The 63,775-nt window shown below is 48.2% G+C and overlaps 1 protein-coding gene across 3 annotated transcripts; it reads right to left on the minus strand.

Moving 5' to 3' along the window:
* Positions 1 to 22,222: 22,222 nt before the first annotated feature.
* KLHDC8A (kelch domain containing 8A) lies at positions 22,223 to 58,880 on the minus strand. Of its 3 annotated transcripts, none has more exons than XM_045017214.1 (8): positions 58,851 to 58,880; positions 58,397 to 58,431; positions 38,027 to 38,093; positions 37,377 to 37,808; positions 32,086 to 32,250; positions 26,653 to 26,868; positions 25,610 to 25,711; positions 22,223 to 24,097 (listed from the first exon to the last, which is right to left on the minus strand). In XM_045017214.1, exons 4-8 carry the CDS (start codon positions 37,750 to 37,752, stop codon positions 23,904 to 23,906), a joined length of 1,053 nt encoding a protein of 350 aa, XP_044873149.1. In that variant the 5' UTR covers positions 37,753 to 37,808; positions 38,027 to 38,093; positions 58,397 to 58,431; positions 58,851 to 58,880; the 3' UTR covers positions 22,223 to 23,903. The 3 variants fall into 3 exon arrangements, with proteins under 3 accessions (XP_044873149.1, XP_044873148.1, XP_044873147.1); XM_045017213.1 differs by lacking the exon at positions 58,851 to 58,880 and adding an exon at positions 58,692 to 58,782; XM_045017212.1 differs by lacking the exons at positions 58,397 to 58,431; positions 58,851 to 58,880 and adding an exon at positions 52,789 to 53,194.
* Positions 58,881 to 63,775: the final 4,895 nt, after the last annotated feature.

The following is a 63,775-nucleotide window of genomic DNA, read 5'->3' on the forward strand; positions in this document are numbered from 1 at the left end:
AGTACAGACACACAGACAGACACAGAGAGAGAGTTACACACAAATATCCCAAAAGACACAGGCACAATGGGACACACAGCAATATGAAGAGATGTGCATGCAACCATAGACAGAGATGTACCCAGAGAGGCACAGAGAAACAGTCGCATGCACAGTGGATCTGGGTTTCTCTCTTTAAAAAGGAGCCAGAATAAATAGTTACTGAAGAAAAATACCTCCTACGTGAGCACTCTATGTGCATTGATGTAATAATTGTATTTATGGTGTGAAACATTGCTTTGCTTTAGCAGAATCATAGGCTCTGTGGATTGAATAAATGCTGCTTATGGATGCTTACTGTGGAGGTGGGTGGGGAAAAGACGTGCTGCACATTTACATCAAACTCTCATTTTCAAAATTGTTACACGCCGTTCTATTTCATTCTGCTCTGCACTGCCCTTCACCGCAGTCTGTTTGCCCCATGGTAATTCTTTGCTTTCAAATATCAAAAGAATGTCCGTATTTCAAAAGCAGACAAAACAAAAGCTTTTGCCTGGCTTTGGCATGTGTGAGGACATCATCGTATTGATTGGGGGGAAAAAAGAGAGATAACTACAGCATTAGTCATCCATACAATCAGACCTGGATTTCCCCAGAACTTCAAAAGGCTAAGGGCAGCCTGACAAGATGAAACATAACAGGGTCTCATGTGAATGCGCACAAGGAAAGATGAAACCTGAAGCTAAAGCTTGATTCAAAGACTGTTCACTTCAATGGATCGGGCCCGTATAGAATCACAAGACTGTGCAGTAACTCAGGCCCAGATCCTCAAAGTATTGAGGTGCCTGGGAGTGACGCACCTAAATATCTTTGCAGATCTGGACCTCAGGTATGTTTCTTAGTTTTGTTCTTGTTGCAGAGAGCTTGGATATTCTTGGAAGAAGGGCTCTGTATTAGTGCATCATACAATCAAGATTATTTTTGATTGGACTCCCGCTGACTTCCATGAGCTTTGACGCAGGTGCCTAGAGGCTAGCACTTAGATACTTCAGTGATAGGCTTTCTAGAAATAGATGAGTGATAGAGGGCCTGGGTCTGCTAAATGGCAAACACCCTCTTTTTCTATTGCTATTAGGGTGAGTGGAACCCTCAATTCTTCAACAGACATTAAGGGGCTCTTGGAAGATCATGCCCACAAAAACAATGAAAAGTCTGACCCTGCATTCCTTGTACACTCAAAAACCTCCCCCTGAAGTCAATGGGAATTTGAGATTTATAAGGAATGCAGGGGTGGACCTGTAACGTGAAATTGAAATTACCCCACTGGCAAAATCATCTATCTATCTATCTATCATTCAGATTTTATGTTACAATCAGGGCTACACCCAGGAGTTCAGCTACTCCTTTTGAGAGGTTTCTTTTGTGCCAATAAGTTACTTTACTGCACCAGCATTGCTATAACAAATTATTTACTGTACAGTAACAGCAGCTGCATTTCAGTCTGAAACCAGCCTGCAGGTCCCATAGGCAAGATAAATAAGGTGTAGATGAGATTAAATAAACAGCTGTAATTTCAGTGTCAAAATAAACATATAAGATCCTGCTAAAGGCAACTCTGAGATACTGCTGAATAGTTGAAAGGGGAGAAAACAGACCCCCTCCTTGCAATAAAAATAAGCAAAGCAATTTCATTTTCTTGAGCTCAAATCCACTATGTTTTAGACCATTCTGGGCCTGATTCTTCTTTTACCATAGGTGCTGGAAATAGGGGTGCTGGAGCTGCTGCAGCACCCCCTGACTTGAAGTGGTTTCCATTATATACAGGGCTTAGAGTTTGGTTCAATGGGTCTCAACATTGCGCCCCCCCCAATTGTTTCAGCACCCATCTTTCATGGGTGTAAATCCATTGCCACCAGTGGGATGACCCCTGATTTAGACCCCAATCTGGGAAAGCACATAAGCACACGTTTAATTTTAAGTACGTGCTTAAGTCTCCCATTGATTTATAGAGATGCTTTCCTGCAGAGCCGTAACTAGGGATTTTTGCGCCTGAGGCAAGGGACGGGGCGGCAAGTTTGGCTCTTCGGCGGCAGGTTCCTCTCAGAGGGAAGGATCTGCTGCCAAATTGCTGCCATTCTTCGGCGGCAATTTGGTGGCAGGTCCTTCCCTCTGAGAGGGACTGGGGGACCCGCCGCCGAATTTCTGCTGAAGAGCCGGACGTGCTGCCCCTCTCCCTTGCCAATGACTAGTGGCAATTCGGCGGCGAGTTCCTCAGTCCCTCTCGGAGGGAAGGACTTGCCGCTGAATTGCCGCCGAAGGAGAGACTTTCTGCGCCCCTCACCTTCCGCGCCCGAGGCAAGTGCCTCACTCACCTTGCCCTCGTTATGGCACTGCTTTCCTGCATTAGGGGCCTTTGACTGGAGTGAGAGCTGAATTATTTTCTGTAGTTTTGTGTTGTAACTGGTGTAAAATCTGGCTCAAGATACCTGATTTCTTTATGGAAATATCAAACTAAACAGAACCAAACCCAGTGTAAGGATCCTTCATTGTAATCATTAGGATCACTGTAGCTTTAAAATTTCCCTGCTGTTGCAACATCCTAGTGTACATAGGCCTCCCATGGCTGCAGCTGTTTTGAACACTGTGGGCTGAATTCTCTGCAGGCATAACGCCATTAAAGTCAACAGGGAAGCTGGCATGGAATTTGGCTCTGTGTCAATTAAACCTGCTCAGAGCTAGTCTAATCAGGGATGCAACCCCATGCTCTGACTGCCAGAGCTGGGACTGGACGACGGGGGGGATGGATCACTCAATAATTGCCCTGTTCTGTTCATTCCCTCTGAATCATCTGACAGCGGCTGCTGTCAGAAGACAGGATACTAGGCTAGATGGACCATTGGTCTGACCCAGTGTGGCCGTTCTTACCTTGTTATGCTCTAATCAGCATGATTATTTTGGGATGACTGGATCAGGGTTCCTGATGTTGCTAACACTGGTGTGACATTTTTAGACAATGGCCCCGGTTTGGTAAAAGGCCACGGGTGTGACCTTTTCTGCCACCAAGGTCAATGGCAACAAGTTGGGCCCTATTTCTAGATTCATACAAGAATGAACTTCCCATATCAGACATGTTCATAGAAGCATGATCTCCATCTTGCAAAAAGGCAGAGTTCTGCTAGGTATTTAAATACCAAGGAGGGTCATTTAGCTTATAATTGCCTCTAATTAGCACTCCTGCCAACTGGCAACATTCTTTACCTGCAGCTGAGTGGTATTCAGACAGGTGTGAAATTCATTCTTGCCTTTGAAAACACCAAAGCAACTAATACTGCTCTGATCCTTTCAACTGGCCCCGTTGATCAACATAAGAGAGGGGCAAACACATTAGCACCAATAGGAAAAGGCTTTGGAAAGTAATTTATGACCTATCAAGCCTAATGATCAGTACAATGGCCACTGAATTCCACTGTAGCAGTCCATGAGATACTCTGATTAATCCGCTTGGCCCCATTCTGTTCATCCATTCACCTGGAGCTAGACATTTTTTTGGACAAGTATTTTTAATTTTTTTTCAATGCCATCCTGATAAGGGCTGGACAAATAGATTTTGTGCCCTGGCTAGTCACTTTTCATAATGCTTTTGTGAGATTGGCTTGGCTTAATATAGAACATCAATTTGACATTGATGTATGTACCAACTGAGCTTCTGCCAAGTTTATTCATAAGACATCACTTATTGGTCTGGTTTCTGTGAACACAAATGATGCAGGATTGGCAGAAGCGTACATATTGTCTTGTTGCATTGTTGGACAATGTGGCTGGAAAAATATACTCACCTCTAGGAGCAGTTCTGCATGTGGACAGTTTGATAAATGGAAGAGCACAGAGAAGTAAAAGGAGCAAAGCAAAACTGCGGTTAATGCTTATTCTGTATACTGTGTACAGGGTAGCAGTGTTCTCTAGCGATTAGAACAAAGGAGAGAGGAGGCCGGATTCCTGGGTTTTGTTGCTTGCTCTGCCACTGACTGGCTGTGTGAATTTGAGCAAGTCTCTTAACTTCTTTGGGCCTGGATAAATGAAAAGTAATTATTCACTTATAAAGGGAGATTGATACAGAAGGACAGGAAAAAAGCGACCTTAAAGTATATGGTACCTTATATATAAAGGTGATGGTCATCTTAGAATTACCAAGAGAGACAAGGTGGGAGAAGAGGCTACACTGTGTAGCTGGAAAGCTTGTCTCTTTCACCATCAGAAGTTGGTCCAATAAAAGATATTACCTCATCTATCTTGTTTCGCTAATATCCTGGGACTAATATGGCTATAGCAACACTGCAAACATAAGATAGATAAGCCCTTGAGTATTAGATGGACAGATACAATTTTATATGTCTGCTTTAAACTCACAAGACTTAGGACATTATAGAGTTAAGGCAGAAGTGGTGTCCCCATTCGATGCATTCTGTCTGAGTATTTCAGCCAATACAGTGTGCAAGACCTCCCACTGTCCTACAACTTCCAAATTGCAGCTGATAAGAAGCACAGACAAGGGCTTGAGATAAGGACGGAGTGGTAGCTATTACCCTACATTTCCATGCTTTTGTGAATTTGAAGTAGATCCTTGGGGTTTTGTTTTCCTCTCAGATACATGCAAATGGCTTTATTTAATGCAGAGTTAATGGGAGTTATGCGTGCGTGTCAACAAAAATGAATTACCCACCCAGGCTGCCAGAGGAGACTATAAACCTCAAGTGTAGCTTTCTGTCTCAAGTCTGTCTATTACATCTACTTGTTGGGTCCGTCTCATCAGATGTCCCCCTGCAACAGATCAAATGGAAGACGCAACATATTGACTGTGACATGCAATGTGTAATAGCAAATGATGGATGTTGAATCATTTTGTCTGCTAGCTGTTGAGAAAGACAGTAGCTCATTGCCATGACTCAGGGACTGAATTCTGGATGGTCTTAAGGTCTAGTCTACACACAGATTTTGTACCAGTATAACAATGTCATTTAGGGGTGTGATTTTTCACTGAAATAGTTATACCAGTATAACCATGAATGTGGATGCAATTATACTGGTATACAAATGCCTTATACTGGTATAGCTTATTCCTCTTCCAATACAGAAATAAACTACACTAGTTCACGTACTTTTATACTGCTGTAACTGTATCCACAGTGGCAGGGCTATACAGGTTTAACTGCCCTGGTTGGTATAGTTAATACAGTGCAATTTTTGCCTGTAGAACGTATGCTGGGTCTCCTCTAGAAACTGGCTTCTTCCTAAAAGTAGAGGGATGCCTTTAAAGAAGTGTGTTGTGTTTTTATATAAATAAGCTGTGTCTAGTGACAATAAGGAGGGACTTTTACCAGTGAAAAGGACACCCCACCAAGCAGCAATCTGACTGCTTGGTGCAGATTTGATTCAGAACAACACGCAGGGTCTGATTTTTTAAATCTGGTATCCGGTAAATGTGGTCTCTACTATTTGCAGGTTCAAACAAGGACTTGTAGGTAGGGTGACCAGACGTCCCGATTTTATCGGGACTGTCCCGATATTTGCTTGTTTGTCCCGCGTCCTGACCAATGTTAGGTCGGGACACTGGACAAACAAGCAAAGGCTCCGGAGCCCGAAGGGCTCGCGCCCTCCCCTGCCCCGACTGCGCCCCCTCCTTCCCCCATTGGATCCTTCCCCAAATCCTCGCCCCCATCCCCGCCCCCTCACTGCCCCATTGTCTCCCTCCCCAAATCCCCGCCTCTTTCCAAGCATGCCATGCCCAGGAGACTCAGGGGAGTGCAGGGCCGGGGTGAGTGTGAGTCTGGCCTGGCCCCGAGCAGGCAGGACTCGGGCGCGGTACCTGGAGGGAGAGTAGGGGGGTGGCCTGTGGGGCTAGGTGGCGGCTGTTCTCCCCACCTGGGCAGGGGACTCGGGAGCAGCCGCTGCTGCAGCTCCCACTGCTGCGGGGGGAGGAAGTGGCCAAGCACGTGGCGCTCGGCGGCTGCGGCTTTGGTGCCCGGGCCCGAACCCCCCGAGCCCGGGCCTGCTGCGGGGCAGCGCGCACACTGCGCTCAGCCCCTGGCCAGTCGCGTCTGGGCTGGCTGCCCAGCTGGTGCAATCCCGTGGCGGAGGCATCGGCAGCCCAGTCCCATTCGTTCCCCTGCAGGACCCGAGCGGGATGCGGGGGGCTGGGGCCTGCTGCCCCCACTCCGAGGCCGCCCGCAGGATTGCACCAGCTGGGCAGCCAGCCCAGACGCGAGTGGCCAGGGGCTGGGTATGCGCAGCGTGCGCGCTGGGTCCCCGCAGCAGGCCCGGGCTCGGGGGGTTCGTGGGCGCCAGAGCCGCAGCTGCCGAGCTTGGCCAGCGGCCGCTTCCTCCCCCCGCGGCAGTGGGAGCTGCAGCAGCGGCTGCTCCCGAGTCCTGCTGCCCAGGTGGGGAGAACAGCCGCTGCCTGGCCCCGCAGGCCACCCCGTACTCTCCCTCCAGATACCGCGCCTGAGTCCTGCCTGCTCGGGGCCAGGCTGGACTCACACTCACCCCGGCCCCGTGCTCCCCTGAGTCTCCCGGGCCTCCCTCCAGCGCTTGCGGAGGGAGGAGGAATCGGGAGTGGGGGATTTTTTTTTTTTTGCTCTGCCGCCATTTTTTCCCCCTCTGCCCCCGCCCCGCCACCCCCCCCCCCCGCGTCCCGATATTTGACCTGGGTGATCTGGTCACCCTACTTGTAGGCAGCAAGCTTCCTGATTTGTTAATCACAAGTCAGTAGCTTGACAAGTACATCATCTCATTTGGGTCTGCAAATAAAGACACATGCAGAATTATGCCTGCTGTTATTTGGAGGCACAAAGAAAGTAGTTGAGTTAATGCTCTTCTTAAAATCAGGCCTCTTGATCTATCTATCTATCTAGCCATCCATCCATCCATCCTCTTCACCCTGTAACAAAGCAGTAGTTTAATGGTGATAGACCTTTTTAGTCCATGACCCACAAAATGGGAAAAACAATGTCCTGTGACCCATTATATTGCTCGATCCTTTGCAGTTGAAATGGATTGTGGGATTTGGGTCTCAGGAATAGTATAGCCCAATAATAAAGAACAGTACAGTACACTGCAGAGAGCATTCTGGCCTGTTTAAATGCAGTCATTCTTAAATGTAATTGTTTTTGTTAGATCTCAAGTATATTTCCTCCAAAATGCCTCAGATAATTACTAATCCATTTTCAAAAGACTATGGACAATAATTTTCCATGCTAAGTTTGTGTTACACAAGAATTCTGAAAATCTCATGGATAGATGGTGTAACCAATGAAAAAGGAGTGGTGATAATGGGAACTCAGCAAACACTAGTAGTCATATATCTTATGAAAGGAAAGATTCTAATTGGCAGGGTGCATTTTATGGGGTTCAGCAGGTGATACGTGTGTGTACAGGCACTGGAAGGGAAAGTTGGTGGCAGAAGAACAAGGCAGGGGAAAAAAAAAAAGATCATGGATGATGGATCAAAAGGACTATTCATCCACAAAGAGTAGCAGAGGATGGCACCGAATGGGCTACCATGGTTGCAACCCTTCCATAACAGAGATGCCACATAAGAAGAAGTTGGTTTTGGTAGAAATGTTGGCAAGAAAGCAACTGAAACGCAGATCATTTTGTGTTTGTTTGTTTAACTGATCTCCAAATCAAAGATGGTTACAATAATCTAAGGCTCAGATTCAGCAAAGTATTTAAGCACATGCTTAAGTGCACTGTTGAATTGGAGCCTAAATCATAGTCCCATCAATGAAATGTCCATTCGGCGTGGCAGTGACAACAACCTCTGTGAATTGAGAAAGGGAGGAAAAGTTACTGCACTTTCCTCCCCTTAACAACGAACGGCTGCATTCTACCTTCAGCTACCCTCACTGGGGCTTCAGGAATCGAATTGGGGCAGAAATGATCCTCTCTGTAAATGGAAATGCCAATAGGGCCCGAGCTGAGGTGGCCTTTCTAGGGTGTAGCAGGAAGGATCAATGAGACACAAGAATGATTTCTTACATCCTGATGCATATTGCTCACTGGGCTGGTGCAGCATGTGATCTCAATCAAGTACCTCCTCCAGGTCTTTTTAAGCAGCTCTGTTTGCTATCCTTGTAACTTAAGGAGAGCCCACTGCATCTGGATGGAATGACACATGATGTTAGTCATGCTCAGGGCCCCTTGACCACCCTGATACAAGGCTAGCCTTGGGTGCACTGTATACATTACAGGCCTGTGAGCTGTTGTAAGGCTCCACTGATCTGCCACATTAGATGGGGGTTCTGGTTACTGTACTCAGAATGATGTTTCCGAGTCTGTTCCTTCTGCAGTCCAGCTCTGCAGATCTGACGAGCTTCCTTTCACAGCGGACTCTGCAGGAGCAAAATCTCTGGCAGCATTCCTGTCTTTTGTGGCAACCAGGCATGGCCAGAGCTATAGAAAGCGAGTGGCTAATGCTACAGTTATATAAAAGAAATCTTCAAAGAGTCAGTGTCTGCGTCCCATTAGGGATGGCTTGCAGTGGCAGAGCAGGGTAGAAGATACTCCATCTGGCACCATCCGCTTAAGTGGCTTTGTGTATGCCACAAGCAGAATGAAGTCAAAGGAACAAACCAGCTCCTTCAAACAGAGCCTTTGATTGTAATTACCAGTTGCAATGCTGTTGTTCTCAGATTGGGTTACAGCATGATTAAAATCTGGGGCCTAACGATCTCTCTCTAACCAAATTTCACAGCCGGCCCATTTCTTACAAGGGGCAGAACCAGAGACCTGTAGCTAAAAATCCACAGTCTACGGCAGGAAGAGTCAAAACCCAAACTTGAACTGGGCCCATATTTTGCAAATGATCCCTGTGTTTATAATGGAGCTGGACCAAAAGTTCAGATCGGAGCAACCCTGAAACCTGAGGTGTTTGAAATCTAGATCCAAATTTTGTGGATTGAGTCCTTGTCTAGCAATAAAACTCAAACCCAGGGGAGTTCTTAGAGGGCTTGTTCTTTTTTTTTTTTTTTTTTTTTACTGAGAACACGTTGCACAGCTCTATTCATTATACCATATGCATACAACAAACCCACACAGCTGCATGTACACACATACACAAATGGTTCAATGCATCTCTGCACCCATATGCGCACACATACATACACAGGCATGTTGATGGCACAGTTTATGAACACACACTTACACGTACGCACACATGCCTAGGGACACACACACACACACACACACACACACACACACACACACACACACACACACACACACACACACAGAGGTGGTGCAGTGTTATCTCTGCATCAAGTCCCAGGCCCCCTGAGTCATACTTCGCAGACAGTTGGTTTCATTGTCATTTCATGCAGAGAAGCAGCCTCCCATCACACACTGCAAAGGTAACTAACTCTGCCTGCCCCACTTGGTAATTATGATCAAAGGGCCCGTTCTAAGCAGCTGGTTTGATCACTAGCCTAGACCTCCTGGCTTACATTTTGCCTTGTCCCCGTAGGCATAATGGGAAACATCAAGTATTAATTTCAAAGGTGGAAAAGCTCTCAGAATTGGCTGTTGGGAAACACTCTGCATATTGCTTGTGTCTTGGAACAGGAAACCCCACAACTCTCCAGTCCCCAAAGCTCTTGGGCAGGAATCTGCAGATTTACCCAAGAGCCTTTCTTCATGGTCACACTGATGCAACTGATAGCAAAAATTGGCCCGTAGGCTCGTTTGTGTTGGAAATCTGCATCTGCATGAGGGACTCAAATCTGCAAGGTGCTGAGCACACAACTCAGTGAGATCTCTTGCAAGTTTGGGTCCTGGGTCACAATCAGGGGAAGTCTGTGCTGGGAAGATCTAGATACAGAAAGCAGAGCCCTGATCTTTACCTTCCCCTGGAGGACAGGCCAGCAGAGACAAGCAAAAGAGAGATGAGTTTGATACCCCACCTGCACAAGGGTATGTGCAGCACCCTACCCTTTCAGCATTGTGGTAGGATTTCAGTGTGGCCCGCTGTGCTGCCAGCTGGACATCACAGAATGGCTGAAACAAGCATCAGTTAGGAACTGTCTCCACTGGAGCTGGAGGTGTCCTTTCCAGCTCATGTAGACGTGCCATGCTAGCACTGATCAAGCTAGCGTGCTAAACATAGCAGTGTAGGTATAGGCGGTGGGACTCATGATACAGATCCACCTAGACTTAGGTACCTACCTGGGGAAGCTAGCCTGTGCCACAGCATTGCCATTATTAGCATGCTAACTTGATCAAAGCTAACACAGACATGAGCTGGAAATTACAGTACTATTGTCACTAGCTGGAGGCTGCAGTGTGCCTTGACCCTTCAGCGATAGCGGGAAAACCAAATCCTTTGTGAAGCTGCTTTAGGCTGAGGCTAAGAGCCGGGGTGCCCTCTGCTGTTCAGAGAGCATTCCGGCGTCGTAAGAAAGGGAACAAAAGCAGTACTGCCAACCTCAGTGCTCAACAAGCCGGAGTCAGGCCCTGAAAAATCATGAGTTTGGCTTAAAAATAATGAGATTTTGTTTAAAAAAATACCTTTTGGATTCTTTTGATTTGCCTGTTGGTTTCGGAGCCTGTAGGCTGCACTCCGGCCACATTTCAAGCTTTCATCTGCACTCAGGAGGGCTAGAAACTCACTTTTTGTTTCCAACGAAAGCTGAGATTCTTGGGTGACCTCTTGGTTCTAGCGGCTGGGGCTGTAGGAAAAACAATAAAAATTGTGACACTTACGCTGCACTCCTAATAGTTGCCAACAGTACAAAAGCACCAGCAAGAAATAATCATGGGACATTGTTTGCAAATAGGGGCCCAGATGTCCCGATTTTATAGGGACAGTCCTGATATTTGGGACTTTGTCTTATATAGGGCACCTATCACCCCCATCCCGTCCTGATTTTTCACACTTGCTGTCTGGTCACCCTATCTGCAAAGCAGGGGGCCAGGGTGGGTAGAGAATTCTGTCTAACAATCGGTAAATTCCAGTGTCACCCCCCACTGTAGCCACCTGCCAGGTAGCCTCAATGGGGAGAGTCCAGGGACAATCCTGCCCTGTCCCCCAACCTCTGCTGAAGTGGATGGAAGTCCTTGAGCACAGTGCAGCTAGTGTGAAGTGGAGGAGGTAGCCTGAGGTCTGCCCCCATAAACCACACCGCTCCTGGGAGCTCCCTCGGCTCAGCCATAGCAAGCTATTTGGGGGTTAGCAGGCCGATAACTAGGTGGATCCACCTCTCACTGGATCAGGTACGGTGGTTCTTATTTTATCCAGCCTTCCTACCTTCTCGCCTCCTCCCCCGACATCTATATCTCGTGGGGGCATGTGCTTCATTCAGGAGTAGAACAAAATCAGGACACAATATACAGGTTAATGCTGGAATCAGTTTTATTTGGGGCCCAGTCCTGCTCCCACTGGAGTCAAGGAAAGCATTGACTTCAGTGGGAGCCAAGCCAGACCCAGAGAGCTGGGGAATGATGCTGAATCGAGAACACTGCGGTATTAGCAATGCGCCATGATGTGGACCTTTAACATCCTCATTCTGGATGTTCTGCTGTCAAAATCACTCAAGATGGAATACAACATTGGATTTCCCACGGTTTTCCTACAGAATCTCTCTGTCCCACCCGAAAGTTTAGAACAACTGAATTGACTTTTGCTCCGGATACAGGGTAACTCATTATGGCAGAGAGTCCGAGTCCAATACATCAACTGATTTTCAAAAGCATTTGGACAGAGCAACAGTAACATGGTAGCTCTGCATTATTTTGCCTGCACTCTAAAGGTTGCGGGGGACCCTTGCTTAATTAACCAGGAGAGGCAGTCAGGAGGAAAAGCCTTGGGAAGCACGCAGACACCACACCTCCAGGGATTTACTCTATTACACAGAGAAAATTCATTAAATTGCTCTGATCACTGCAACTGACACCATCTTGTTTCCCTTTGCTTTATACTCCCAGACTCAGTGTGTCCCAGGAATAGACCCTCTAGCTTCCCAGAGAGAACTTTGGAAAGACTCTTATGGAAAACACTTACAGAATAGAAAAGAAAACAACCAAATTTCTACAGGTTTTCCTGAAGCATCCTATAGAATTTAACAGAGGATTCTATCACTACCCTTGCTTTAGGGCATAGAAAAGATCACATACTCTATTAAGTCCTACAGGGTTTTAGGGTGATTAACTATAGAACCCCATTACATTTCTATGGAACCCCAGAGGTTTCATCCCTATTACATTCAGTGGGACGGAATCAGGCATCAGAGATTCCATCCTGGTTTGACACCAAGCCCGGAGCATGCTGGGACATGATACGGGGAATATAGAGTAGTGCAGCTGCTCATGCGACACAGGCATGGTCAATAAAGTACAGAGGCAGGTTCTTCTCTAGGAAGACTCAGTACCTTGACTGAAGGAGTTCTCTATATGTCATCTGGGACCCCATGTCCTGCAAGGGAAGGGGTTGGGTTTATCCTTTCTGTCCCTTTTCAGTGTACAGCACTGCGCAAGTGGCTAGGCAGATTAGAGGCTTGTGGGGGTTGTTAAGCCATCCTCTGATGTGTCAGTGAGGGAAGAAGGATGTTTGGTCTCAAGCGTCCAAAAATGTGATCCAGCATCCTCCGCTAGCCAATGGGGTACAGGGGTAGGTTGGACACTCCTTGCGCTGAGTCGGCTGGGGCCAGGTTTCAGTATTGCCAACATCAAGCATTAAAAATAATGAGTCCAGTCCTCCAAAAATCTCACGATTGATTTAAAAAGTCATGAGATTTTTTTAAAATGACAAATATGGGGATCTTCTGGTCTCAGAGCCTTTGGGGTGCACTCAGGTCATGTTTTCAAGCTTTTCTTCAAGCATAAGGCCTAGAAACTCACTTTTTAAAAAATGAAAGCAGAGATTCTCATGCTCTCTCTCAAGTCCAGTAGCCAGAGCGAAAGGAAATACACCAAAAGTTGGGTGAGTTGCCAGTACTGCTGTTTAGCCATTATCTGATCTGCCTGCTTCTTTGGCCATTCTCTCTAGGAAGGCAGTGTGACCCAGTGCATCAGGCATGGGAATGAAGTCAGGAAACCTAGGTGCTATCCCTGACTCCGCCACTGACTCACTACATGACCCTGGGCAAGTAATTTCATCTCCCTGCAAGAGGGCAATAATGAAACTTTCCCACCTTCATGAAGTGCTTCGAGACCTGTGGTTTAGAACAGCAATGAGGGCACTAACTGCTGTGATCATGGATCTATGGGACTGGTAAGGAGCCTCGTACCCTCGTGTCTCCTAATCTGACCCAGGTCATGAAGGAGAAATTATTAACATCCTTGGAAATTCCTTAGGTTCAGACCCTGTTGCCATCAGAGCCAGTAGCAAAACTCTCATTGACTCTGAGGGGGAGCAGGTTTGAGTCTTTGCAACAGCTGCCTTGTTGCCACCCGTGCTGGAGTGTCTGCTCAGGCTGCATGGTTCAGAGTGACACCCTCAGGTCACCAGGGCTGCTCTCTTGGCGTCATCTTCTCCACGCTTCCTTTCTTGTTCCATTTCATTCCATCAGCGCCCCAGGCCTCCTGCCTTTTGCCAGATCGACAGCCCTGGGGGGATACAGCTGGAGGCCCTCGTGCGATCCCTCCACAGTGCTCAGAGGTAGCAAGACCGGAGAAGAGGAGGAGGGCGGCTCAGGCTGTGGGGTTTGCCCACATTCATACAGGGAGGCAGCTGCGGGGATGTTGGAGGAGTCATTTGGAAAACGCCATTGGGAACCTCAGCCTCCTGGGGTGAATGCGAAGAGCACTTGAGAGGTTGTTTTGGGAGAATCCAGCCAGCAGAGCAGCTGCATAAGGCTGATATAAGAGGCACTACACTGACCCCAGCTTAGGCGTGGGGTGGGCGAGGAGCATGTAGGGAGAGAGAGCTCGTGACTGGAATGGTGGGATGGAGGGTCTGGAGGTCAGGACGGAGATGCAGTGGGAGAGCTGGGAGGGGGGAAGCCCAAGACTGGAGTAGCAGGGCGTGCTGCAGGTCAGGAATCAGGTGCACTGACTGGGCTGTTTTGGGGGTGCATTGAGAGCGGCACCTGCGAAGCTTGTCTGTCTGTCTCTGCCTCTTGCACCTTCAGCCAATAAGAGCAACCAAGCTCCTGTCCGTTTGGGGATCTTCATGCAGTTCACTTGGACAGCTGGTTCTGGACCACTGAACCCTCTTTCAAAGACAGTGGGGCTTAGTACATTTGCACGGTGGTTTTAGATGCTGGTTGGGTTTTTCCCCTGTTCCCTACAGCAGTCTCATTAAGCCCCCCACACTGTGATTAATTAACAGAGGCTCCTCTAGTTTCACCTTGAGCTGCTCTCTCATGTGAAGCAGGGAGACAGCTACAAAAAAATAGTTTGAAAACTTTCCTTGAAATAATTAAAGGAAGAGTAGTCTGAAAACACTGTTAGCTCCCTTCAGGCAGTGCCAAGTACAGGCAGAGCCATCCCGGGGAGTGGCCCAGTCTTAGGATGCCTAAGACAGTGTTGTTTAGTGGCTAGAGCACTAGAGTGGGTCTCAGGAGACCTCAGTTCTATTCCCACCTCTCTGCTGTTTGTCCGTGAGCAAGTCACTTCCCCTGCTGGGTGCCTCAGTTTCCCCGTGTGTAAAGTGGGGATCATGATATTGACCTCCTTTGTAGAGTACTTTGAGCTCACCCATGAAGAGCACTTGGTATTAATTATTATTATTATTATTATTAATTAGAGCAGCTCTGACTACAGTATAGCCAATGCAGAGGCTTAACTTGGAATGTCGCCTGGAAATAAAGCTGCACCCAGGCAGTGCTGTGGGTACCCACAGCCTAAAGACTCAGCAGCTGCAACCAGGGCCAGATTTTCATGAGACTTCAGCGTGTGGCTGCTGAGCTCTTGTGCAAATCTGCCCATTGCAGCGGGAGGTGCTGGGTGTTTTGCAAATCTGGCCTAGATGGGAACTGAGCTACTTCCCATAAACCAGCCCTACAGGCCCCCCTCCTGGCATGGGGTGCATACTTCTGAGCTTTGGCTGTGTCTACACTAGAGAATGGAATTGTCACTAAGCAGTTTAAGCACAAACCAGTGCCATGTGTCCACAAGTGCCAGGCACATTTGGGTTAAGGATCACTGCAGTTTGGCCTCACATTTCCGTTAGCACTCAGCTCCATCCCTGCAGGCGTGCTACCCTCTGGGTCCCTAACCCACTCAGAGGAGCCAGGATTCATTCCCAAGGCACTCGCATGGCCTTGTGAAATGCATTCGCTCATCTTCTGCAGTCAGAGTTCCAGGCTCTGTAGCTTTGGTCACACCCCACCCCACTGTTTTCCCGCAGGCCGGGTAAATGACATAGTGTGAGACCCCCTATGATTTGTCACCCTCCTTCCCCTGTGTCATTTGCAACCGAGGCTGACGTTAACGAGAAAGTCACGCTCTCCACAAGCCACAGACACCTGGGCGATGTTCATGGAGCTGGCAGGCGATACAACCTCTGGGATTCAATCTTATTAAGAAGGCCAGGGAAGTCTGTCCCTTTCACTGCCGCCCCGGTTTTCCTGTGGCATGAGAGGAGGATGCTCAGACAGGTTGGAGAGAGGGGAAATTCCACTCCTCCTGAGAGACAAGAACCGTGTACCTTGCAGATAAGAGGCGATCAGGTTCCTCCTGCCTGCCTGAAAGTCCCTGGAACTACTCATGGACGGCAGCAGGCTCTGGATTTCAGTGCTGGAGAAAGACAGAGCCTTGGCAACCCTGGAGGCTGACGTCATCTCTCACCACAGGGCAGGTTTCCCACATACTGCTCCATCAACATGCCTTAGCACCCTGACCTTGCTGGACCCCTTCTCTAGGGACCAGAGGCTATGTCAGCCTTGCTGGCAGCGTTCATCCTTGGCATCTCTGCCAACGAGGGCACTGCCAATTAGTGCCAATGGCAGTGACGAAGAGATCTGCTCACTAGGAGCTGAGCTGAGGCTTTGGCTGTGCTGGGGATTTGCCTCAGTCCAGGTCCTAGTGAGCAGGCCTGTTCGTCACTGCCGTTGGCACTAATTAGCAGTGGCCAGACCCAGGTGCAAACTCCCCCCGTCGACAGGCAAAGCTGCGACAAGTTGCGCTTTGCACCAATTCAGCTTCCTCTGGTTGCAAATATGAGTAAGTTACATCAGTGCAAATAGCCACCTTGCCTCTTTACACTAGTGCAACTACACCAAGGACTGAAATACCCAGTGCAAACGAACCCCCCCCAACTCATTGCACAGACACTCCAGCTGCTAGCTGGTAAGAGGCAAAAGGCTCTATGGTTAGCTCATTTCCCTGAACCATCCAGTCCCTCCACACGTTCCCCGAGCACATCAGTGCATCATCACCAGATACAAGTACAAAGTGAGCTGCCACTCATTTCAAACAACAGCTGCGGGGTCATTAGAATGATCTACAGTTTGCACATAGGAGCTTTGGGTTCGCTAACTAAGCCCATGTAAATGGAGTTAGCTCCAAGCAAACGTGTAGCTCGGATAACTATTTTTTTTCTCTAAGTGCTTTCCACAGCTATTATTTTGATTAGTAACTGTCTCTCTCTCACCGCTTCCCAGTCCCCCGGCCACCCCGGCTCTGCATTTCAGGGCCTGATCCCCCTCCCGCCAACACTACGCTGACTCTAGTGTGTTCTGTGGATTCTAACCCACACCGGAGGAAGCAAGAGGAGAATCAGGCCCTGGGCTGCTTCTTCGGACTGCGTCTAGAAGCGAGACAAAGGGGCAGGATTCCTTCCCTCCCTTACGCTGGTACAGCCCCACCAAAGCCAGCAGAGTATTACACCCGCGAGATCAGAATGTAGCCCTGAGTCTCTGCCAGCAGAATGCATCATTATACTAAGCAGGGCTCAGCGCTAATGAGAAAAATCAGCCCAGTGGGGAAGCAGCAGGCTGGGTCTTGTGGAGAAAAGGTTCCTTCAGGACAAAGGGAAGCGTTTAATTAATAGATGGAGATTTTATGCTGTGCAGAGGCAGTGCTGGGAGCTGGGGTTTGCTATTAAAATGGAGGGGGAAAAAAGCCACCCCTTTTCCAGCTCTGCGCGGCATTTGCATTTGTGAGCCAGAAAGCTGTGTTATCCAACACACCAGCAACTCATGAACCGGAGGGGGATTCACAGCCTCTAGGCTGGGCCATGGCTCCCTCTGGCTCTGCATACTGAGCTGTTTTGGCCGCTCAGCGGGCTGGGCTTCACTGCCATCGGGATCATAGCGGCATGGTGTGCAATGGATTCCAAGTCCATTGATAGCCCACTGGCTTCAACGGGAGCAGGAGGAGAATCATGGTAATCACAGCATCAGAAATGTAGGACGGGAAGGGACCTCAAAAGGTCATCTAGTCCTGTCCCCTGCACTCAAGGCAGGCCTGTGTAATAGACCATTCCTGGCAGGTATTTGGATAACCTGTTCGTTAAAACCTCCAATAACAGAGATTCCATAACCTCTCTAGGCAATTTGTTCCAGTGCTCAACTACCATCTGGACTTTCTCCAATTTGTCCACCTCTTTCCTGAAATGTGGCACCCAGAACTGGACACAATATGCCACGATCACAATAAATCAACACAATAATCTGCACTCATATTGTACAGTTTAGCCAACCTGCTTTACAAAGCTGGGGCAGTGTCCTTCTCCCAACAGGGAAACCGAGGCCCAGGCAGGGAAAGCTACCTGCCCAATATCCTACACACAACCCAGGAGTCCTGGCTTGCAATTCTACCCGACTGCACCATCGCCCACTGGAGTGGGCTGCGCTGATGTGGGACGTGCGCTTCATGGAACTTCCCACGTGGAGTTCAGAGAGAAGTTTCTTCTCCTTAACTAGTTTCACACACCACTTAGCAAATTAGAACCGCCACCAGGCACTAATCCTGGGCTCTTTTACAAACACTCCTGTCATTCCCTCCTTCCCACCTGGCTGATTATTCTCCTGCATCTGAATAATTTGTTGACATTTCCCTCCCCTTCCCTTAGACAGTATCTGTGACCACCGCTACATCGGCCCAGCTTGCCATTACATCAGCTCGCACATGCTAAGCTGGGCTGTGCCTGCTCGGGATTTGGAAGGGAGGCCTGCAGGGAGAAAACAGTGATTTGCTGAGATGCTCTTCCCAACACCCCAGCATGGTACCAAGTGGGGGGCAGGCTGTGGTTGTGTTTTCGGGACCAAGTTCTGGTGCTTATGGCAGAGTTATCAGTCCCCCACACTCTGTATCTGCAATGGGCCAACCTAAATTGATCCTGTAGCTTCACCTGGCTTCAGCGTTCTCCTTCACTTCCTGTCTTCAATGACTGTGTGGCGTTCCTGAGCAGTGTTGCCTTCAGCCCCACAGATAACTGCAGCTCAGCTGTTGGTGAGGCCATCCCGTATTGCAGTTACTACTTTGCATTTATCTAGCTCCTTCCCTGCAGAAAGGCCCGGTCCTGTCAAGTGCTGAGTGCTACCAACTCCCACCACTGTCCATGGTGCTCAATAAACAGGGCTCAGCATCTCCCCAGGTTGGGCCAGAAACAACCAGAGGCCCACCGCAGGCCAAGGCTGTCGTCTCAAAGAGGCTGCTCTTTGGGAGCCTGAGCTCCTAGATCATGGGCTCCTAGACCCTCAAAGGTATTTAGGCTCCTAACTTCCCCTGAAACCAATAGAAGTTAGAGGCCTAAATACATGTGAGGATCTGGGCCCTTCTTCCTAAAACATGGTGGGAGCCTGCTGCAGGGTGCGATCAGACAGGCCATAGCTGCTTCCAGTTGTGTTTAGCCAGGGGGGATGTAACTAATTGTCTCCGGGGCTGCTAGCTGCAGAGTAAATATATTCCCCCTTTTCATCTGTACCAGGTGGCAGTCTGAGATCAGAGGGGAAGGTGACTTACAGCTGGTGGGACAGCACTTCAAAAGGGGCCACTGATTTCACTGCTTAATGGCAAATGCAAATAGATGGGAATGGTTTTCTCCCACGGCCTCTGCAACAACTTTCGGGAGAGGGCTCAAGCCACAGCATTCAGATCTGAATCGCAGGCGCACTGATCAGTCTCTGATTTATCGTCTAAAAAGAATGGCTCAGGCCTGGGAAACTCCTTCAAATCCTCTGCAGTGCTAAGTACTCAGGATATTACTGAGCAGGGCTGGATGTGACCGGGTGACAGCTCAGCATAGCCCATTACCTAGTCTCTGAGCCAGCCAACCCCCTGCGTCTCACTTCTATGCAGCTACAATGGAACGGGATACTCCGTGTGTCCCCCTGCTAATATCCCTTGTCTCAACTACCTTCCTTCTCGGCAGAGACACACTGGATAGAGGGCTCCTTGTATTAGAAATACCTCATTAGAGAATTCCAAATGCGATGACCCAAAAAGCCACTAGGTGTCCTCAAAGCGGCACACTAAAGCAACCCCAAGACTGTCCCGCTTCTTTGCCAGGCTCAAAGATTAGCAAGGCAACTCGCTGGAGTGGCTGGGAACTCAGTCCTGGCGACTGGGGGGTTTGCTAGGCCCCTGTGCCCCCTGGATTTCTGCATGCTCTTCCCTTGCTGCATTTTGGGCTATCGACTTGCCTTTGGGCTTCAGGATGTGACCCATGAGCAAATAGCCCACCCAGCTTGAAAGCCCACATGGCACGTGACAGACCAGAGCAAAAGGCATCACAGTGCTGGCCCATCGCAGCCCATGCTCTGGAATCCACTGAGGTCTTGAGTCACCCTGGAGAGACTCTTCTATCTGGCCCAGATTTCCCCAAGCCTGGCAGGGAGCCTCATTCCTGCCTCCCAACAAGAGTCTTATCTTTCTCCCTCTCCTTGACCTCTGAGGCCGAATCAGCCAGCTGCAATCAGCCCAGAACCTCTGCTGCACAGCCTGTGACTCACTGGCACTGCTTGATCTAGGCCTTACCCTGAACGCAGGGCCTGGATCCAAGTGATGAGTAGTAAATCGGTCATTTGGGGAGAGACTAGGAAAATGTTTGCAGCATGTCCGACGAGCTGATCCCTGATTACAATGAACCCACGTCCAGGCTTTGCATTATGGAGCTGGAGAGGATCCCAGAAGTTATTTTGCTGAGCCAGACCCCACAGAGTTACATCACCATGGCAGCACAGAGTGCCTACCTCCTAGTGAGCAGGGAATGTGGCCAGAGGGAATCTGCACCACTGGGACTCATCTGCAGCAAATACTCCCCCTAGGAGCTGCAGCATCAGGCTCAGGGAGATTAAACTGGATTATTGGCGCTGACTCGCAAAATGCCAACATCTCGTTGTGATGGGCCCACTTCTCCTGGCAGAAAGCACAGCCACTGAGATCCGGTCACATCACCCTCCCACTTTACACAGGTGCGAACAACTGCAAGGTGGCAGCTGCTGGATTTTACACCCTCTTTCTCCCTTCCTTGTCTCATTAAGTGCCCTCTAGTGTTCCCAGCAATCTCCTGCATCCCCTCCCTCTTCTCGGAGCTGCTAGCATCCGACACAGCCTGGCAGCTGGTGTGCTGGGCTGCTGGGCAAGTGAAAAGTATATTTTGTGCAACAGTTTAAAAAGGATTTATTTTTCCAGTTTGTTTGAAGTTTTCTGTGATTTTTTATTTTTTTTAACAAAAATATGTAAATGAGATTTTAAAAATTGTTCAAAATTACAATGTTGTAACAACAAAGATTTCCCCGCTGTCACGGGGCCACACACTGGGAACTTCACAGCAACTGCAAGGATAGAATTTAGGTGCTCATGGCTTAGAGCTCAAGTCCCTGCCATTTGGGAATTCCATTATCTGCTAGCAGTATAGGGCCTATGACACACAGCTGAGCAGTTCTGACTATCCAGGTGAGGACAGTGATGCACAGACCCACAGTACATGACTCTATCCAGTAGGGAACAGTCCTGCACTGGGCTGAGAAGGGGCTGGACAAGACGTGCTCTTGGAGCTCTTTTTGATCCCTGGGTTATAGCAGGGCCTTTGTGTAGTTACCTTGAGAGAGCAGAGCTCCTGTATCTCACGCAGCATCTGCTATGGGAAGACGGGCGGCCGATCAGCAATGGCTCAGTGCTGGGCTGGCTCTGTCCCTGCTCCCTGTAGTGTTGTGGGAACATAATCTGGTTACGACCCTGCTGCCAGGCCTCTGCCCTCAGAGAAGGGGAGCAGCCCAGCAGAGGAACAAGCAGCTCACGCCGGGCTGGAGGCTAAGCAGCAAAGCACTGTGAACAGGCCGGCTGCCCAAGAGACAGCTAAGCCAGGTGGTCCTGAGCTGGGCGCACTGGGCTTGGCGTGCCAGGAGCTCTGCAAGCACCCGTGTCTCCGCTCCTCTGGCTGATCGCAGCTACCTTTATGGATTGTTTCAAAGTGCTAAAAACTACCTCAGGGCCCCATTTCCCTGGGCTTTCTTGGCCCTACGGTGGCACCAGTACCCCAACCACCCCAACTTGCCGTGGCAACAACGCCCCATCCATCCCCAGCCCTGTGATGCACAAATGCCCCAGCTCTAGGCACCAGCATTCCAAGCACGTGCTTGGGGCGGCCCTTTTCAAGGGGCGGCACTCCGGCTCCTCGGGGGAAGGCCCTTTTCAAGGGGCGGCAGGCGGCACTCCGACCTGGCCTTTCATCCCAGGATCCCAAAGTAGCTACAAGTCCAAGCAGCAGAAGGCCAGGGCAGTAGCTGCAAGGCTGAAACACCCTTCCATACCCATAGCTATAACCACCCAGCCGAGAAAACGGTGCTCAGCTTCCCCATTGCAGACAGGCCCAGTGATTGCTCTGTGCTGGTATGAGTCACATTTAAACAGGACTTAGCTTGAGCCGCATGGATAGGGATTTCCTTCTGAGAACCGTGCAGGCCAGCCACCGGGAGAAGCACAAGGACGGTTTTAGAACATGGTGACAGCACAGCTGGCAGGAGAAAATGAACCCCCCTTCTCTGTTCTGATCAGGGAAGTGCTTCCTGCTAGCAGCCGGCTTGTCCCATGGCTCTGCCCAGTGCAGTGTGGCCAGGGGATTAGCATGGGTAGCTATGTCGGCCTGCCAAGGGAGAGCCTGGCTTTGTTCTCATCGACAGAGCCTGTCACCGGAGCACTTGCCCCGTCACAAATAACATTGACAACCGCTGGGCTCTTTCAAAGGCAGGAAGCACGGAAGGGTCTTAAGCGGTTTACACTCGCAATTGGCTCTGGCTAAGCTGCCAGGCAGCTTCCTCCACACCCCCCCATCCCACCCCCCCCAGCCCTGCAGCTACACCCCTGGCTTGTTCTGCACAGGATGGGGAGGAACGTTCACTGGTAAATCCCAGTTTCCTCCAAGGCAAATGACTTTATTAAGGAATGTAGACAATAAGCCTGCGAGGCTGGTGGCTGCAGCAGTGGTAAGGCTGCCCTAGTGCAGGGCCTTCGATGACAGTCTGTACGCTTGCTAGCAACAATAAGAATTTCCCAGGCTGGCTCCCTCTCCCTTTAGTCCATGCTGCCCCAGCTTTGCAGCTCCCCAGTTTGATCCCTCCGTAGCAGGGAGGAACCTATGGAATCTCTCACTGCAGAGAGCCTTTGCTCAGCGAATACAGGTTTTAATTGTGCTGCTGCTATGAGCAAGAATCGCAACCCATCCATCAAAGAGCATTTGGCCACAAACCACAGATACAAATTTAAACAAAACCAAGGAAGAGGAAGTGACTGCTATGGCATTCTGGCTTCGCTGTGGGATGCGTGTACGTAGAGGTGGGTCCAAAGCCATTCCCTAATCTCTTGGGGTGTTGGAAATCCAAAGTTAGCTCGGGGTCCAGGTTTTGCAAATGGTCCTTTATCTGTGAAGTGAGCCAAAGTGAAATCCTGGATCTGAGCACCCCGGAGCATCATGGGCATTAAAATCCCAACCTGGAACCGGATCTGAATGCTGCAGCTCAGCCCCATCTCTGTGTCAGAACCAGTGAAGGCAGGTCTGCCTGTTCTATGCTAAATGCAGAGTCATCCATTTGCTTCAAACAGTCCTCAAACTAGCCCTGCATGCCTCCATCTGTCAGAGCACGCCCAGGAGTGCTGGCAACGCTTGGCTTCAACTCCGGGCACAAGAAATGGGCAAATTCTACAAGTTAATGGGCAATGAAGTTGCTGTCAACCCAGACATTGGACTGGCTTCTCTCTGGCTGATGGCGCTCACCATCCATTCTAGCTTATATGATTAGGAAGTTCCCCTGTAGCTCGCCAAGGGATTCTGCGCAGGGAGGAATGTCTTGCACCCTGGGTGCTTGGCAAGCGTAATGTCACATTAGAACAGGAAGGCTGGTTCCACCCAAACAATGGAGTCAGTGGGGTTTCTTTAACCAGCGTGTCTGGCTACACAGGGTCTTCATGTGAGCACTGCAGCTCTGAGCTATGGTTAGAGAAGCGCAGTAGAGTATGAGAACGTAGCCCTGGCATACCCTGATCTATAGGGTCCTTTCCCAATGGCAGGGGAAACGATGTTCCAGCTCCATGGGGCGCTCTTCTCAGCCAAGCTCCTTCTTGGACCTTTGCAGGTGGTCAGAGTGGATCCCCCCCAACCAAAGTGCTCCTCCTAGGCTGGTCAATCTCCCGCACTGCGGTATGAAGCTGGTGCATTCTTCAGCAATTCGGGGCTGGCATAGGACCGAGGGGTCCTGGATGGGGGTGGAGATGAAGGGGTGATGCCCCTGGGTAACAAGGCTGACTAATAGACAATCAGGAGCCCCTGCGGGCCAACAGCTTCAGAGCAGTGTTCGCTTCAGAGGTGTGTGCACAAGGGTGGGGCGCTGCCTACCTTCCCCAGGACGTTCTGTGAAGGCAGCTAGGGGTGCAGCAGGAGAGAGCAAGGTGCAAACTACGTGAGGCTGATCCTGACAGCATCACCGCCACTGCCTCTTTCCCAGGACCTCAGAGCTGGACCTGCCAGGGGGTGGGAACTGGAAAGGGGCTGGCTAGGAGTCAGAGATGCACAGTGCCTCCACTGCGTCACTCAAGCCCTGGTTCACTCCGCCAACGGCCAGCAGGCAGTTCTTCACCACGATGCTAGAGCAGGTGCAGCGGGGGGTCGGCATGGGCGGCAGGCTCTCCCATTTGTTCTTCCCTGGGTGGAAGGCTTCAGCTGACTCCAGGACCGTTGGCTGGTTCCCTGAAAGAGCCAAAGTGGGGTGGCGGAAGCGGGAGGGGGAGGGGAGGAAGAGCAAAAGTGTTGTGGAGACAGGATAAATATACAAAAATAATGGGGGGGGGAATCAAATTTGAGCAGAAAAGAAATCACCACTTTGGGGCAGTGATCCAAAAGCAGAAATGGCCTCATTTGGTCCTACGTTGAGCAGGGGGTTGGACTAGATGACCTCATGAGGTTCCTTCCAACCCTGATATTCTATGATTCTCTCTCTTTCCCCCCCCATCTCCCATGAGGATGCTTGGGATGTCTTCTCTGCTACATAGAACAAAGACTTCTCTGGGTGGTCATGCGGAACCCAAGGTGATACCTGCCAGCTCCTGCTCACGCTCCGGCTTCGAGTCTTGCTCATTCTGTTCTTTGTGTTAATCATGTAAATAAAAATAACACCTAGCTCTTATGTAGCGCTTTTCAGCTGTGTATCTCAAAGCATAACTTTTCAAAGGAGACCAGTATCCTTAGCCCCACTGGGGGAAACTGAGGTACAGGAAGGGAGGCAACAAGAACTTGCATTGAATAATTTCTTTCTTTTCAAGTATTGCAGGACACAGAAACCAGAGCCTGCTGCAAGCTGCAGCTTATAGCGACGAGTCTGCCCCCTGCTGTCCAAAATGGTTGATGACCCCTAGTCTCCAGCTGCACCCGGCGGCACCCTTACCCTACAATAGCAGCTGTGCCACACTGGCTCCTCAGGACTCATGATGCCCTTCCAGCCCTGGTCTGGCCCGGGGTGGAGTTGCCGCTCTGTACTCTTGTTAAGGCTGCAGTTGGCAGCTAGATGGCGCCATGCAGTGAACCCCCTGCACCATCCCTCACAACTACCCAGGAAGAAACAACTGCCATGAAGGATGGCTCCCAAACACCCAGCAGCGACAATATGAATTTGTGGGGCAGGTCGTGAACTCTCACACAGGCATCTCCGAGTGGGAGTGGAAGCTCGCAGGTAACGCGTTACCCAGAACTAGGAGGAGGGATGGAAAAGAGATTTGTACCTCACAAGCATCGCATGAGACAGAAGAAGATTTCAGCCTCGATTTTCATAAGTGACTAGTGATTTCGGACGGCTCCATTTTTGGGTGCCCAACTTAAGATACCCGAAAGAGGCTTCATTTTCAGAAGGCAGGTTCTCAACAGAAAAATCAGGCCCCTTCCAGGGTCCCGTGCTGGGCAGCCAAAAACGAAGCCACTCAAAATCAATAGGGACCTGTGAAAGTCTTGCCAATTCAGGTGAGATTTCCCAAAGCGCCTGAATGACACAAGAGACTAATGGGGAGATTTTCATAGCTTCGCGTGGCAGTTAGACACCTAACTCCCATTGCAAGTCAACCTGCCTTTGAAAATCTCCCTAAGGCTCACTGAACGTTAGTGGGATTGGGGCTCTGAAGTGCTTAAGTTACTTTCAAAAATGGAGCTTAGACTCCTAAGTCACTTCAGTGCTTTTGGAAAGGTTACCCTTCACCTCCAGTTGTTCCTCACCTAGCCCCCCGGCCACGATGACTCGTCCTTTCAAGTAGCCAGCGACAAAGTCCGCTCGCCTTTTCTTCAGGAAGGAGGAGCGATCCATCTTCATCCAGCCGCCTGAGGAGAGAAAGGACAGACAGATGAACCGTGCTAATCTCAGCGGTTCACCACACTCCTGGTGAAACTCAGTGGTTTGTCGGGGAGTTTTGCTCAGAACCTTTGGTTCTGTTTGAACCCCAGACGCAAACAAACAGAGTCAAAAGTCACTGGGAGGGATACTAACTTCACACGGGGTGAAGTTAGAGATGGACCTGAGCTAAAATCCCGGCCAGGCATTGGGTGTTTGAAATCTGAGCTCAGAAGAGGATATCGATTTTACAACAGGCAGAACCGAACCCTGGAGCCAAACTGTGGGCTGCTGGAAAATCTGGATTCAGATTTTACAGCCTGTGCCCATCTGCAGAAAGTTGGCATGAACATCCCCTCCCTCGCCAAGCAAAACTCCTGCATTTCACACTAGCCCAGACACACCAGCAAGCCAGGGGAAACCAAAGCCCTGCTTGGTGTTCCCTACTGAAGGGAGAACAACTGAGAATCAATGTGCTCCATGCAGATCTTACCTGTGTACAAACAGGTACAGCACAACTAAACCAAACCCCACTGGCCTCTCCACCTCCGTAAAGCCTGTTTGCCTGGCATTGCCCTGACTTGTATAAGCCTATGTCACAGCTGGCCAGGGTCTCTCAGGGCAGCATCCAGGAGAGAGTTTGGTATTAGAGCCAGCTGCCTGGACAGTGGGTTTGCCACCCGCAGGCTGCGTGGCTAGTTTGCTTTTTTACTATTGATGGCAGAGCTGGGTGCAAGCGAGCCGCAGTCAATCCTGCAGGAGACAGCGTGCCTCAACCCTCAACAAAGCCAATGGGAGCTGCAGATCCCTCTTAGCCCACCTATGTATCGCTCTAGCTGTGTGTCTTTAGACCCTGGCTGACTTAAAAGCTATTGCCCTTCATATCACACACACTCCTCACCTGCAAGCACTGAACCTGACGGGCACCCACCTTGCTCAATGTCAAACACATCCACAGTCTTCATGAACTTGGGCTGCCGGTACAGCCTGCCCTGCCGCAGCCCCCCGAGACTGAAGAGGTTGTGCTCCGTGGGCACGAAGCTGGAGAAGGCCCTTTTGCTGGGGATGCTGGGGAACTTGGTCCATGACCTGGTCTCTGTGTCGAAGACCTCAAAGGCATTGATGGCGTATTTGGACTGCCTCCCACCTGGGGCAGACATGGGGACAGAAGCATCCCAGGGCAGGGTCAGTTTGTCAGTTAGCTGCCTCCAGGCTCTGGGAGAAGCACAGGCTAACTGGGAGTAACTTACCTGGCAGTTGAAATGAGTGAGGCGGGTTTCAGACAATACAGAACCATACGACGGAACTTAGGTAACCACCTTATTATTATTTCCCTTATCCTCCCTCCTCTGCTTTCATCTGCCACACTCATAGACTCAGACTTTTAGGTCAGAAGGGACCATTATGATTATCTAGTCTGACCTCCTGCACAACGCAGGCCACAGAATCTCACCCACCCACTCCTGTAACTAACCCCTAACCTATGTCTGAGTTATTGAAGTCCTCAAATCATGATTTAAAGACCTCAAGGTGCAGAGAATCCTCCAGCAAGTGACCCGTGGCCCACACTGCAGAGAAAGGCAAAAAACCTCCAGGGCCTCTGCCAATCTGCCCTGGAGGAAAATTCCTTCCCGACTCCAAATATGGCAATCAGCTAAACCCTGAGCATGTGGGCAAGACTCACCAGCCAGACACCCAGGAAAGAATTCTCTGTAGTAACTCAGATCCCACCCCATCTAACATCCCATCACAGACCATTGGGCATATTTACCTGCTAATAATCAAAGAGCAATTAATTGCCAAAATTAGGCTATCCCATTATACCATCCCCTCCATAAACTTATCAAGCTTAATCTTGAAGCCAGATATGACTTTTGCCCCCACTGCTCCCCTTGGAAGGCTGTTCCAGAACTTCACTCCTCTAATGGTTAGAAACCTTCATCTAATTTCAAGTCTAAACTTCCTAATGTCTAGTTTATATCCATTTGTTCTTGTGTCCACATTGGTACTAAGCTTAAATAATTCCTCTCCCTCCCTGGTATTTATCCCTCTGATATATTTATAAAGAGCAATCATAGCTCTCCTCAGCCTTCTTTTGGTTAGGCTAAACAAGCCAAGCTCTTTCAGTCTCCTTTCATAAGACAGGTTTTCCATTCTTCGGAACATCCTAGTAGCCCTTCTCTGTACTTGTTCCACTTTGAATTCATCCTCCTTAAACATGGGAGACCAGAACTGCACACAGTATTCCAGATGAGGTCTCACCAGTGCCTTGTATAATGGTACTAACACCTCCCTATCTTTACTGGAAATACCTCACCTGATGCATCCCAAGACCACATTAACTTTTAACGGCCATATCACATTGGCGGCTCATAGTCCTCCTGTGATCAACCAATACTCTGAGGTCCTTCTCCTCCTCTGTTACTTCCAACTGATGTGTCCCCAATTTATAACCAAAATTCTTGTTATTAATCCCTAAATGCATGACCTTGCACTTTTCACTATTAAATTTCATCCTACTATTATTACTCCAGTTTACAAGGTCATCCAGATCTTCCTCTATGATATCCCAGTCCGTCTCTGTATTAGCAATACCTCCCAGCTTTGTGTCATTCGCAAACTTTATTAGCACATTCCCACTTTTTGTGCCAAGATCAGTAATAAAAAGATTAAATAAGATTGGTCCCAAAACTGATCCCTGAGGAACTCCACTAGTAACCGCCTCCCAGCCTGACAGTTCACCTTTCAGTACGACCCGTTGTAGTCTCCCCTTTAACCAGTTCCTTATCCACCTTTCAATTTTCATATTGATCTTCATCTTTTCCAATTTAGCTAATAATTCCCCATGTGGAACCATATCAAATGCCTTACTGAAATCGAGGTAAATTAGATCCACTGTGTTTCCTTCACTGGATGCATCTTAGTCTTAAATTAGATTGTAAGCAAGGCTGATCAGAAACTTTCCATCCAAAACGGTTTTCAATGGAAAACTGGGTTTTCAACTAAATGAAAAATATCAGGAAAAGTATCAGATTTCTGTGGAAAATTTCGATTTTTTTTCATTGAAAAACTAAACACCCAAAACCCAAAACATTTGTAATCTGAAATGTTGCTGCAGTGCCTCATGGGAGCTGTAGTTCAGGTGCCTCATGCTCCCATTCTTCTCCATAGGCTAAGCTCCCTGGTTGGGCTACATCTCCTATGATGCACCACAGCCAAGGACTCCTTTAACAGAGGGGAAACTATGGTGCATCATGGGAGATGTGATCTGACCGTGGAGGCCAGCGTATAGCGTGGAAAAGGAAAGAAATCCCATTTTCTGACCATTTTCTCTAACTGGAAGCTCTTTGGGGGCAGGGCCAGTCTCTTCCTAGGTGTGTACACAGCACCTAGCACAATGGACCCCCGATCCTAAGAGGGACCTTTGGTTGCTACAGCAATACAAATTAATAATAATGGTAATAAGCCCAGTTACCAATGGAGTTGACCATCTATCCAAAGCCACTGTCCCAGCTGTTGACAGGGGTTGACTGGCCCATAGAGATTAAACTCTCCTCTTGCCCCTGGGGGGGGATTCCCTTCCGTCAGGGATGAGGCACAGGGGCAGGGCAGTGAATGGGGGAAGCTTGTCCGTGTCAGCTCTGTAGCTAAACAGAGGCCATCAGCCTCCAGAGCTGTCAGTACAGCACATTTCACCAGCACTTATTCTCACTAGGCAACCTTTAAGAATCAATAAATAAACGAATCACTCAGTTCCCTGAACAAGGTTAAAAATGTAATTTGATGTGTGTGGCGCTCCTTGCCGCACAGCCATCGCGGAACCCAGCTGCTCTAGGACGACAGCACATGGAAACGTCACTGCCACGAAGCCGGGGGGTGCAGGGGAAGGTCAGCCCTAGGGGGAAAGAGTCAACGACAGGAAGTGGGAAGACAACATCTGAGGCTTTCAGGAGGGCAGCGGTGGGATAGGGATGTACAAAAGCCAGTGGCTGGGATTTTCAGAACAGCCTAATAATGATTATTAATTATTTGCATTGTGGGAGCACCTAGGAACCCCAGGCATGGAGAAGGATCCTGTTGTGCTAGATGCAGTACAAACACAGACCGGAGGAATGGTCCCTGCCCCAAGGAGCTTACAGTCCAAGTATAAGACAAGAGATACCGACAGAGATGGGGAAGTACTAGGAAACAATGGCACAATACTCGTAGCTGATCGACAGTGTTCTCAACAGCTACCTAACTGGGTTGGGTACCAACTTCCATTCAAAATCATCATAATGGTTAATACTGTGGTGCTCACTGCTGCCGGAAACAGAACACCGGACTACAGGGAACACTGGGGTGATCTTCTGTGTCCCTCCTTCTTGACGGACTCTGAATTTAGCATTCTCTTGTAGGGGTGAGAACCCAAACACCACAGCACTGAGCTAGTGCAAAAGGACCTGAAAATTAAACGGACTATGGACAGTAAGTGGAAATGATTGACCTAAGGCTACGTCTACATGGGAGCTGGGAGGTGTGTAGGTTTGTTCAAGCTGGCATGCTAAAAATAGCGGTGTCGTCAGGGTAGCACAGGTGGTGGTTTGGGCTAGGTGCCCGAGCACGTACCCACTCGGACTCCCGGGTACGTACTTGGGTAGTAGCCCCAACCGCCATCCATGCTACTCTGGCTATACTGGCACAGGCTTGTCTATGCAAGCTGGGAATCACACCTCCCAGTTCAAATGTAAATGCAACCTAAGGAGAGCGAAGTGCAAAAAAGGAAACAAACAGTAGGAATGTGTAACTGATGGTGGTTCAGCACTGCCAGCTGCAACCCCTCTGACATCACGAGTTGGGCCATCAAAAATCCTGAGAATGTGACAAAGACTGAGATTTTTTTTTTTAAATAATAAATGTTGTGGTCTTTTTATTTGCCTCCTTAGTATTTAGGATTTATGTTTACAAGCTCTTCTCTGCAATCATGTGTTCTGGAAAGGTAGTTTGTTTTTTGTTTTTGAAAAAAAAACAAAAATAAAAGCTCAGAGACTCAAATAATCACATGACTCCAGGAGCTGGGGCTTTAAGAAAAAACACCAAATATCCCAAGACTTATAATAAAATTACTAGAGTTGAGAACACTGGTTCGTGCTTTAAATTCTCCCCTTTATAACAGTCTAGAAGTGTCATTAGTAACACTGTGAAGGACTTTTAAAAAAAGAAATATTAAAATATTCATTTGAATTCAACAGCCTGAACTTGAAATTAAATAGAACTAGACTTTTCCCAGCTTCTATTTCATGCAATGAAAACATGTCCTTTTTATGCACCATGCACTTCATGTTCCGCACTTAGAGCAACTCTGGATAGCTAGCACTGAAAGGTATTTAAATATGTGCCAGTGTAATCAAGACTAGTTCACAGCAAGATGGGTACCGCCAGCTCAGGAGCTTTTGCAATTCAGATTGGGTTCAGCACTGGTGCCGCCCATAACATGGCCAAGAACTCAAAATGACAGACCAGAATGGCCTAGGCAGCTAGTACTTAATGGCAAAAGATGCCATATTATTCTTTTTATAAATCAAATGCAAATGAATACATCTATTTCCCATTCAGGTGCTCGGCATGTCTTTGAAGACTGGAAATGTGCGCTTGCGGCAGAGCCTTGCACACTGTGTGTTCATTAGAAGTGGGTAAACTTCAAATGCATCAAAGGTTCTTTTCTGTAGCAGCCTTAAGAGAGGCAACATTGTCTAGGGATTTGAGTGTAGTCACGGCTCCTTGGTTTTGATCCACGCTTTGCCACTGACTTGCTGTGTGACCTTAAGCAAGTAGTGCTGTACCTCTGCCTCAGTTTCCCCATCTATAAGAGGAGGATAATGATACTTACTCCCCACAAAGGGACAATGACATCCTGACATCAGTGGGGTTTTGTCATTCAGGATCAGACCTTTATGTCTGTACAGTGCTTTGAAGATGTAAACTGTCTCTGTATAGATACAGAGCATTTTTATGGTTATTAAAGGCTAAGTGCTTGTGCAGGTGTCTCTCGTCTGCAACTTGAGTGGGCAACTTATCTCGCTCATAACAGACCCAACCCTGAGCCTGCTGTGCCAATGGCCAAATTCCCACTGACTTCAGCAGATGCAAGAGCAGGCCTGGTATTTCTAATGGTGGCTAAACCCATGGGATGCATTAAAATCGCCACTTGGTGGGTGGATGGAAGCAGCTTTCAGAACCTCCTATGAGGTTTTAGGTCAGTCTGGGTCTGTTCTAGGAATTCTCTCACCCTCAGCATTCACAGGAGCACACGGATTGGAGGAGCTATTGTCCAGCAGATCCCTACAGAAGAACAAGGAAGGAGGCAGCCAAGGCCCATCCTTACCGAGCACGTAGATCTTGGTGCCCCGCAGGAAGGAGGTGGCGGCGTACCTGGGTGTGGGCATGGTCGCGAGCGACACCCAGATGTCCTTGAGCATGTCGTAGTGCTGCATGTAGTTGTGAGGCCGCAGGTCCAGTCCCATCCCGCCAGCTGCGTAGACTCTGTAGTCTGCAGAGGGCAGAGAAGCAGAGGCCACAAGGGCTCAGGAATGCATCCAGATCCTAATTATTTCCTGGGACAATGAAAAAGACACTTGTCCTAAAGGCAATCTCCAGGGTGCAAAAATGCATGCATTGCGTGCGTGTGAACATGCAGGTGCGTGTTTGTGCATGCCTGGGCACGTTGCACTGGCCTCTACTGGATGAAATCAGAACTGCTGAACTCTATGTCATAGCCCTTGTACTGCTAATAGGTAATGGAGATTCTTTTGAGCCCCAGTTCAGTGCCCTACCCACTATCCCGCAGTGCCGCTGCTCCTTCCATGTAAACAGCACTCTCTAGAACCTCAGAGCCATTGATCTGTTCTGAGATAGATTTACATCCCTGCAAGTGAGAGGGCGTATTTGCCTAGAGCACAGCTAACTTTGGGCCTAGAGTGAGCACTGTCCCTTGGGACGAAGGATATTTGGGAGCCACCCTCTCAGTTTTCATGCGGTGCCCACTGTGCCATGTAAATCTTTGCAATAACTCAGACCAGTAAGTATTCTACTGCCAGGCCCATTCCAGTGCACCATGGCACTTGTCCTGGGCAGGGAAAGGGTTAACGAACCAGAAGCAGTTGCCAAAGAGGCTCTCTTCTCTTTCGTAACAATGGAATAAATATGAATCCACCTTCTTTATCCCCCTCCCAGCACACCTAGACAGATATTTAAGCACTACAACAAATAAAGCACCTTTGTGCTCTGAACTGGAAAAGCAGCTTCACCCAAGGGGTGGGGTTTGTTTGATTGTCTCACGCAATCTGCTTTTGCCATCCTGTCTGGTTTATTCTGGGCCACCAAACGGTGACTGCAGACGGGCATCTGCGTTTCACGGAGCCAATCCTGTGTCGATCAGCCCCGGTCCCAGCAACTCACAAGCCTGAATCTCAGAGACTTCGGTGATGTCTACACTGCAGCTGGGAGCGAGCCCCCCAGCCCAGGCGGACTCCTGCTAGTGGGGCTCAAGCTAGCCTGTAAAAAATAACCATGTGGGCGTTCTGCTCAGGCTGGAGCTTGGGTTCCCTAGGTGGTCAGGTAGGCTTAAGACCCTGAGCTTGCACCAGAGCCAGAACATCCACATTACTATTTTTGGCACGCTAGCACAAGTCTACCTGCCAGCTGCAGTGTGGACAGACCCCTACAGGCCCAATAAAGCACACATGGTAGGGGGGAGACCTGGTGGCACAGCGGAAGCATGTTTAAGAAGCCAGTCAGGGAGAAAGTGTTGCTTTCAGCTACTCCATGTCCATATTTCAGAGCTGCATTACTGCACCAGCCCTGGCATTAATGTAGGAGGGCGTATGCCTGTGCCCACCAGATACCGATAAGCGCTTGAAAAAGGCCTGCAAATAAATGACGGGGGAATAGGGAAATAATGCCAGAGGGTCGTGGCGGGAGGGAAAAGCCTGGTAACACAGGGGCTCTCTGCTTTTGATATAGAAATGCAGGACTGGGAGGGATCTCGAGAGATCATCTAGTTCAGCCCTCTGCACGGAAACAGAATTAAGCAGGCCTAGACCTCCCTTCTGTGAAGGGAAATGGGGCTCACAACAGTGAGGACTAAGATCCCTGGCTGGTGCCAGATACATGCCTGAGCGCTCACACAGCCCTGCCGCTGCCCAATGTCCTGACTTGCAGCACCCCCTGCTAGTCCAGCCTTGGGGTTCCCATGTGGAGCTCAGCCATAGCCCCTCCTGCTACTCAGTCTGGGTGTTCCCTGTACCCAGCTGATGCCCCACTGCCCTGGCCTGCGTCACAGGGGTTGAGGTGGAGGGATTGTTTCCCTTTGGAGCTGTTTAGCCCCTGAGGGGGCAGGGGGCGAAAGGTGCTGTGGAGGAGCAGGCTGTGTTGTTTCACTCTGGCTGGGATGCAAGTACCTGGCTATTGTTCCCTGGAAGAGGAGATGAGGTGATAGAAACAGATGGTGCACTCACACTACAGAAGAGTCAACACAGCACTCTCCAGCCCATACTTAGGAAGGGCGTCTGAACTGCCTCAAAGCAAGCGAAGGATGGTTAGTCCTGTGACCCAAGCCATGGTGTCAGAGCCAGGACACACATAAGGCACAGAACCAATTTGTTCATAGCTGACTCCCTGTCGCCCACATCTGTCTAACAACAAATCCAGTCCTCACCAATGGAATCCTTTACATACAAACCCGGGGCGGGTAAGGGGGGAGGGAGGGGCAGGATTTCTCCTACACAAACCTTCCAGGCTTTATTTCCAGAAATGAAACCCAAGAACCCAATGGCAGCAACCTGGCCCACAAGAGCATCCCTATAATAATCCCCCAGCGTATGCAGAGCAGAGCACTACTGAGCATCCCTACAATAATAAACCAGTATAGGCAGCCCTCAGCAATCCCAAGCAACCCTATAACAACACACCAGCATAGGTGCCCTCCCCCCGAGCACTTCTGAACAACCTTACACTAACAAACCAGTCTGCTCAAGGAAGACAAAATATTGTAGGAAGGATTTACGTTCCAGGCTTTTCTGGCCAAACTGATCCCTGGTGTATCTTTGTTTAAGCCAGCAGACTTACATCAGGGATGAAACTGGCTCGATGATGGTAAACTGGTTTTTTTTTTGTTTTAAATATCTTGACAGTATCGTTATAATCCACCTAAAAACAAATGAACAAAGCAACCAACAATTTCCAAAGAAGCTGTCTGGCGATTAGGCAGAAGAGGCGGTCATGATCCAGAGCACCTCAGGAAGCTAAATGACCTTCGGGCTCATTGCATGAGAACACAGCTCCCAGCCTGGGGCTTTTCATCACATGGCAGCACATGCCAAAGGAAATCAATATTCCAAGCCTCCGTTTAGAAATGATAAACAAGATGCCTAGATAGGCAAGCCAGAGCCCTGATACAAGGATTTTCCGTATGTCCATTTAATGTCCATTTAATGAAAGGCAGAGGAAAGAGGAGTGTTTGGAGCTCACCTAAAGACACCTCCTTTTCTTGCACCACAGAATTTGTACCTGCGTTTTGCTCTCAGAGTTCAGGCAGTGGTGCAAATCAGAGCCCTTGTGCCTCTAATGACAGTACCGGATGTGGGGGGAATCGGGCAATGGGAAGCATCAGTGCTCGCATTCACACTTGTGCACTCGGTTCATTTGCACGGGTGCAGGTTTTGGGATCCGGCTGTGATATCCCTACCGATGCTGCGAAATCCCCGTTCCGTGATCAGCCCCATAGGGGTATCACAACCTGGCCCTTTTCAGGGGCAACTTGTCACCCTCTCTCCAAGGAAGATGAGGGCATCGACTGTTGGAAAATGCACCTACTGACACTCTCCCTAAACAGGCCATGAGGTTCAGGGGGTTCACAATGGGGCCTCGGGCACAGGCGGCAGGTCGTATGGGCCTGTGGTTTCCGGGCTCCACCCATATCCAGAGCATGAAGATCCGGCTCCACCAGTGCTTGGGGCTGGGCCTCTCTGCCGGCCCCTCCCACCACCCCCGCCCGCCACCCCCGGAGCATCCCTACGCAGTGGCTGCCTGCCACTGCCCGTGCTGTGCTCCCTTGCTGGCCAGTGGCTGGCTCCTTTCATGCTGCGCCCACCAGCGCCGCTCCACCGCTCCGGCTATAAGTGAGCGGGGTGGGCTGAGGCGGCTGCTGCAGTCTGCGGAGGGAGGAGGCACACGTGACATGATGGCAGCTCTCCCCCGCCCGGGCCCTGACCCTTCACCCATCAGGCCACTAGCTGATGGGGCGCATCCTCCCCCACCTCCGGCGCTGGGCAGCACACACAGCGCTGCGGGGGGCTGGTGGAGAGGGGTCCTAGGAGCCCATGTAGTGTGGTGCAGGGCGAGTGTGTTGCTGGCGGCAGACCCACCATCAGCAATTCTGGGCCCCAGGGCAGATCAATGAATGGGCCCCCTGCACCCCTCCCTCAGCCGGGGCCACAAGCCTTCCCACCTGGAGAAGCCCTGAACGCGCCCCACCCCGAGCACCCCACGTCAGCTGCTGCAGCCCTGTCCCTGGGAGAATTCTGAAAGGCTGTTGAGCTGGGGTGGGCCTGGGAAAGTACAAGGCTTTTCCCATTGCTAACGAAATCAGGTCACAAGGAGGCAGAATGATTTCACCTGTCTACTTAGTAACTCATTGTGGCTATGGTAGAATCGGCAGCTCCATTGCCTGTTTCTCCAGAGGGCAGTGGTACAAGTGCCAAACCGGATAAAGTGGTGGATCCCACCCATCCTATGGCCCAAATGGGAGAGAGATAAGGAGCCTACCATCTCAGCTGTGCAGCCCTTGGAAATAAGGGCCAACCGAGAGCTCTTTGTTCCTATTTGTAGCCTTTCGGGGAAAGTCACTGTAATTGTCTCTGCTCACAGATTCTGACCCATTTTATGATCCCCGTAGCTTGCTTTGCAGAGGTGCTAAGTGCTCATCACTCCCATTGACATGAATGGGAGCTTAGGTTTCCAGCATCTCTGACAACCAGACTATAAGGCCTTGGAAATGCACGTGAATGGGACCATTCCAAGGACCAAATTCTGCTCTCCATTCAATCCAGGATTGAAACTTGTGTAACTGAGAGCAGAATTGGGCCCTACATCTCTAACACCCCTATTGGCATCTCTGCCTTACAGAAATCCTGCAGAACTAGAGTGGGGCCCAAGACAAAACCTGGGATCCAAAAGTCACCCAACATTGGGAAAGTTTGGATTCCAGCAATGCAGCTTTGCCTGTCTAAAATAATCCCGGCCATAAGAGAGCTCACCGTCCACAGGCAGAGCTGGAGATCCAGAGGGAACCACAGGGTCTGTCTGGTTTCAGCAGCCTCAGTGAAAAGTCCTCTTTACAGTGGTTCTGGTCCAGTCCTGCCTCGTTTGGACATCGCAAGGAGGAGGGGTCTAGCTGACCCAACTTCTCCCACCGGAGATAAGGCTCATCTCGAGTTCTCAGTGCAGGGTTTGGGAAGGGGGATTGCTTCCTTGCCCCCGTTCAAAGCCTCCCACCGCCCCAAGAGTCTCTGAAAGCTGTTCAGCTAGATGCACAAGTTGAACTCACACCCTACCCTCCACCCTTTCTCTCTGTAGTGCCACTCCCCACACATTGCCTAGGAAACAAATTCTCCTTGCCTTTTACCGTCACGGAGATGCCCATCGAAGCTTCCCTCAAGGAGTTCCTCTTCTTCCACTTGCCATCATCTATGTTGTACATCTCCACTATCTTCAAGGGCGTCTGGTTCATCCCGACCCCTCCTATCACCATGATCCGCTTGCCCAGGGTGGCCACGGCTACTCCGGCCCGGGCCGTGGGCATGGGAGGGAGAGAGTTCCACTGGTTGGCTTCGGGGGAGTAAACCTCGAAGCAGTTCATGGGGACTCCGTTGTCGTCGCAGCCTCCGATGGCAAAGACCTGGCCGCCTGCCTCCACCAGCGAGCAGTAGACCCTGCCGCTGGGGAGGGGTGCGAGGGTTTTCCAGTGGAAATCTTTGGTACTGGGCACTTCCATTGCGGATCGTCAGGGATGAGGCAGCATCTGTCCTGCCTGCCAGGGGGCTGGCTAAGCTGCAAAACACAGCCAGAGTCAAGCATCACACACAGGGAAAACAAGCAGAGAAATATACAAAGAACCCCCACCCCCACCAGAGAGCCGGGCAGCCGGGAGCACAGCAACCCCTTCATGAGCAATGCATCTATTTCCACGCAGCCACCCATAATGAGAGGTCCCATCTACCACAGAGAGACACAGAGAGAGAGAGAGAGAGAGAAGCAGGAGCCAGTACCTTTCATCACGTCTCCATTAATTCTGCAGTTCCACATCTGTCAGAGCAGCTCACACAGAGCCAGGTCCTAAAAATAAAAGGCACAGGTTGGATTCAGCTCGCTCCCCCCTTTTTTGAGCATCCCCTCCCCCACAGGACATTCCAACCGAGGATGCTGCAAGCCGTCAGCTCCCCGGCTCGGTGCTTTCTTGGCTCATTAGGAACTTTTCTTTGTTTAATTCTTCATTGACAAGATTATTATTAATGCCCATTGTCAGCATCTTCCCAAACCCCCAGGGGGAACCTACCATGGTACCTCCTGCTGGGAAAGGCAAAAAGGCTGGAGTACAGAGACCAACCCTCCAGCCACAGCTCTCTGACTGTCACACGCAGCATTACAGCTGAACTGTAAAAGATTCAAAAAGCAGCCCAGCAGGACAGAGTGAGAGTCCCAAACTACCATTGGAAACCAAGGATTATTTTTTCCTCTCGCCCTGAATAGCTGTCAAACCTTCAGATGAAATGAACAAATGAAGAGCGACAGAGGAGAGGAGAGAGACAGAAGGGGATCGAGAGAGGCAGCCACCCACGCACTCACACCTGTATAAATAGGTGTGCAAACCGCAGCGAGAAACTCAGCCTTCGTTATGTAACTCGAGCTGCTAGCGAGTTTAATCTTAAAGTAAAGTAGGATTTATATAGCCCATCACTCCGGGACTGTAGCATCCTCGACACACATACAGAGCACAGGCACACTTCTGGCTCCAGGGGCCAATGCTCCTCTCCAAGTGTCACAAACTGATCCCTGAAATTCAGGCTTCTAGCAATAATGGATATTTGCCACTATCAAAGTAGAGCACATGTGGAGGTTTATTAGCCTATATGGGAAACCTTTCCCCACCTAGCATTGTAATGATTCGTACTTATCCTTTATAAGTGCTTTCCAGGGGAGATCTTGAAGTGCCTTCACAAAGTAACATTATCCCCATTTGAAAGAGGGGCACAGAAAGGTGAAGAGATTTGCCCAAGGTCACACAGTGAATCAGTGTCAGAGATGGGGAAAGAACCCAGGAATCCGGACTCCCAGAGTGCAGGGCTATCTGACTTGGTCCCCTCTTTCTCTGGAGCTTTCAGGGATCTTGATGCATGTGAGATGCAACCTGAGCCTGCTCCTCTGCATGGTTTTGTTTTAGAGAAGCCTACGCCCATCACCTCTTCTCAACCTTCTGGCTAAGACTGAACGTGGCATCGGTTTAAGCCTCGGATACCGCAATTGCTCTATTGTGGGGGAAACTCTCTCCTGTTTGTGATGGGGGAAGGGGTCGACTCAATGGCTTAATGGCGCTTTCCCATCTATTTCAAAGGTAAGGTAAAGGCAAGCCCTAAGCCCAAGCAAAGCTAGCAACTTGCTGTGGTCCCAGCTTTGTAGGGGACAGCTGGCTTTTTAGGGGCAAAGGCCAGCCCCACGCTCCTCTGCATCAGCAGGAGCAGAGGGAGAGGAAACAACCTGCTCCCAGACACTCCTGCACACCCCATTCCAGAAGCCTGAGCTCACACCACCACTTGCAGATCATGGCTCTGCCCAAAGGCGGTGGCTGGGATGCCCCTTGCCACTGCCAGAACTAGGAGCCATCACAGAACTCCAGAGGAGATATGTCCGCAGCACCTCCTACTAACCCACACCGTGTCTCGTGCCATGCCCGGCATTGCTTCCTAAGGAGCCAGGCCTCCCACATTAGAAGCCCCTGGTTGCTTTTGGGCCGACAGGGCTGTCCACACACACAGAATGGGTGGGAAGCACTTACTCCTCCAGTTCTGGCCGCATCACTTCAGATCTCCCCAACTCAGAACCCTTTGACAGCGAGAGCAGATTGAGAGAGCCTGTAACCTAGCAACAGCCACCCACAACTCCCTTTAATCACCCATCATTTCTGATCTGAGTTGGTATCTTGATGGGTTCACTGAACCGCACTGTGGAGCATGAGCAAATTCTCCCCAGAAGGAAAGAGGGGCAGAGGTTCTTAGCTCCAAAGGAACCAGGGCTATCAGGAAGGCTCTGCATGGCTGAAACTTTCCAGCCTGAATTCAGTGCTGGGGCAAAGGACAGGACTGATAGCCCTGCTGTGGCACAGTGGGTAGTGCGTGGAGACCTGGTTTCTGTGCCCAGCTCTGTCCCTGACCTGCTGGATGTCCCTGGGCAAATCACTTTGCCTCTGTTTTCCCCATCAGGAAAGTTGGGATAATGATAGTTTGTATAGCCCCGTGAGATCCACGGATGGCAAGTGCTATAGAACGCAAGCGATTATTATTTATCCCTGGGTGGGTATAGAACTGGCATCAGCAAAGCAAACTTCTCATCCACTGTCCTGCTATCATTTGCTAGCCTTGATCTGTAAGGACCACCTGCAGGTGAGCTCAGTCTGCCTAGCCCAATCACTACTTAGCTTCTTCACTGAGACTGCCAATAGAGAGTCATGCAAATGACTACTTGCATCCAAAGACGTGGGTATTCATCCACGAAAGCTCATGCTGCAAAACGTCTGTTAGTCTATAAGGTGCCACAGGATTCTTTGCTGCTTTTACAGAACCAGACTAACACGGCTACCCCTCTGATAATAGAGGGAGGGCAACTGTGATGCAGACAGCTGACCACTGACAACTGGACTGAGGTCCATCAAATTCATTTCACACATGAGCTGCTAAATAATCTTCCAACAGCACAGCACTATCCAGATCTTAACTGGCAAAGTAAAGCTGGGTTTGGTCTCTTTTTTAAAAAGGACAAAGGCAAAATGTAAAACGGGTTATTATTATTAATAAATATTATAAAATTCTTATATTGTGCTTTACAGCAGGAGATCAAAGGGTTGTTTTTTTGCAAGTCAACCTTCCAATTGACATGTTTATAGAATGGATCAAATAATGTTAATTGGATAAGTTATTGTCCTTATGCATTATCAGTGCTTAATTTGTAAAGAAAGAGGTGTCAGAGCTCAAAATGGCGTCTGCCACACACCATCACCTCGCACGCACCGTATGCGCAAGGTAACACCGTGCATGCAAGTGTCGAATTGCATGTGTTACTAAACACCACTGCCAGAAGAGGTGCTGTGCTGAGCCCCTGCAAGCTCCGACACAAATTAAGCTCTGTGCGTTACTGAGATTGTAAGCATTCTGGGGCAGGGGCCATCTTCACTACGTGTGTTTTTATGTATAACCTAGCACAGCGGGACCTTGGATCAGGACATCTAGGCACTCGCGCACTACAAATTAACCTGTAATAACAATAAGTCAAAGCATTTTGTGAATTATTTGATCATTTAGAGAGTCAAATAACAAACCAGATCCTTATGTGGTATAAGTCAGCATTGCTTCATTGTCTCTTGAATAACAGATGAACAATTTAATATTTGTCAAATATCTAAGTTTGCTCAGAATTTGACCAGCTCTGTGGTTTTTATTCCTTCCCCACCCTCCTGTACCTTGGCGGCTTGGAAGCGCTCACTTAACGTTTTCACCTGTAGTTAATTTTACATCATCATCACAATAGAACCAGCATGGCCCAGCAAATAGGGCATTGGACAAGAAGACTTGAGTTCTATTCCCAGCTCCGCCACTCACTTGCTGTGTGATCTTGGATAAGTCACTTCCCCACTCTGTGCCTCAGTTTCCCCAACTATAAAGAACTAAGCATTATTATCTGAAACATTTGGCAAAAGCAGAAGTTCAGCTCAGGTGCCAGGGAACAGTATTGTTTAACCAACCAATTCCTCTTCCCATGTGGGATGCAACTTATTTTCCAGCAGTTTAAAAACTAGCCACTTAGACAAGGTATCAGTGGCGAATCCTCTTCCTATTACCATAGTATGAGGTTTCAGCTATACTGCTCTTTAAGCTGATTTCAGGAACTGTGTTTAAACACGATTCCAACTAAACTAGATTCTGCCATGATTTGACCTTTGAGAAGCCCAAAGCACGTTAACTAAAAATGATGAGCCAGATCCTTAGCTGGTATAAATCAGCATTGCTCCATTGATGTCCACAGAATTTAAGATTGTCTAGTTTCACTGATTTCATTGCCAATTTACATCAGCGGGGGGACTGGTCCCCATGCTTTCGGAACAAACTTCAACCCCAGGAACTATGGCTAGGCAAACTGTGTTACTTAGAAACTAGCTAGAACGGGGTTAAAACTAATTTTAAGCTCCCAAATGTGGTTTAAGGGTGAATGTACTCAGAGCTTAGCAGCTACCTCTGCCCCTCCCTGGGGTGGGAGACCCACATTAATATTGTTACTGTAATGGAAAGTACAGTCGCAGCACGCTGAGGCATCAAGACCAAGAGTTATAACCCTTTCAGCGCCTTTGGCAGCAGTCTGAGCTGATCATGCTTCCCTGTGCTGAGTCAGCTGCATTGCTTTCCTTGTGAAATGCAAGATCCTTATTGGAACAGGAGGCGCACAGGGTTCCAAGGACTTTGTGCAGTTTGGCCCGAAAGAAGCAGATATTCCTGCATATGATTCGGTGGGTGGTCATTCCAGGTCAACATGGGTTTGAGGAAAAAAGTGATGCAAAACTGAGACAACAGGGCCTAGGAGCAAAATCTAAGGTAACCCAAACGTAAAGGGGCTAACAACAACAACAGGGACGCAACGTCACAGTCCCACAGTCTGTATTCAGCTGTCTCATTAGGGAATTTCAATGGTGGTGAAAATGAGAGGATTGAGACCACCACACAATGCAGACATTTGCTATGCAAGTTTCTTTCAGCCCACAGGGTCCTGCTAGTTCATCTCCCTCCTGACCTGCAGCAATCTGATTACTCCAGTCCCGCGCCTCCGTACAGCCCTGCCAGTGCATCTCAGTCCTGATCTTGAGGAACCCTGCTTTCCAGTGCTGGGTTCTTGACTCCCCCTCCCCCCGCCCCGACAGCTTTGCTAATTGATCTCAGCCCTGACCTGACGCCGCACACCCTGCTCCTCCTCAATTTCAAAAGCACCAGCCTTATGAACAACCAGTTATATGAACCTTTTTTCCCCAAACTGGAGAAAAAACATGGGAGAACAAAAGTGATGATGAACAAGTCGACATCCCTTCCCATTCTGATGCCTTCAGTTCTTGGGGAATCGCTTTGCCATGGGGTGAAGGACAAGACGAAAGCCACGCAGTGCACCAGGCCGCAACTTATGCCCTGCACCTGCTGTATTTTTGAGCTGTTTGATTTTATGACCTGAAATCCCAATAAATTAGCAAAAGAGGGGTTCTACTGTACATACCAGGTCTAGGCTCCCCTACACAATGCACTAATGAGCCAATGCACCTCAGCCCTCCTCTGAAGCTCTTCTCCCGCTTCTATTCATTGCTGAGATTCCCAGACACTCCAGCCAGTGACCTCTCTTAATCCTGTCCTGGAGCAAACCCTGAGCCTCACTCTTGAGCACCAGAGATTCCCAATTGTGTCAGAGCATAAGAAAGCCATGGGCCTGATCATGGCCCCATTGAAGTAGACAAGAGTCTTTCCACTGACTTCACTGAGCTTTGGATCAGGCCCATAGTGAGGACAGACTAAGCAGAGACCTGCCAAATTCATTCCAGTTGTGATCCAAGTCAAATGGAACCCAGGCGTGGGCGTCCAAAGGGGAGCGTCTAGTGCATTAATCTGCTACCTCATATGAATTCTGCTGCCTTGGCATTGAAACTATCTTCTAGCCTTGCCGCCCACCTCTAAACAATATACAATAAAAAATAGTTAAGGTCAGCCTGAAACACATAGTCCTTCCCTCCTCTCTCAAGGGGCACTAGGGTTTTCACTCCAAAGTAATAACTGTGCTGTGCCTCGGGACTGTATGGCTGTCACTGATGAGCTGAGCAAATAGCCCCAACCTACTTCAGCCATTTTCCTCTTCATCATCTCCCAGGCAAATGGAATTACCACTTAATTATACCAAACAAATTGGAAGCGTTAACATTTTCTTCCTAAATGGCTACATTAAAACAAAAATGAATAGTAATTCTTTTTCTATCAAAGGAGATGGGAGAGGAGAGATTCTCTTCGTCATGCTGAGCCAGCTGCCAGAGCTGCCCGAATCATTCTCACCCAGAAACTGACAGGATAAAAGCTCCTAGCAGTGGGGTATCCCTGGACCACAGAGTGCATTTGTGGTTCCCAGCAGGTGACGAGGTGTTGAAAGCAAGGTGGCAGGGAAGGCAAGAAATGTACAACCTCAAGAAAGAAAAATACAGGTGGCCTGAATATGGGAGGTGAAACTGATGGGAGCAGAGGGTGCGCAGCAACTGAAGCCTCTACCCAGTGGTTCTCAACCAGGGGTGCCGTACCCCTGGGGGTACACAGAGATCTTCCAGCGGGTACATCAACTCAGCTAGATACTTGTCTAGTTTTACAACAGGCTACATAAAAAGCACTAGTGAAGTTGGTACAAACTAAAATGTCATACGGACAATGACTCGTTTATACTGCTCTGTGTACTATACACTGAAATGTAAGTACAATATTTATATTCCAGTTGATTTATTTGTATAATTTATATGGTAAAAATAAAAATGGAAGCAAAAGGGTGCTGTGACACTGGGTATTTTTATGTCTGATTTTGTAAGCAAGTAGTTTTTAAGTGAGGTGAAACTTGGGGGTACGCAAGACAAATCCTACTCCAGAAAGGGGTACAGTAGTCAGGAAGGTCGAGAGCCACTGCTCTAGCCCATAGTTTGTATCCTACAAGAGTTAAAACAACAACCTGGAAGCTGTTTTAGACAAAACCATTCTTTGCCCTCTGGTTTCCATCATGCCATTGTTTGTTATCACGGGGGAGTGCAGAACATGCACAATTAATGTTACTTTTTAAATATTCAGCTGGCGTGACTCCACTGAAGTCAACAGAGCTACACAAAGTCACATCTGGCTGAGGATCCAGCCCCGTGGTTTTTAAAGCAATGTTTATTACTTGCAGCAATTTGCTCTTTATAAAACAGCCATTTGCCATTTATTAAACAGTTATGTGTGTTAAATATTGTAGTACTGTGATTGTGCGTGAGTGTGTTGGGGGGGATGAACTCTGAACACCTAGGTTTGCTAGAATGCAGGTAGGTCCTCTTTGCTACCTCTCTCTTTCATAGAATCTCATATCACAGGTATTTCAAAGGGCGTCATGCTCTAACGATAAAATACACCCCCACGCAGTGGGTCAGAGCGAGGCCTAGGAGCCACTTAAGTCTTGAGTTTTCATTCCAGTGAAAACAACTTTGAATTTAAATACTCTCCTAAAGCATCAGCAAACCCAAACATTGTATCCCTGTGCAAGTTAGTGCCTGAGAGTGAAACCTACGAGAGTGAAACCTACTAGAGAATGACTCCAAAGGAAAGGGAGTCTCTTTTCACCCTCCAAGCTGACTGAAATGCAAAAGGGTGTTAGATGTTGAAAAGTAAATGTGATGCTCACAATTCTTTTCATTTTATACCAAAGGTTAAGGAAATCTGGAGCCTGGTACACCACTGCACCTGGTACATCAGGTCCAAGCTGGTGGAATGATACCGATTTCCATGGAGTTACAAGGCTTGATTTGCCGCTGTGGTTCTTAAAAATATAGGGCTTCATTCTGATCTCACATTGGCTTTACACAGGCGACTCTGAACTCTGCTGGCTTTGGTGGAGTTACTCCTGATTTACACTGGTGTAAACTGAGAGGTGAGCTAAGCCCGTGACATCTGACAGAGTCTCTTTGAGGACCACGATCCTAAAATATTACAGCTCCCCAGACTGGTCGCACTGTTGCCAAGAAGTGGGCTAGACAGACAGATGCAGATTAGCCACCAGCCTGACAAAGACACTAGAGAACCTATACTCCTTCTGACTCCAAGAGGAAGCTCTTGTACTCACCTAAATGTCACATCAGATAAGTGCTGTGCAGCTCTGCTACATGCTATCTGAACTGTCAAGGAGGTTTGAATGTTTTGCTGTGAATAATATGACAAACCAATACCAATAGCTGAATCCACAATTATTCTCAATACACTGGAGACTGTCACAGCAGCAGAGACAGGAAGACGGCAACAATAGGTTGAGAATGTTACGCAAACACTGGCGAAAGATCTCATCTCCTGTTCCCCAAGCACAGCATTTAAGTTTCTGAGCTGCTTCATTTCAATTATACTGACTGCCTGCGCTCTGTTAAAAGGAGCAGGAGGAGACTACAGGCAGCACGGCTTGGAGATAGAGACACCGTCTCAAGGGAGACACTTCAGGGCTGAGAACTGAGCTGATATTTGCTCTTTCAATGTCACCATCTAGGGTAGGGGTCTCAAACTCAAATGACCACGAGGGCCACATGAGGGCTAGTTCATTGGCCCGAGGGCTGCATCACTGACACACACACCCCTCGCTGCCCCCGACCCTGCCCCCACTCCACCCCTTCCATGAGGCCCCGCCTCTTCCCACCCCTTCCCTGCCCCCATTCCAACCCCTTCCCTGAAGTCCCCACCCCAACTCCACCCCCTCCCTGCCCCAGAGGGTGTATGAGGGGTGTGGCAGGGACTCAGGGCAGGGAGTTGAGGTGCAGCAAGGGGTTGGGGTGCCGGCAGGGGCTCAGGGTGCAGAAGGGGTGTGGGATGCAGCAGGGGGCTCGGGGCAAGGGGTTGGGGTGTGGGGAGCAGCAAGGGGCTCATGGCAGGGGGTTGGGTGCAGGAGGGGGTTGAGGTTCAGGCAGGGGGCTCAGGGCAGGGAGTTGGGGTGCAGGAGGGGTGTGGGATGCAGCAGGGGGCTCAGGGCAGGAAGTTGGGGTGCAGAAGGGGTGTGGGATGCAGCAGGGGGCTCATGGCAGGGGGTTGGGGTGCAGGAGGGGTGTGGGATGCAGCAGGGGGCTCAGGGCAGGGAGTTGGGGTGCAGAAGGGGTGTGGGATGCAGCAGGGGGCTCAGGGCACGGGGTTGGGGGGTGAGGGGGAAGAAGGGCTTCGGGCTCCAGGGTGGCAGCAGCGCACGCCGGGGCCAGGGCAGGCTGCCAGCCCCGGCCCCGGCCCTGCTCCACTCCGGGAAGTAGCTGGACCCATGTCCCTGCGGCCCCTGGGGGAGCGGGGACACAGGGCTCCGTGAGCTGCTTGCCGTACCTCCAGGTACCTCCCCTGAAGCTCCCATTGGCCGCGGTTCCCTGTTCCCAGCCAATGGGAGCTGCGGGGGGGGCGGGCAGTGCCTAGAAGCCAGGGCAACACACAGACGGAGCCCTCTGCTCCCCCCCCACCACAGGGACATGAGGTCAGCTCCTTCAGGGAGCGGCATGGGGCTCGAAAGGGGCAATCCTGCGGCTGTAGTTTTCCCACCCCTGGCCTGGAGATAGGCTGGGGGGCCGCAGGAAATAGCCCCACGGGCCACGTGTTTGAGACCCCTGATCTAGGGCCTGTGGAAAGATATGAGGGTGTGGTTGAGCAGATGTGGAATCCCGATCCAGCATTCATGGGACACCTGATGGCAGGAAGGAGGCCTCAGCATGGAGCCTGTAGCTACATGCCCCGTAATCACCACAAGGATTGTGCTGAAGATCACATCTCCTTCTGGGTGGCCATTCTCCATCCCTTCACTGTGTACGCTTCTTGGGGTATGTCCATATTGCAATCAGGGGGTGCAGTTGCAACTCATGCAGACATATCCAAGCTAGCTTTCATCCAGCTAGCTTGGGGACTGCAGCAGTGAAGCTGCAGCAGCACATGCTTCAGTGTGCACTGTACAAACCCACCCAGAAGCCTGGCTAATTACTCATGGGGCTAACCTGCACTGAACCACCAGTACCTGAGCTAGCTCCATTAAAGCTAGCTTGAGTATGTCTACATAAGCTCCAGTCACACATAGCTCAGTCTTCACGGTTGATGATACCAGGGATATTCACAAACCTGAGCCATTTTTTTAGGTGACAAGCCTGAGGAACTCTCCCAGATTGAGGTGTCATTAGAGGAGGTTTTGGAACAAACTGATAAACTAAACAGTAATAAGTCACCAGGCCCAGATGTTATTCACCCAAGAGTTCTGAAGGAATTCAAATGCGAAATTGAAGGACTACTAACTGTAACCGATCACTTAAATCAGCTTCTGTACTAAATGACAGGAGGATAGCTAATGTGATGCCAATTTTTAAAAAGGGCTCTTACAGGCCGGTAAGCCTGACTTCAGTACCAGGCAAACTGGGTGAAACTATAGTAAAAAAACAAAATCGCCAGACACGTAGATGAACATAATTTATTGGGGAGTAGTCAACATGGTTTTTGTAAAGGGAAATCATGCCTCACCAATCTACTAGAATTCTTTGGGGTGGGGGTGGGGTCAACAAGCATGTGGATAAGGGGGACCCAGTGTCAATAGTGTATTTAGATTTTCAGAAAGCCTTCGACAAGGTCCCTTACTAAAGGCTCTTAAGCAAAGTAAGAAGTCTTGGGCTAAGAGGGAATGTTCTTTTGTGGATTGGTAACTGGTTAAAAGATAGGAAACAAAGGGTAGGGATAAATGGTCAGTTTTCAGAATGGAGAAAGGTAAATAGTGGTGTCCCTCAGGGGGCTGCACTGGGTCCAGTCCTATTCAACATACTCATAAATTATCTGGAAAAAGAGGTAAACAGTGAGGTGGCAAAAACTGCAAATGATACAAAACTACTCAAGATAGGCAAGTCCCAGGCAGACTGTGAAGAGCTACAAAAGGTTCTCTCAAAACTGGGTGACTGGGCAACAAAATGGCAGATGAAATTCAAATGCTGATAAATGCAAAGCAATGCACATTGGAAAACATAATCCCAACTATATATATAAGATGATGGGGTCTAAATTAGCTGCTACCACTTAAAGATCTTGGAATCATTGTGAATAGTTCTTTGAAAACATTCACTCAATGTGCAGCAGCGGTCAAAAAAGTGAACAGAATGCTGGAAATCATTAAGAAAGGGATAGGTAATAGGACAGAAAATATCATGTTGCCTCTATATAAATCCATGGTACGCCTGCATCTTGAATACTGTGTGCAGATGTGGTTGCCCCATCTGAAAAAAGATCTATTGGAATTGGAAAAGGTTCAGAAAAGGTCAACAAAAATGATTAGGGGTATGGAACGGCTTCCGTATGAGGAGAGATTAATAAGACTGGGACTTTGCAGCTTGGAAAAGAGACGACTAAGGGGAGATATGATAGAGGTCTATAAAATCATGACTGGTGTGGAGAAAGTAAATAAAGAAGTGTTATTTACTCCTTCTCATAACACAAGAACTAGGGGACACCATATGAAATAAATAAGCAGCAGGTTTAAAACAAACAAAAAGAAGTTTTTTTCACACAACGCATGGTCAACCTGTGGAACTCCTTGCCAGCGGATGTTGTGAAGGCTAAGACTATAATAGAGTTAAAAAAAGAACTAGATAAATTCATGGAGGATAGGTCTATCAATGGCTATTAGCCAGGATGCGCAGGGATGGTGTCCCTAGCCTCTGTTTGCCAGAAGCTGGGAATGGGCGACAGAGGATGGATCACTTGATGATTCCCTGTTCTGTTCATTCCCTCTAGGGCACCTGGCACTGTCCACTGTCAGAAGACAGGATACTAGGCTAGATGGACCTTTGGTCTTACCCAGTATGGCCATTCTTATGTAGAAATCTCGAGTCAGGGAGCGGGTGCACATGTGGTGCTGCACACCAGCTGCTCAGTGTGGACAGTTTCACCTACTGTCTGATCCAAAGCTCAGTGTACTCTCTGGATCACGACTCAATGCTTAATTTTACTGAGACTGCGTGTAGCATCTGATCGCTTGCTCCAGAGGGCAATGACTAAGCATCTTATTAGTCATCTAGTAAAGACTCGGGTTTATTTCAGCCTAGGGCTAAAGTCAATGGAGTTACATCAGGGCTGAGTTAGCCCCTGCAGCCTTAATATCCCACTTACCCTAAACAGGAGTAGTGTCTTTGCTTTGTTATTTAAAGAGAAACTCACTTTTTCAATGCAATGCACCTGCAAGGGGGATGGGAGACTCAATTGATTCACCTTGGTGAAATGTTCAGAAAAGAACTGGACTGTAGGCCTGCCTTACAGTGCCAACACACCCTGTTACATATGCCTTTAACAGAGATGCAAAAAGTAGCATTTTAAATATCTGAACTTGGAGCTTCCTGACAATACAACAGGAACAAAAATCACATTTTTCTAGAACATGGCAAGAAGCTTATGGAGAAACATAATATGACCAAATTGTAGGGGCGGGGAGGGAAGGGAGAAGAGAATAATTATGAATATTTCCTTCAACCTTTTTTGTCCTGTTGCTACACGCACAAAAAGTTGGCAGGATACAATGTATTTTAAATAAACACATGCTGTGTCCTGAAATGTTCCAGACAAGCGAATGTCCTGTAAACCTTGAAATGAATCACGATCATCAAAATCAGCTGCTTCAGCTCATCTAAAAATATATATAATTTAATTCATGTGCTTTTTTTTGGGTAGTTGCATGGAATGTTCAGGATGAATTTCAGCCAAGGTGAACCTAGTGCAAAGGGCTTGATTCGTGGGCCGATAGACATCAGTGGCAAAAGCCCCAAGGCGAGCAGAATCAGGCCTCGTTAGTTATGTCCTCACTGCAAATAGAAGTGAGTTTTTACATCAAGGTAGCTTTCTTGATGTAAAGAAACAAGGCATTGTCGTTTTTATCTTGATGCAGCTATTCAAGGTCAACTCTCTGCCCACCACCTGGGGTTGACCTCCGCTAGTTATATGGAGGTGAAACTACCCATACCTTTTCTCTCTCAGAATTTTACACTGAGAAACCAAGCTTGATGTTAAATGCACCTTTTTTGCAGTGAAGGCATAGCCAATGAGCAAAGCGTGAAACACACCGTTGGGCAGATTTTCAGAAAAGCAACACGACAGATTTCTCAGTGCTCAACACACATAATGGGGCCAGATTTCCAAGCGCTCAGCACCCAGTGGGCACTCAACTTGCTGAGCTCCCCTGGAACTCTGGCCATTTCTTTTGGTGCCTAAATAGGAGCAGAGTCTTGTTTGAAACTAGGATGCCTTTTGTGAGTGCTAAGCACTTGGAAATCTGGTCCTCCTACTAAAGATTTCCATGCTTTACAGCATGATCCTGTAAAAATAAAGCCTCTCCTTGCGGTTGCTACCCTCACAGAAAGCTGTGCAGCTCAGCTCAGCAATATCTGTAGATAGGAAGGCCTTCTATATGCGGATCTGAAAGCTATGAGCTTAGACAGAGTATTATTTTATGATTATCCTGCCCCGCACAGTATTGAGTTACCAGCCTGTGCTTTCAAACAACCCCAATTTATACCACATTTTAGCTGCAAAGGCTTTAAAACATTCTGAAAACAGGGACTCTGGTGCCAACATTATTTCCCCTTTGCACAAGGCCTGACAGCTGAGGTTTCTAGATTAAATATATATATTCTGGTTAAACCTGACATTTGCTGGCCTCCCATCAAGTTGAATCAAGTCTCTCGACAGCTACCAGAAAACCCGACAAAATCCCGACAAGCCCTATTTCCTCCAGGATTACATGGCTGGAAAATGTCATGCAGGGGAAAAGATGCTTTGGGTGTGGAAAGAGGGAAAAGATTGTATTGGTAAATGGGAATTAACTGAAACTTTGTGAGGAGAGAAGAGACCTTTGCTACAATGGGCAGTTCATGTCGCTCATTCTGAATTTATATGCACACAGTTTTAATGCAAAGACAGCAGACTATGAATATTTAACTTCCTGCCTGGTTTTAACCCCATTACCAGCCCCCGGAGATTGTTATTTGCTGTCTTATCATGCCAAATGTAATTTTCTGATGTTGCTAAACAGGAGGACAGAACAGCATTTGCAAGGAAATATTCCACAGCTAGCAGCAGGGCAAGGGTAAATCTGTAGGTGCCTCAGAGCAGGGGCAGAAGGAAAAGAAATGACAGTCTGATTTTTAGAGGAGGTGGGCACCACACCTCTGGAAATTCTGCCTCTTAGGACAGAGAGGGATGCAAATTATCCCTTGTCCCTGTGTGGCTGGGGAGCCTCAGCGGATATAGCAAGATTTATTGGACTGCTTGATTCACCCTGGGATTTGTCTAATGAGAGACTCAGAGCTGCAATTCCTACAAAAGAAAAACAATCCACTTCACATAGCAAACGCTGACCCTTTCCTGATCTTCCTAATCCCCATGCTGTGTTCCTCATTCCCACCCAGTCATAACTACTGTTGCTCTCCACAAGTCAAAGTCATTTTATTTTTCACTAGATCAAATATGCAAGTTTCACTTTCATATCTTTCAGCCTCATTAATCATGTTTGCGAGGCACCCAGCCTTGTGGTATTTAGGCCACCTCTATAAATATAATTTAAGGAGCTTGGGCCAGATCTTCAACTGGGGTAAGTTAACATAGATCCATCGACTTCACCCCTTTATACCAACTGAGGATCTGGGCCTCTTCCTTCAAGGATTGGCCTGGACTGCAAAAGGCTGATACTGTCTGGCTAGAAGCACCCTCTGAGAATTTATATACAATGCAACCTTAGCTTTGAAGCCATTAAAAAGCAACCACTGAGAGAAAATTACCACCCTGGCCTGACCCACGTATTTCTTTTTGAGAACACTGGTGCTCTTAAAGATTCATCTCAGGTTGCACCTTAGAAGCTATGCTCATGTGTGAAAGAAGCTGCTCCCTTGCACTCATATACACACACGCCAATAACCCAATGACCTCTAGTGAGCGTGGAATTGTCTCTCAGCTGCCAGAGACATACTTCAAAAGTGTCTTGTACTTACAGTTTTTGAGAGGCAGCAGTGGGTCCCAAGGAAGACTTGCTCTTTATTCAGAATGCTCTGCAATTTTAACACAAGAAAGTCCAGACACCTAGCTCCTGCAGGAGCAGCTCTGAATCTCTCTTCCCCTCCCTTGTTCCTCTGTCTCATTTCTCTCAACAGCCATTCTCTCTCTCTGTGCGTTGGTCTCCCTCCTTCTCCCTGGAGGTTGCAGCCTTTGTTGAGAGGAAAGAAGCAGACTAGGTTTCCAGGGGGAGAAATAAAATCAACTGGCTGCATAAATCCAACTGACCTAATCACTTTCCTACAAAAGATGAAAGACTATTAGAGTCAGAGGAATCCCCATCTGGTGTGGTGACCTGTATTTTTCTCAGTGCCCAGAGTCAGAGAGAGAGAGAGAGAGAGAGAGAGTGTGTGTGTGTGTACACGTACTGGATTATGAGAGCTATGCTAAGCCTTTTATGGCTCCCCATGCTAGCACAGGATGTTTTGTAAGAGGGTCTCTGTCTGAACTTGCAGGGAAAACAAAAACAGGGAAAGGGAGGCAGAAGGAAGGACTAAAATGGGAAAGATGAAAAGCAGGAGATGTTTCAGTAAGACACAGAGGGCCAAAAGGTAGCCCTGGAGAGACAAATGTAACTCCCTTGACTTGTGGAGAGTTTTGCCTGCTTGAGCCAGGACTGAATTTAGCTCAAGGTCTCAGTGAGCATTTCATTAGGCAGCTGCTCAGCCCACACCCTAGATCCTTTAGGGGCAGGGGAGAGAGATGCAAATGATCTCTTGTGCCTGTTTGGCTAGAGTCAGAGCCCCGGAGGATGAGGCAAGATTTAATAGACTGCTGGATTCACCTGAAACCACCTTCACCAAAGGAGGACATTCCATGAGAGAAGTAGAGCGCATCATGGAATGGGCCACCCTAATCCCCCAAAAGAGCCTGCTTCAATACAGAAAAGAAAAAACCCACTGACCGCACACCCTTAGCTGTCACCTACCACCCCACATTAGAACCCATACAGGGCATCATCGAACAGTTACAACCCATTCTCCATGGGGACCACATCCTGAAAGAAATCTTCCCCAAACCCTCTCTTTTGGCCTTCAAACAATCCTGTAGCATCGCTAAGCTCATCATCAGAAGCTAGCTCCCCACCAACTCAAAGCAGCACCAGGCTGCCATAACAGATGCAAAACCTGCAGTGCATATCTCCACTGCTGTGATGGTCAATACTCCCACCCCACCCCCACCCCACCTTCAAAGACCCAAGGGTCCTACACATGCCCATCACAACATGTGGTGTACCTTGTCCAGTGCATCAAATGCCACAACAACAACGTGGGTGAAACTAGACAATCACCAGACTCTCAAATGAACTCACACAGAAAAATGATAAAAGACAAAAACACCCTATCTCCTATGGCTGATCACTTTTTAAAAAAAGAACACTCTACAGCTGACCTCTCGGTCTTCGTCCTCAAAGGAAACCTGCACAACACCTTCAGAAGAAGAGCCTGGGATCTTAAATTCATAACTCTGCTAGACACCAAAAATCAGGGGCTCAATAGAGACACTGGTTTTATGTCTCATTACAACACTCTGTAACCCACTAACTTGCCTTTGTCCTATGGCTGCAGAGGTGTTAATTGCCCACTTCATTTTGAACAATTTCTTGCAACATGCGTTAACTCCTGAGGCTTAACCATCTGTTCCATCTTGTATTCAGCTGTGACACTTTCTGATTAACTTTCCCAGCCCTGAAGAAGAGCTCTGTGGAGCTCAAAAGCTTGTCTCTTCCACCAACAGAAGTTGGATCAGTAAAAGATGTTCCTCAACCAACCTTGTATCTCAAAGTATATCCCAGCAGCTACTTCCCAAAGTTATATTTGCATAATGGCCTAGAGCAGTTTTTTCCTGGTGCCAACATCACCATCTACTGAGGAGCTCCCTACACTATGACACTCTCTCTAATTCAGTCTCTTTACCGCTTATTTTTGCTGACTCTCTCCATATTGAATTGCATACATTCACATATGCCTGGGAAAATGGTTGATGATCCCACTGGATATCACTTCCTAAATCTGGGAGCTCCTTGAGATACGGGATGCGTCCTAAAACAGCACATGCACATCTGTGTATAGCCACCCAGGCTTGGATATTTAGTAGGGTTTGAACCTGCATGCTTCAGATCTAAAAGCATGAGCATCTATCACTTGACCTAAAGATCTCAGCCCTGTAATGTCCCCCTGTAGTATTATCTGATCTGTAGTGCCTAAATACATTTAAAAATCTGGCCCCAGGTGCCTTGCCTATCATCACACAAGGAGCGTGTGGCAGAGCTGGAAACGAAACTTCAAAATCCGACTCCAGGGTCCTCACCCAGGACCATCCTTCCTCTCTGACCTGATTACTATGTGAAACCAAGCGCTAGATCATCCAAAACTGGGCCCAGGCTAGTTCTAACCTTAGTCCACGTTTGCAGAAAGCTAGCAAACCTTTCAGAGGGTCTGACCTTAACTTTCAGTGCTGTCAGGAACCAAGCAAGGTTAATTATTACAGGTGTTTCATGCAGTTCTACATAAAAACTCTATTTTTAAAGCAAACCAGGCCATAGAAAATAAAGAAATCAACAGCAAGATGACTAAAATGACTCCACATGGAAGTAAATTCCCATCCCCTACCAGCTATTTATATCTCCGATTAGCTTTCCAGTGGGAGGATTTAATTTGCATTTAAATAGAAACCTGAGGAACATGGCCAATCTAATGTTAAAATGCTAATTACAAATGCATTTGCCTCTTTAAAAATTAAAAAGAATGTCAACGTGCATTTTAACGGGGGCTTATTAGAGGTTTGGTTTTATTAGACACTTAGTATTTATAAGTTATTATTATTTAACAGACTGTTTACCGCTCAATCCAGACAGCTGAAAACCTAGACACCAAGGAATTTGCAAGATCTGAGCTGACTGCTATGGAGGTGGTAACATCACCATGAAAAGTCTTCTCAGGCCATGAAACACCTGGTTGAGTAGAATATAAATTATAAGGTAAGGGAGAGGAACTGTGGAAAGGGAATCTGATGTGCCCCAAAATGAAACAGCCACTATGGATAAATAAGTGAAAAGAGGCAAGTGAGCTCCAGCCAGCCATCAAGGCACCTAAGCACTTGCATAATTTAAGCATGTGAGTAGTCCCAATGGAACTAGTCTCACACACAAAGTCACACACGTCTTTTTGTGGGTCAGGATCTAGGAGGTTTGCCACTGTTTTCAAAGCAGGATCTGGACCTGTAAGGAGAGAGGGTTGGAAAAAAGTTCACAGAAACCTTTTTCCCCACAAAAATGGTTTTTTGATTAAATTGAAGATTTTTCACCAAGACTTCCATTTTCGTAATAAAAAAGTTGTTTTTGTCAAAAAAAAGTAAAACACCCAGTACTTAGATGGGAAGCTCTCTGGGTCAGTGGCCATTGTTTTGTTCTGTCTGTACAGCACCTAGCACCATGGGGTCCTGGCCCATGACTGGGAATCCAAGGCACTAATACAATACAAATAAAATAAATAATAATGATATTGAAAAATGAAAGCATAGTCACCAGCATTACAATAGCAACTGCCACAAGCTCCAGTCCTGAATTCAGAGCCACTTCTGCACTCTTAACTCATTGTGGATTTGGATAGGCACAAGGGTCCAACGGCAGGATCGGGGCCCACGGTTTGCACCTGCCTGCGCAATACAATCCCAGTGATTCGGAGATTGAGCATGGACTTCAAAGCTGTCAGCTTCCCCACAAACAGGTTGAAGAGCACCTGGACTTCAAAGTCAACAGCAGGAATAGAAAACCCAAGGACCTAGTGCTCCAAGCCACCTGAACTAAAAAATCATCTCTGTTAGCTGTAGGAGTATTAGATTGTATAGCCTCTCTGGTGGCTGCAACCACTAGAGGAGGACAATGATTATATATGCTTCAGAAGGTCGGAAGGCCTATTCAGTAGAAGGCAATGGTTAGACACACACACACACACACACCCCAATTATTTCATCCTACATGTAAGTGTTGTCATCAGAGGAGGACCCGAACCAACCCCCCAGATCTGAACATGCCCAAACTTTGAGGAGAGACCTGAGTGGGGTCAGAATCTGAATCTAAATTTCACTACTGACCCCTGTGTTTCTACTAGGATACTCTGAAACCTTGGATTCAAACTCCCTGAGTGTTCCAATTTGGTGGCTTAGACTCCTACTTCTAATGATGATCATTTCTCTTCTTATGTGTCTGTACAGTGCCTATCACTATGCATTACATACATTAAGATGCTTTTAGACTCTGGAGCCTGTGGCATGAAAAATGAAAATGGAGAGAGTTGGTCAAAAAATTTCAAAAAGTGAAATTCCAGTGAATATTTGTTGTAGAGTTTTTGTCTTAAAAACAAAAAAAATTGTTTGGTGAAAACGTTTGACTCATTTTTCAGCAGCTCTAAAACGGAGATTGCTGTGCTCCCTAGCAGACATTTGTTCACCTCAGAAAAACATGGGTGGATGGTCAACAGCAGGGACCCAACCGGAGATCTCTGGGTTAGAACAGCTCAGAAAAATGTCAATGACACCATTTGCCACTGGAAAATGCAGCTCCCCCATCATATTCAAAACACTTAGTGGAGTCCTGTAAATTCCTCCGAATTTTTGTTTCAGGGAAAAAACGGGGGGGGAGGGGGGGAAACAACATTCAAACAAAGCTAAACAACTAGGGAATTAAAACATTTTGCTTTTTCATTTTGAAATGTCTTCATTTCAAATTTCTCTCTCTCACACATGGAACAGAACATCTAATCAAAAGCCATTGAAATCAAATTTTGAAAAAAACACAACCATTCAGGTTTCATTCCAATGCACAACGAAGCCAAATTCTGAAATCTCAAAATCCATCACAGACTGGAGCTGTTGTCCTCCAGCCAGTGCATGAGTTGTTATGCCTAACTGAAGAGATCCACCTCTCTTAGCCAAGGCTGTCGCAGGCTCATCAACCTCCAGATGGTCCAGCCATCGCTAGAAGGGTGCGGAGTGCCCCAGCAAGCTGGCATGGGTTATATTACTGAGCAACATAAAATAGGTTGAGCCAGCCAGTACTAGGGGAGTCTAATGGGAAGACCCAGAACTGGGACTCAGGAGACTGGGGTCTATTCCAGACTTTGCCGATAACTTTGTGTGATCTTGGATAAGATACCGTCTTTCTGTTCCCCTCCCACCTTTGGTCTATTTTAAACTGTAAGCTCTTTGGAGAAGGGACTGTCTCTTATTATGTGTATGCACAGTGCCTAGCACCATGTGACCTGATCTTAGCTGGGGTCTGTAGGTCCTACAGTAATATGAATACTAACAGGATACCAGAGATGTTGCAGGGTAGATCATGGATGTATCAACAAAGATGCATGTGTGGAAGCTTGCACAGTCTCTCTCCTCATGGTTTCATTCTAGCTAATTCTAATAAAATCATTCATAAGTGCTAATGCTATTAGCCCATCAGCATCTAATTCACCCCACTTTTTAAAACATAACATTACTATCTTTCATTTGCCTGGCAATCATTTCTTAAACGAGTAATTCAGTGAGACTTACCTTCCCAGGGAGAATAAACTGCATCACAATAACATCTGCAAAAGACAAAAGAAGTGAAAGATCAAGACTATGGAAGAAAGAGGGTTTGTTCTAGATAGAGAAATGTGTTGCAGAGATAGGTAGATCAGCTCGGCCACAAAATCCAACGTGTTCATTGCATGACTGATGACTTCCCTGCTGTCTGAGCCAGACCTGACAAGCTGGAAAATAACTGTCTGTCTCTTAAGAGCCAAGCTTACATAACACGCTACAGAGATTCCAGAGTCTTCATATACAAAGGTAGGAGTTGGTTTACCCTAGCAGTTGTTTTTTAAATGGTAAAAAAGCCACAGCAGTGTGCATAGTTGCTAAACCTCCTTCCACCTCCACCATCTCACTGGCTGCTGGGGGCCTGCTCTGTAATGAAAGGGAGGGACACAGAGACAGACAACAACTGCCATGGAAACAAACTCACCAAACAGATTTGGAAGTCAGACTGTTCCATTAGATGAGTGGGAGAGAGAGAGAGAGAGGTTTGTCTAGCAACTTGTTATGTTGAAATATGGTCAGAGCAGAGGACAATGTCAAGTACAACTACAGAACAAGCAGGACAAAATCCACCCATGGATTGACTCCAGCTGGTGTCCTCATTTTCATGGATAGTCTTAGCATTGCCCTGGCATGGGGGCAGATGCAGAGGGATCTCAAGATGCTTAAGGTAGCTTGTGGGTTGGGAACGGCCCAGTCAAACTCTGGCCTGCCCTGGCAAACAGGGACCAGGTAGCAAAAATTTCTTGCCTCTCTGAAAACGAGGCAGGAGGACTTAAATTTAAAAAACAAACAACAAAACCTGTAAAGATTTTCTGCAAGTCAACATCTGTTTCCATGGGAACGGCAGCAGTAGAATTGTCGGGACTCTTGTAAATTACACAAATAGGCTGAACGCTACAAATTTCAGGTTCCCTCCCATAGCACCTGCAGCCTTTTAAGATTCAACCGGCTCTTAATATATGCAGTTTGTCAAAGAGGAGGCCATTTTTTCCTCCTGCTGCTCTTTCCTAGAGATATTAAATCATCTGGAGGAAACTAACTGGCCTCTAGCTTGCTTCTTGCTTGCCTATATAAACCCGCCCCTGGAAATTTCCACTACTTGCATCCGACGAAGTGGGTATTCACCCACGAAAGCTCATGCTGCAAAACGTCTGTTAGTCTATAAGGTGCCTCAGGATTCTTTGCTGCTTCTAACTGGCCTCATGGATCTTTTAACTTGTGGCATCAGACCAGATACTGTTTTTGCATGTATGCTTTATGCAGCAAATAAAGGGTTAATTTCCCAGCATTCATTAACTAATACACTATGAGCCAGATTAATCCCTTGGATCATTCTGCTAAAGCTTCTGCAGCGGCCCCTCTGCTAGTGATGGATCCCTTGGCTGAGCTGCAGTGATGAGACCAGGCGGAGGGTAATGGAAGAGAACAAATGGCTCACTCCACACTCCCCAGACTCTAATGGTGGCTCAGCAGCCCAACAGATAGGAATCTTCGTCAGAGCAGGAGATCTGAAGTCTATTCAGCAGCGTGGGATTATTTGCAGGGTAAAAGAGGCATAGCACATTAGCCAAGTATGTTTTTGTGCCACTCTGGTTGACCCACGCAGGATCGCCACCTGCTACTGCTCAAAGCCAGCAAAATTAGCCCTTTCATTTACATGGTAGAGGCCTATATTGTGGAGTTAGAACTGCTGGATCCATTCCTCACTGACAATCTCTCTCATAGATCTGGCAGTCTGGCATTTAATTAATTCTCCCTCTTGCAGGGCCCTCAGCTAGTTCTGCCACAAGTAGTCACCTCAATCCTCGGAAACTTGAGCTGAGAGCTTCGGGATCTCTCAAGGGGAGAAGTATCAGAGGGGTAGCCGTGTTAGTCTGGATCTGTAAAAGCAGCAAAGAGTTCTGTGGCACCAAATAGACTAACAGACATATTGGAGCATGAGCTTTCGCAGTGTATTCACCCACGAAAGCTCATGCTCCAATACGTCTGTTAGTCTATAAGGTGCCACAGGATTCTTTGCTGCTTTTCAAGGGGAGAAGTTCACCAGCTGCACCTGACCCTCTGACAAACAGAGGGAGGCATCATTTCAGCAGAGGCAGCCTCTAAGAAAAGATAGTGGCTGGAAAAATACATACGTGAGAGCAACATGCAAAATTAGCCAGTTAGTAGCATTTCATCATTATCAGCAAAAGACGCTAAGCTGCATAACAAGCCAGCCTATATAAATGGGATGAAAAATAAGCCATCGGCCTTTCTGTTAAAAAAAAAAAAGTAAGTCCATGTTTATTTACAGCTGGGAAAATGTTTATTCTTATGGAGAAAGCTTACTTGGGACCTAGGAGGAATCAAAATAGCTGATCTCTACTCAGGATTACCATTGTGATAAATGGAAGCCCATGGAAATAAACCAGTGGTTTGCCATTGTCATGAGCTCCTTACTCTCTGAGTTCACTAATACTGTCCTGTATGTAAAGAAGGCAAAGATGATTTCCTACGTAGTCCAGTAAAGGAGGCAGTGCAGTTAGGAAAGCAGATCATAAATCAGGTCTTCTACATGATGTTCCCAGCTCAGAGAGTGAGAAAGAGCAAGCGAGTTTGTCTAATGGTTTGAGCAAGTCAAATCGGAGTCAGGACTCCTAGATTCTATTCCTAGCTTGGGGGAGGAAGAGGAGAGAGTACAGGGGTCCAGAGGTTAGAGCAGGTGGCTTAGGAATCAGATGTCATGGGCTCTATTCCCTGACCAGGAAGAGGAATGTGCTCCGGTGGTTAGATCAGGGGAATGAGAGTTGAGACTTATGGATTCCGTTCCTTGCTCAGCCACCGTCTTATTGTGAGCTCTCCGGGCAAGCCACCTAAACTCTGTGTATTGGTTTGGAAATCCGTAAAATGGGCACATCATTTACTCACCTCACAAGGGGAGTGTTAGAATTTATGAAAATACTTTGGGGAACTTAAGCTGAGGCTTAAAGACAGCAAGTGTGTTAATCACTAAACAGGTGTACCCCATTTAGTTTGCATGCCAGCGGGGCAGAACCCTGTACTGGTAGGCGAGCACCTGCATTAGGAAGTCCATTCATTCTCTAGCTCCACAATTGGGTGGATGAAAAGTTAGGTCACAAGCCTCTAGGATCTAGGCACTTTTGCATGTATCTGAAGCCTTGCGAAACAACAGGAGCAACTAGTGGATTGGGCAGAGCTGTGTTCACAACAGGGGCGGCTCTAGGTATTTTGCCACCCCAATCACGGCAGGCAGGCTGCCTTCGGCGGCTTGCCTGCGGGAGGTCCCTGGTCCCACGGATTCGGCGGCACGCCTGCGGGAGGTCTGCCGAAACTGTGGGACCAGCGGACTCTCTGCAGGCATGCCGCCGAAGGCAACCTGCCTCCGCCCTAGCGGCGACCGGCAGAGTGCCCCCCGTGGCTTGCCGCCCCAGGCACGCGCTTGGCGTGCTGGTGCCTGGAGCCGCCTCTGGTTCACAACAATGGGAGAAGACACAGTACCACCATGGCAAATGCATAAGGAAAAGGTGATAGTCCCATCAGTCTGATACCTTGTCTTCATCAGTGGCAGCTCTCTAAGACGCCTTACAGCCCCAGCTGCTCCTCATCCCTGGGATGTCTCTGAGGAATATGGAGACAAGTTGATTATAATTGACCTTACTGCTGCAGTGCCCCAGCCATTCCCTATTTAGCAACCATTTTGCTGTCATTACTCTCCCAGGGCTATTTCTGCCTAGCACAGATCCTCACTGACAGGTCTCAAGAGGAGAAGGCTGCAGTGCGTAAAATTAGATGGGTGGGAGAGACAGTCTGAGACGGCAGCCTGCCAGCAATCTGGCAAACGACCAAAGGGGAAGGCAGCAACAAGCACAGCAGAGGAGGGGCTAGTTGGTTAAGAAAGGACAGTGGACCCCAGTCCAGCAATCATTCCTCCCAGTTCATTGATGGAAATTCAGAGCACAGAGGATGGAGGGAAAGACACAGAGGCAAAATATAAGCAACCAGATAATTGAAACAAAAGCTGGTGCAAATATAGCCTTTCCTTATTATCTAGCAGGGTCCCTGTACCCAGACCCATTTGAACTATTGATGCTACAAGTTAGGGATCCTTTTACTGCTCAGTCTACTGGATCACTCTATACTGATTCCACTGAAGTTTCTCTGCACTGAAAAGGGCATAACAGATAGCAGGATTGGACCTTTCATTTGTGTTTCCTGGATATAGGGGCAGCAATTCTCTTTAGCCAGATATTAAAAAAAAAATGAAAAAACCAAACCCAGCTGCTCCTTCTCCCCCAGATGCAGAAGCAACTCATACATTTGTGAAGTATTTTCTGAAGAAAGGACAAGCTGCTGCTGTCTCCTCCATACTAAGCAACAGGCTGCCTTGGGAAGCCACACCCTGGCGGGATATGGAGAGCTGTCACAGCACAGACCAGCAGCAGGTGTTTACATTCACAAAGTGACTGGAAAGGAAGCAGAAGGGTCTGCGTCCAAGCAAAATAAATAAAGTGTCAGACTTGTGGTCGAGTTAAGCAGTCGCCATGGTGGATTAGCCAGCTTGAGGGGTTCTCTCCGAGTTTATGGGATGAAGCACTAGAATAAGGCTCCTGGCTATGGAACGGACATAGAGCAGTCAAGAAAAGGAGATAAAATCCAGAGAATGGGGGATAATGTACCCAAGAGAGCACAGGCTCTCCTCTCTGCTTCGTGTTCCCAGCAATCAGTCTCCGTGGACAGGCCCCTCCGACCTTGATGCCAGTCCTCTCTATGGAACATTGCTGCTGTCTCTCTGAACATAAAGGAAAAGGCACGAGGCTTTCACCCTCAGTGGGATTAAGTGTAACAGACAGGAAAACCGATCAAATCCCCAGCCAGACTCCATAACTATGATTTCATACGTCTACTGAAACAGATGATAAAAGAACAAGACTATGGGATGGGGTTGCGGCTAAGGCACAGCTACAGAACTCAAGAGGGTTAGATTCCTGGTGTGACCTTTGGCCAGTCATTTACCCTCTCTGTGCCTCAGTTCCCCATCTATACAAATTCCTCCTTTCTCCCACTCTTTATCATGGCTGGACTGTATGTCCTTTGGGGCAGGGGCCCTGGCTCACTCCGTACCTAGCACAATAGGTCCCAATCTTGGGTGGGACTGCTGTAATACTAATGCAGAGATTCCAAGGTCAAACAGAACCATTGTGATCATCTAGTCTGCATAACACTGGCCACACGACTTCCCCCCAGTAATTCCTAGAGCAGATCTTTTAAAAAAACATCCTGTCTGGATTTATAAATGGTCAGTGATGGAGACTCCACCACGACACTTCATCTTTCATGCAGACTCTCACC

This window comes from Mauremys mutica, chromosome 4 (assembly GCF_020497125.1).
Source record: "Mauremys mutica isolate MM-2020 ecotype Southern chromosome 4, ASM2049712v1, whole genome shotgun sequence".
Lineage (NCBI taxonomy): Eukaryota > Metazoa > Chordata > Testudines > Geoemydidae > Mauremys > Mauremys mutica.

What these genes read in the sequence shown, in the direction of transcription:
- KLHDC8A (XM_045017214.1), bottom strand. Translation starts at nt 37,752, where the DNA reads ATGGAAGTGCCCAGTACCAAAGATTTCCACTGGAAAACCCTCGCACCC. An exon ending in CATCTCCGTGACGGTAAAAG is followed by an intron (nt 32,251 to 37,376) that starts GCAAGGAGAATT and finishes TGCCCTCTGCAG; the next exon opens with ACTACAGAGTCTACGCAGCT. An exon ending in TGTGTTTGACATTGAGCAAG is followed by an intron (nt 25,712 to 26,652) that starts GTGGGTGCCCGT and finishes TTCTCTCCTCAG; the next exon opens with GCGGCTGGATGAAGATGGAT.